Below are 50,869 nucleotides of genomic sequence, written 5' to 3' on the forward strand. Positions count from 1 at the left end.
TTGGCCCAGGATCGAGCATTGTTTCGTTCTGCTGTGCATGGGGTCGCTATGAGTCGGTTCCGACTCGATGGCACCTGACAACAACAACAATATTTAGTCACTGAAAACCTTATGAACAGCAGTAGAACACTGTCAGCACCAGAATATTGAATATTGAAACATGATTAACCAACCACTAAAGCTAGTAATGGGAGTCCTGATGTGGCACTGTGGGTTAATACGCCAGACTACAAAGCTGTTTGAACTACGAGGTTGGCAGTTCAAGCTCACCAGCTGCTTCTCGGAAACCCTATACAGGATCGCCATGGGTCAGAACTGACTCGATGGCACTTAACAACAACAACAAAGCTAGTAATGAAGAAATTGAAGAATTCTACCAACTTCTTCAGTCTGAAATTGATCAAACACGCAATCAAGATATATTAATAATTACTCGTGATTGGAATGCAGAGGTTGGAAACAAAGAAGAAAGATCCATAGTTGGAAAATATGGCCTGGGTGCTAGAAACAATGCTGGAAATCGCATGATAGAATTTTACAAGACCAAGGACATATTTATTGTAAATACCTTTTTACACAACATAAAAGATGACTATACACATGGACCTCACCAGCTGGAATACACAGAAATCAAATTGACTGTATCTGTGGAAAGAGATGGTGAAAAAACTCCATATCATCAGTCAAAACAAGGCCAGGGTAACAGACCATCAACTGCTCATATGCTAAAGCTGAAGAAAAAACAAGTCCACAAGAGCCAAATTATGACCTTAAATATATCCCACTTGAATTCAGAAATCATCTAAATAACAGATTTGATGCATTAGACACTAAAGACCAAAGACCAGAAGAGTTGTAAAATGACATCAAGAACATCACACAGGAAGAAAGCAAAGGTCATTAAGAAGACAAAAAAGAAAGAAAAGACCAACATGGATGTTAGAAGAGACTCTGAAACTGCTCTCCAGCATAGAGATGCTAAAGCAAATGGAAGAAATGAAGAGGGAAAAGAGCTACACAGAAAATTTCAAAAGGCAGCTCGAGTAGACAAAGTCAAATACTATAACAAAATGTGCAAAGACCTGGAGTTAGAAAACAAATGAGAAGAACATGCTCAGCATTTCTCAAGCTGAGGGAATTGAAGAAAAAAAATTCAAGCCTTGACTTGCAATATTGAAGAATTCTATGTGCAAAATATTGAATGATGCCAAAAACATCAAAGGAAGATGGAAGAAATACAGAGTCACTTTACCAAAAATAAATGGTCAATGGTCAACCATTTCAAGAGGTAGCATATGATCACGAGCCAATGATACTGAAAAAAGAAGTCCAAGGTGCATTGAAGGCACTGGCAAAGAACAAGGCATGGGAATAGATTCAATACAAATTGAAAATTTTCAACAAACTTATGCAGCACTGGAGGCACTCACTTATCTATGCCAAGAAATTTGGAAGACAACTACCTGGCCAACTGACTAGAAGAGATCCATATTTGTGCCCATTCCAAAGAGAAGTGACTAACAGAATGTGGAAATCATTGAACAATATCATTAATATCACATGCAAGAAGATTTTGCTAAGAATTGTACAAAAATGACTACAACCATACATTGATAGAGAACTTACAGAGTTTCAAGCTGGATTCAGAAGAGGACATAGAATGAGGGATATCATTGCTGACATCAGATGGATCTTGGCTGGAAGCAGAAAATACCAGAAAGATGTTTACCTGTGCTTTATTGACTATGCAAAGGCTTTCAGTTGTGTGGATCATGATAAACTGTGGACAACAATGCAGAGAACATTCCAGAACACTTAGCTGCACTCATGAGGAACCTGTACATAGACTAAGAGGCAGCTGTTTAAGAAGAAAAAGAGAACACTGAATGATTTAAAATTATGATAGGAATGCACAATGGTTGCAGTCTTTCACCATATTTATTCAATCTGTATGCTGAACAAATAATTTGAGAAGCTGGATTATATGAAGAAAAACATGGCATCAGGATTAGAAGAAGACTTATTAACAACCTGAGATATGTAGATGACACAATCTTGCTTGCTGAAAGCGAAGAAAACTTAAAATACTTATTGATGAAGGTCAAAGACCACAGCCTTTTGGTATGAGTTGCACCTCAATGTAAAGAAAACAAAAATCTTCACTATTGGACTAATAAACAACATCCATATAAATGGAGAAAAGACTGAAGTTGTCAAAGGCTTAATTTTGCTCAGATCAACCACCAATACTCATGTAAGCAGTACTCAAACAATGTATTGCCGTGGGCAAATCTGCTGCACAAGAACTCTTTAAAGTGTTGAAGAACAAAGATGTCAGTTTGAGGACTACGATGCGCCAGATCCAAGCCATGGTTTTTTCAATAACCTCATAAACATGTGAAAGTAGGCCAGTGAATAAGGAAGACCATAGAAGAACTGATACATTTGAGTTCTGGTGTTGGAGGGGAATATTAAAAGTAGACTGCCAAAAGAACAAACCAATCTTTGGTTGGAAGAAATATAGCCAGAATGCGCATTAGAAGCCAAGATGGCTAGACTTTGTCTTTCATACTTCGGACATATTATCCAGAGGGACCAGTACCTAGAGAAGGATATCATGTTCAGAAAAGTGGACGGTCGAAGAAAGAGAGGAAGACCCCCAACAAGATGGCTTGGCACAGTGGCAGCAATGAACTCAAACACAGCAACAATTGTGAGGTTGGTTTTGTAGCAAGGAGGGGAGTGATTAACTTTGCAGTCTAGGAGCAGAGGTCCCTGGGACCATCAAGGGTGAAGAGCGAAGACCGGGAAGCAGGCTTGCAGGGTATACGCTTTGGTTGGTTGATGATGCATGGAGGGGATTGTAACCATGGCAATGAGACGATATACGATAGGATGAATGTAAAGCTAATGTTCTCCCATGTAAACTATCACATAATTCACGATAAAACATTAAAAAAAAAAATGTGATGTTGGCGCAGGATTGGGCAGAGTTTCGTTCCACTATGCATAGTATTGTTAGGAGTCAGTACTGACTGATACACCTAACAACAACTACAGGAAAGCAGGCTTCTTTTCAGGGCACAATGTAAACTTTGAGGTCTTGGAGCGCTTGAGCTGTGACTCTTTAGCCCTGAGTGCATCTCTCTCTGTTATCATTCGGTCTATTGTAAGTAGAACCAACCAACCAGCTTGTCTTACTTGTCCAGACAAAGCTGCAGAAAAGTATCAATCACCCAGATCCTTGCTTCTCCCTAATGTATGTATGATCTATTGGTGGGGATATTTTGCATATTTTGCATATTTTTGCATGGATTAGAAGCACCCTCACTCTATTAGAGGAGGCAGAGTTATTAGTGCCTTTACATTTCGTCAGATTTGAGAACCAATTTTAAAATCTCATCCTTCTGATATGGTTTCTCTGAACCACTCTCAGTACCAAATGTCTTAGGCTGGGTTTCTAGAGAAGAAAAATCAGTGCAACTTGTGGTTTGTCTGGTGCTGATCTTACAAGACCACACCAGGAATCTTATATATATACGTATATATATATATATATGTTGTTAAATGTCTGAGTTGGTTCTGACTCAACCCCTATATAGGGATTCTGAGGAGCAGCTTGGTGGACTTGAATTGCTGACCTTGTGGTTCACAGTCCAGTGCTGATCCTACAGCACTACACCAGTATATATATATACATATATGTATATGAAAAGTTTATATCAAGGAAATGGCTCACAGTTATAGACATAAGAGAGTCCCCAGCGAAGGCCAGGTGAACCAAGATCCATGGGTAGGCCGGGAAGGCAGAAATCCCAAGTTGGGGCACAGAGCAGGACCTCAGCACTGGAGCAGGGATGGCAGCCAAGGCCTGGGCAGGCATGCCACAGAACCAGTGGCATGGAGCACACAAGCCAGGCTCAAACATAGCAATGATTGTGAGGTTGGCTCAGGACCGGGCAGTGTTTCATTCCGTTGTATATGAGGCCACTATGAGCTCTGGTAGCATGGTGGTTACGAATCAGGCTTCAAACCACAAGGTCAGCAGTTTGAAACTACCAGCTGCTCCGCGGGAGAAAGATGAGACTTTCTGCTCCCATAAAGATTTACAGCCTTGGAAACCCAGTACAGGGTCACTCTGAGTCGGAACCGACTCCATGGCACATAACCACCACCACCATGAGTTGATGCTGTCTTGATGGTACCTAACAACAATATTTCCTAGAAAATGCTTAATAATTCTAGTTCTATAAAACTCTTCAGAAAATAGAATAGAGAACACTTTCCAACTTTTTCTGAGACCAGCATTACCCTGATCCTCAAATCAGAAAAAGACATTAGAAAACTTCAGACTAACATTCCAAAAAACATAGCTGAGAGAATTTTTAAAAGATATAAATATATGAGTAGAAATAAAAATGGCACCAGCCACCCCTCTCAAAACACTCCCTACTTCTCTTTTGGGTTCAATAATCCATTGCAATGGCCACACAAAACTCAGGCATTATCCTCACAGTCAAGGGGTTTAGTAGGAAAGTTAATAGTTTACAATATAGGATCAGAAAATGTTCAGGGCACAATTATTCCAGTCAGCTGCTGATAATTGCCCACAGGACACACCATTCCACCATAAGCCTCAGTCTGAAGGCACTAGGTGCTAGCTGCAAGGGTCAGCAAACCTAGCTCCCCCATATAAGTGCCTGGAGGCATCCCACTCTGCAAGCAAACTTTCCGCCCAAAGTCACTCAGTTTTACTTGCTCTGTGGGCTGGGAAGCTTGTCTTGTGCTCTGGGTCTTTGTTCTGTTGCTGTTGCTCCTCTGCCACTCTGGTGTTACAGCTTTCTGATCCTGGGTTGAGGAGGTTCAATGTACACAGATCTTGGGTGCAAAGGATGAACTCCACCCCTGGCTCTTCATTTCTGATGGCAGTGAGATTCCCCCTCTCCTGCTTCTTTGTTGTTGTTGTTAAGTGCCGTCAAGTCGGTTCCGACCTATAGCGACCCTGTACAGGGTTTCCAAGGGTGTAAATCTTTACGGGAGTAGAAAGCCTCATCTTTCTCCCGCGGAGCAGCTGGTAGTTTCGAACCGCAGACCTTAAGGTTCGCAGCCTGATTCGTAACCACGACGCTACCAGAGCTCCTTCTTCTAAGGTGGTTCATTTTATATCCATAGTAGAGTTTCAAGTGTTTACAATGACAATGAATGCTTCTAAAATCCACAGCTGAATCATATCATCCTATCAGTATCTTCTCCTACCTTCTTTTGCCCAGAACCATCAGGAAAGGATTAAGTGGGAGTTACCAAGACTAAGGCTAGAAGAGTCATAGTAAATAATTCACCACACCACAATATGTCAATTGAAAGATATACATGCTGATGAATCAGCAAACTCAACATTGTCAAGAGGTAAATTTTTCATAAATTTATCTATATATTCAATCTCAATGCAATCCCAATCAGAATTCCAGCAGACTTTCCTCCTCACCCCCCAGTAAGAGACAAGCTGATTCTAAAATGTGTCTGGAAACTAAAAGGCCCTAAGATGAATGAAACAACTTTGAAAAAAGAGTAAAGGGATTTACAATACCTGATTTCAGGAGTTACTGTAAAGCTGCTGTAACCTAGACTGTATAGCATAAGTGTAGTAAATAAACAGATCACTGGAAGAGTCCAGAGTGCGGAAATAGACTCACACATGTATAGTAAATTTGGAAAGGATAACCTTTTCAAGAATTGGCAGTGGAAGAAGTGGATATCCACATGCCAAGAAAAAAAAAAGTAAAAGGGGAAGAAGAGGAGGAAGGAAGGGTCACAATCCTTCCTTCACACCATCCACCATAATTAACTCAAAATGAATGTGAAAGCTGAAACTGTAAATCTTCTAGATGAATATAGCAAAGAACCTCTTCACGTTCTTGGAGTACGCAACCCAACTCACTACTTTCAAGCAGATTCCTACTCAATAGGACAGAGCCGAGATGGTCCACAGGGTTTCTGAGGCTGTAACTCTTTATGGAAACAGACTGCCTATCTTTCTCCCCAAGTTACCTTATGATTAACAGCCCAAATCATAACCCACTTACACCACCAGGGTCCCTTCCTTTAGAGTAGGCAAAATCAATACCAACACCATTGCCAAGTTGGTGGTTCTGATTCACAGTGACCTCTGTACGGGGTTTCTGAGGCTGCAAATCTTTATGTGAGCAGAAAAGTCTCATCAGTCTTCAGAGGAGTGGCTGGTGGGTTTGAACTGTCAACTTTGGGGTTTGAAGGCCAGTGCTTATACTATAGCACCACCAGGTCTCCTTCCAGAGTAGGCAAGGAGTTTTTAAACAGGACACACACAAAAAAACATGAACAAAGCAAAAAATTAAATATTGTAGGGAGTTTGGCCAAATCACTGTGTCTAGCCTTTGTTGCCGTATGTCTTCTCAATATCTGCTGCCTGAGCACTAGCTGGGTAGTGTGTCTCCCTCTCCAACCAACCCACAGCTCTTGGTAGAGGTCAAGCTGGTATTACCCTAATTCCATGTGGTACACAGTCCCTTCCATATACCTGCTGCTCTAAAAATCCACAGCATCCTACCACACGCGGACGCCTGAGATGCCAATAAGGTGTATGCCTTCCACCCACACCCTCTTACCTCTAGCTTTCACCTCTGAACAAGATTTGAGTGAATTTTGATGATCTCCAGATGGGCTACCCTGTGCATGCATTGAGTGGCTCCATGGCTTCAAAGCCCATAGCTTACACGTTTGGGTTACATGGAAACAGCCTTCTAGCAATTCTGCCGGCACAGGTAATTCTTCATACTGACTTCACTTCGTCATTTCAATGGGGATGTATTCCAAAAATGTAAGAGGCAATTGAACCAGAAATCCCCTTTAGTTCATAGACACCACCTTGGCCCACTCTACAGTATAGTATAGTATAGTCGGAAATACTAAAGTACAAGAAGAGTTGGTCCACACCCTCCCTTTGTCTGACATAGGGGGAAGGAGTAGAGGGGGCAGACTTAAAACTCTCGGTATGGTAAATTCTACCGTGTCCTCTGAGGGTCAATTCATTTTAGTGTCTACTTACTGAAAGGTCTGAAAGTAGGAAGATCTGTTTCCTTCAACTAAGGTTTAATTCGAACCACAAGGTTGGAGGTTCAAACCCACCAGATGCTCCTCAGAAACCCTGTACTGGGTCCCTATGAGTTGAAATAGATGACACTAACAAAGTTTAATGAGTCCCTTCCCAAGTAAGGAGTTGTTTTGGGGAATCTCACAGAGGCCACCAGGTGTGCCTTCATGGAAGTGCTAGTCCCACACAGGGGAGGGCCATACCTGGAACCAAGTCTCGCTAACACCAGGTTAAGTACTGACCACAGTCCACAAGAGCTGGGAAGGTCAAGGAATCCTGGAAGTTGGAGGGACCAAGAGCCCTGAGAGACAGGTAGGACTTGAATGGGCAGAGAGATCAGGGAGCACTCCAGACTGAGGGAAAAATCCGGAGCAAAGGTAGGCAAGTGGGGTTTGGGAATATCAAGAAGCGTAGTTTGAGTGTTGCATGGGGTAAAGTTAAAGAGTTGAGACGGTAGGGGATTCGGTTTGATCTGTTATGCCATGAGAAACTAGTGCACTGTCAGAGGCTGGCTGCTGGCGGATTAGCGAGCGTCCAAACTGAATAGAACCAGCGTCTGTTCAGGGAGAAAAAGAGCTGCTCCCTTCCTAGATGGCGATGTCCTTCAAAACTCAGGGTCAATGGGGACTCCGGGGGACAGACACAGAGGAATTTGTGGGGTCAGGCGAGGCGGGGAAGCATCGGCCCCAGGTTGCGCAGCCCCAGACGTCCGTGGCGCGGCGAGTAAGCACCGCGATGCTCGGAGCGTGGCCGGCGTTGAGGACCTACCCGCCGCCCGTAGGAGGCGCGGGCTTCCCCACGCACCTCTCCCTTCCCTCCTGGGAGGTGACATGTCGGGGTTGACGTTCCGGAGGCCTCAGCCGAAGTGACCGCATCTGGAATGCGGGATGCTGATGCTGAAGTCCCCTCCGGGCTCATCTAATAAAGTTCCGAGGAGAAGCGTGGGCGTGGCGCTTCCTCCCCGCAGCCGGCGGGGTGGCCCCGGGCGCCGCGGCCTGCAGCTGTTGCTGCCTTATAAGGCGGGGGTCGGGCCGGCGGGGAGGGGCTGCGGGGTCCGCCTCCCGCCCGCCCGCCCGCCGGGCACTCGAGCGGCGTGAGTGAGCGCAGCCACAGCGGGAGCAGAAGAGCGCGCGGGCCAGCCATGGGCAAATCAGGTGAGACTGCGGTCCGCTGAGCCCGGATGACGATGGCTCTGGAGCCCCAGGCGCCCAGATACTCTCTATCATCCTTCCCTGCTGCGCCTGGGGGCTAGGAGGGCTGGACGGTGACTTCCCATCCCCCGGGGGCACAGCTCGGGCTGTCCTGCTGGATACCCGAGTGCAGGGTGGAGGAGTGGGCGTGCGATGTACCCCGGGACGGAACGCGGGCAGTGCTCCGGACAGCCAGGAAGCCAGGGTGGCCTTCAGGCCGCTAGGAGAGAGGGAGGGAAGGCAGAGCGAGGGAGGGTCCCCTGGCTGGGAGCCAGAGATTGCATCAGGGAGGGTTTCCAGCCGCTGATGGGATTAGCGCTCCTTCTCTCCCTGTCCAGCCAAGGCGTGGCATTTGCTTTGTTTGAGTAAAAGAACAGAGTTAGAATGCGAAAAGCATGTAGCACGGTCTTTTTCAATCTTTCCCTCATTCATCCCCCCTGCCTGAGTGCCCACCTCTGTACCCACAACCCTCACAGTTGCTTCCCAGTATCTCGGACCTTTTGTTACCCAACTCACTAACTACTACTGCCTTTTTAAAGTGCAGAGCGCAGTCTGTCACCACTCCCTACTCATACCTTCTGTCCCCGTGGTCTGCAGATGTACGTTTCCCAGACCACCCTCACCCCTTCCCGAACCTTACTATTGTTAAGTTCCGTCGGTTCCGACTCATAGCTACCCTGTGTATAGGGTTTCCGAGGAGCGGCTGGTGAGCTTGAACCGCCGCCGGCCTTGCAGTTCAGCGCACTAACTCGCAGTGCCACATCAGGACGCCGTTGTGCACCTTGTTGTTGTTGTTGTTGTTATGTGCCGTGGAGTCGGAACCGACTCATAGCGACCCTGTACAGGGTTTCCGAGGGTGTAAATCTTTACGGGAGTAGAAAGCCTCATCTTTCTCCCGCGGAGCAGCTGGTAGTTTCGAACTGCTGACCTTGCGGTTCACAGCCCGAGTCGTAACCACTACGCTACCAGAGCTCCTTACCCTCAAGTTATTGGGAAACTGTCACAGTGTTTCCGTTTTCTGGGTTCTTTTCCCCACTTCTCACCACCACCACCGACCTCTTCCCTTCCGTGAGGCTGAAAACCCTTCCCTTCCTTCTAGGTTCATTTCCTGGATCAGGACCCATTCCTAATGCTCCCGGGTAGAGCAATGACCCTCTGGTCCTGTCTGCACTTGGTTGCAAGCCTACTTAGCACAGGTGTCCAGCAACAGACAGACCTGTCTTCTCATTCCTGCCTGACAGGGACCAGGTTTTATCTCAGTGTAGTTCCCTGCTCACGGGAGCTTCTTAATAAACAACAGCTGAAATGAACAGAGCTGAGAAGTTGGAATTGTTAGCCAGGTCATTCTTGAGTCTCACCTCCAAAGTCCAAACATATTTAACATATTTAACCTCGACCCACCGATAGGGCCAGTGAGGTGCCGGTAATGGGAATAAATGCTTTCCCTGGCATTGGTCCTAACCTCCCTTTCTTTGGGCTGCAGTGGTATGGTATGCTATGGAGTTGATTATCCAACTAATAGCAACCCTGTACAGGATTTCTGAGGAGCAGCTGGTGAGCTTGAACTGCCAACCTTGAGGTTCAAATTGACCTTGCAGTCCAGCGCATTAACCCACATTGCCATACCAGAAAGCCTCATTTTTCTCCAATGGAGCAACTGGTGGACTCGTGATTAGCAACCTAACACATAACCCTCTAAGCTACGAAGGCTCCTTTCTTTGGACTGCAGTGATAGGTCTGGCTTTTAGCTCTAACTTGCTATGTGATTTTGAGCAGAGTTCTTTTCCTCACTGTGCCTCTTTTTCTCTCTGTACTATTGAGAGTGACCCAGATGATCCCCAGGGTCCTTCCAGTATGAAAAGGTGGCATGGGGGTTGTCATATAGTTAAAGCACAAGGATGGTGGGTAATGATGGAACAAAGCATAACAGATGCAAGAGAACATTCTGAAACCTCTACATGGGAAATCAGTTCCTTTCTTTGCAAATTTAGGAGAAACCCCACAAATTCTGTAAGTATTTCAATCAGTTGTTTCCAGAACTCATATTCAGCTGTGTGTCCAGCCTTCTCTCTTCATCCATTTATCCATCCATTACTTTGTCCTTCCCTCCTTTTTTTCTCTTTTGTCGTCTATCAATTCACTACCAACATGGGATTCAGTTCACAAGGGCTGTCCTCAAAGAGTGTTCATTTGTTGTGAAATGCATACTTAAAGCTGATTAGGGAAACAGGTATCACACATAGTTCCAGCAAAACATGGAAAGTGATTCAAACCACAAGACAGGTGCAGGCGAAGAGGGCTGGGAACTCAAGGGAGGAAGAAATCTACTCTGCATTTGAGTTCATAGAGGACTCCTAGAAGGTCTTGGGAAGTTGAACTTTACTCTATGGGACTGGGGTGTCAGTGAAGGGCATGGATCCAGGACTAATGCTGTGCCAGCTTGGAGGGTGGATGAGATGGGGAGAGAGTGGAGATGGGGGATTCGTGGGAGGCAGCTACAGTTTCAGAGGCCAAGATGATAAAGGCATCTTTATGGGTTGCATGTTGGGCTGCTAGCCACAAGATCAGCAGTTCAAGTCCACCAACCACTCTGCCAAATCCTGTCCTGGGCCTAGTCACCTTGTTTTAAAGTGCTGTGGAGTAGGTTCCAACTCATGGCGACCCTGAATAAGATTTCTGAGGAGCAGCTGGTGGGTCTGAACTACCAACCTTGTGGTTAGCCGTCCAGCACTTATAGTGCCACACAAGGACTCCATTCTCCTCATGCCTGTGTGCATTTTATTAGACTTTCCCCACAGGACTCTGAATATTTGACTCCTTAAGAGTTCCCAAGAGAAAGTGACATTTTTGGGTGACCCTGGCCCAATGGGACCAAGTGTCTCCTCCTTTCCACTTCATAGACATCTCCCATAGACCCGGGCCCAAAGAGACCCAGCCTTGATGTTCCAGGCCACCAGCTCAGAGCTGTTGTCTCAGCCCTCAGGTCAGATAGAATTCACAGATGTATGTCCACACAGGGACTTTATGTCATGCCATAAAGACAGTCCTAAGGAAGGCTACTTTGGGGCCTCAGTCTCCTCATCATTGCATAGGTGCCAGTCTCACTTTCATTGTTAACTACAGATACATCCCAGAGCTGCTAGGGCAGTGAGCATTGCTGGAAAATCATCCCACCCTGAGGCAGCTTAGATTCCAGAACATTCTCTATCCAGTGTTCAGAGAACCTAGTCCTACTCCCAGGTCTTGTCTCTCTGCTGGACAAGGGAGCAGGTTTGATGATATCCAAGAGAAGCAATGGCCGTGGGCTCATGGGAAGCCTACTGCACCTAATAATAATAATTGTTGTTGTGTGCTGTTGAGCTGATTTCAACTCATAGGAACTCCATGTAGCAGAATAGAATTGCTCAATATGGTTTCTGCCATATATGTTTTTTAACATATATGTTTTTAATGGTCTTTATAAGACCATTCTGCTAGGTCTTTCTCCTATGGGGTTGCTGGGTGGATACAAACCACTGACCTTTTGGTTAGCAGCCCTTAACTGTTACACTGCCAGGCATCTTTGTATGTTGCCAACTATTGAACTGTATACTAGGCATCAAGCTTGGTATTTTATATATATTACCTACCTTTGTAACAGCCTTGCAAAGGAGTTATTATTGACCTATTTTATAGAGTTAAAGAGAGGCTGAGAACTTTGTCCAAGGTCACACCTTGACCATTAAGTGGCTAAACTGGGATTTGAACCCAAGTCTCTGACTTTCCAGCTTGTCTAGTCCCCCTTCTACTACACTGACCACTATCCCTCTCAGCCAAGCCTAAACTCTGGCCCAGCTGGGACTCCCCACTCCCCATTTCCCATAACTGGAGGAGTCCACGCAGAAAAATCGTTAAGTGTCCTTCAAGTCTCTGGTCATGGGGACTAGCCCGGGAATTTTCTGCTGAGCGGAAAATGGGCCTCTGCAGTGGCAAGCTGTGTGGACCAGGTCATCCCCAATAGTTCCATTCTTATCTGTTGACTTTATTAAAGATTTCATTCAAAGAAAGGATCTCCCTTCTTTGAAGACAAGACATACTCCCTTCTCAACCAAATGGAAAGCCAGGATTTGCCCAGTGCGCGGGGTGGAGGGACACAGGCACCTGGAGAGTGGGCATCTCTTGTCAGTGCAACCTCTTGTGGAGGGGGACAGGGGGCAGCCTGGGTGAATCCTCAGGACACAGAATCATTGCTCTTGAAGCAATTGACCAACCCTTCACGGACCTTCACTCTTGCCATTAGGAACATGGGAGATGTCTATGAAGTGGAAAGGAGGAGACACTTGCACAGGGGACACCTTGAAGAAAGGACCCGCTCTCAAATTTGGCTATCATGGGAGCTTTCTCTATGAGCATGGGCAATGCTCACCCCACACCCCAACTCCCAAGACCTCGACTTTTGTTCATGGATTTCCTGGAACCCAGACTTAAGAACTACCCATATCTGGAACCACCCACTGCTTCCCTCTGCACCAATTTTTCATTCTTTCTTCCTGACAGACAAGCAAAACCAGCTTTGTCCAAAAGGTAGGTCCAACTTGCTTCAAGTCTCTGGTCATGGGGACTGAGGAGGCCTATTCACACGTCCTACCCTGGCCCCTAACTGCCCTTACCTTTGTAGATCTGACTGTCCCAGGTTTCTTTTGTGGAGCATCTAGAGAGGACTGAGAAATGAGGCAGGAGGGGCTTGTTCAGAGAGGGCGTGATGCTAAGGGAAGAACCAGAAGGGGAAAGAGGACACAGACTTCCTTGGACTCTTTATTCAGCAGTCAGGTGGATTACCAGTAAGTACATGGTACACACTGGTTTAATCATGCTTAGTAACCTGTAGTGAACACCTTCACCTGGGTTTCACATCCAACCCAGATGAAACTGTTCACTACAGATTAGGAAATAGCACAATTAAGTCCCTGCATACCTTGCTGTGTAGCGCTGTGGGTTAATGCGCCAGACTGCAAAGCTGTTTGAACAGCAAGGTTGGTGGTTCAAGCTCACCAGCTGCTCCTCGGAAACCCTATTCAGGGTCACTATGGGTTGGAACCGACTTAACGGCACTTAACAACAACAACAATACCTTGCTTATGGAGTCCTGGTGTGGTGCTATGGGTTAAATGAGCTAGACCGCAAGGTCGATTTGTACTGTAATGTGGTCACTGTGGGTCAGAGCTGATTCAATGGCACTTAACAATAACAACAACAACATACTGTGCTTACTGAGTAACCCATCCCTGTCAACAATAGAAGCTTGGTTCCCAAAGGGACCAATTCAGCCCCATGTAGGGTGCCTGTACCCTCAACTTCATCAATGACAGCAGTTAGCCCTGCCCCCTCCCTCAGGGACAGGGAGCTCAACAAACGCAGGCCAAGTCCTTCTACCTCTCAGCAGCTTAACCTTTATTTTAAGCCCCAAGTCTCCTGACTTATTTGACCTCTGGGGCTGGGTTTATAAAGGGCCGGGCACAACAGAGACACTTAAGAAATCTTTGTTTTTCTTTTTTCTTCCTCTTTCTCTTGTTCTCTCCTTCAGATCTGAAGGCAGCTGCCAACTCCAGCTCTGCTTTCCTCTACCCTCTGCTGCTTCCATGGGCCTGAACTGGCTGTTCCCTTAGCCTCCTTTCTGTGACCCCCTTTGTCTTGTGACTTTGGAGTATGGTGTGGGATTAGGGGCAGAGTCTTAGCATCAAACCTTATTTCTCTCCAGCTGGGCCCACTAGTGGCAGGAATTTAGGCAGGTTACTTCACTTCCTGGCCTCAGATTCTCATTCAAACATTGCATGCAATGGTGGAGGCTCCCTCAGAAGGTGGTCAGAAGTACATGAGGTCATGCACAGGCCCAGCTCCCAGAGATGGCTGGACAGCAAGCAGAGGAAAGGACCAGCATGGGGCAGAAGGACACGTCCTGCCTCATTCCAAGCTGGCACTCTGATGCTGTGTGACTTCTCTGAGCCTTAGTTTACCCTTCTGCCCTTCCCCACTGGGATGACTATAAGCACCCTCCCTGCCTAATATAGGTATGTTGTTGTTGTTGTTGTGAAGTGCTGTCGAGTCAGTTCTAACTCAGGGTTTCCAAGGAACAACTGGTAGGTTTGAACTGCCAACCTCGTAGTTAGCAGTTCAGTGCTTATCGTACAGTGCCACATACAAAGTTTTTATTTGACTTTCTTTCCATATGTTTATTTGTGTTCTTGAGTTTTTTTGTTGGTTCTTTTTAAATAGAAGTCAGGGTGTGTCTCTTGCTGGGTGTGGTCACCAATCATATCTTACCTCTCAGAGCCACTGGCCCACAGGGAGGAACCACCAGAACTCCTGAGACCAGCATGAGGTGTGGTTGAGGGGCCCCTTGCCTCCCAGCTGGGGTGGGGAGACCAGATCTCCCCTTTTGATTACCAGAAAGACCTCTTGACCCCTTCCTGAGAATTCAGATTATGTTCTGTGTCTGGGGACAATGATTAGCTTCATTTGTGGCACCAAGCTTGAGCTGGGCATCGGAACTTTCACTTTTGATTCCCTTTTACTTCCCACAGTCTGGGAGTACAGTGACCTAGTTTTTAACAGCCTTATATGTCCCTCTCTGCCAAAGAGCCTTCGGGGCCTACAGCAAACAGCACTCTGCCATGCAGGGCTGCCCTTGAACTGGCTTCACCTTAGCTAGCTACCCTCTCTCCTTAGCCCCACCTCTTCTTCACAGCCCCAGGATATGCCTAGGTCCCTTCCGGTCTGCCCTTTCTGAGTCCTTTGCCTCCTCACCTCATTCCAGCTGATCTAGGAACACTTCTCCAGGGAGCATGTGTAGTCACCATTGCCCATGCCATTCAAACTAATGCATCTCCCACTATGACTTGCCTGGAACGTGGGCACTGGAAGGGCCTTACCAAACCTAACACCCAGAACATACACACATACTTGTTATGTTTGATTACTTAGTCTCTCCTTACCCAAAAAAACAAATCAAACCAAACCCGCTGCCAACGGCAGTCAAGTCGGATTCATAGTGACCCTATCTGTATAGTGTTTCCAAGGCTGTAAATCTTTATAGAAGCAGAAAACCTCTTCTTTTTCCTGCAGAGTGGCTGGTGGATTCGAACTTCTGAGCTGGCAGCCCAACTAGGGGTCCTTGTTGTTAAGTGCCAAGTTGGTTCCAGCTCATAATGCCCCTGTACAGGGTTTTTGAGGAGCAGCTGGTGGGTTTGAACCGCTGACCTTGCAGCTAGCAGTCCAGTGCTTATCCTATAGCACCACACCAGACTCCAGGGCTCCTGAGACAAAGTCTGGAGTCAGTCGTTCATTTTTTACCTGATCTCAGGATTTGAAGATCTGACTGAGCTCTTCAGCCAGTGCCTGGATCTCTCTGAGAGGTTCATCTGCCTGCAATCCCCTAGTCCTGGAGAGCTCACTGTCCTGTGAGGTTGCCCTGTCAGCTTTGAATGAGAAAAACCCACCATTGATTCCAACTCTCAGCAACCCTATCGGACACAGTACAACTGCTCCATAGGGTTTCCAACTGCCACATCTTTCTCCTGCAGAGCAGCTAGTAGATTCAAACTGCTGAACTCCTTCAGTTAGCAGTTGGCATTTACCCACTTTGCCACCAGGGCTCCCTTGATTGAGAGAAAGACTCCCTTTCCAGCCCGTTCCCACCTCATTCCCACTTCTGGACACACTCCAAATTGCTACTGCTTCTCCTACAAGGCAGGGAGCAGGCTGGGTAAAGGATTCCAGCTGGGGATGGGCTGGATAAGGACAAGCGCATCCTCCAGCAGCCTGTGGCCTGCTGGCTGCAATGCCATCCTTCAAAGTCCTTCTTAGACTATTATCAGCAGAGCTCTCCATCCCGTTCCCAGGAGGGAGTGGGGCTTACACCACTTTCCCATCATCCTGGTGGTGCTAATGGTTAAGTGCTACTTGTTGCTGTTGTTAAGTGCCGTTGAGGGGATTCCAACCCATAGCGACCCTGTATAGGGTCTCCAGAGAGCAGCTGGTGAACTTGAACCACCGACCTTGCAGTTCAAACAACTTTGCAGTCTGACACGTTAGCCCACAGCGCCACACCAGCTAGCACTTATCAAAAAGTTGTCTGTTTAAACCCTGTCAGAGGCTTCTGAAAGGTCACAGGCTTGAAAACCCTGTGGAGCACTTCTACTCTGCCTATGTGGGGAGGCATATGAGTGAAATGGCCTCATTGCAACTAACAATAACAACAAAAGTAAATCTGTTATCCCACATACTAAACCTGAAATCTTTGTCTTTCGTATCAGAAAGGGCTTGGTCCTCCTCTTTGGCCACAAAGACCTGAAAACTTCTGGTAGTTTCTGTTCTTCATTCCTGCTTATGCCCAGTTAACCATTTCCAGGCCTTCACCACCCTGCCTTGTTCATAATGTCTTCCCACTTGGCTTGTCATCCCAAACCTCTCAAATCCTGGCATTCAGGGCCTCACATAGTGTCCCTGCCCCACCCCACATTGCTGTCATTGGCCTGCTCCTCCAAACCCCCAGAGTCCTTAGGTTAGTACCAATCACTTTCCAATTTATCAAATCCCCTTTGGATGACTTGAGCACCACTGGCATGATCTGCAGTTATTATCAACTCTCCTAGGACTGCATCTAGCTTAGAGCACCCTGAGGGCAAGCCATAGGTTGTTCTTTCCCTCAGAGTCCCTTCAGAACCCCACGGGATTTGATTTGAAGGCCCAGGAGACTTGAGGAGTTGAGGAAGATGACTTATTGTCGGGTCATTCCCTCAGCCTCTGGGGTGAAAAGGCAGTAGAGGAGAAGAAAAGTGAACGATAAACATGACCAGGGCTTCCTTCCTGCTTTGGTTTCAGCTCTTCCTGCTCCCTACCCATGGCCAGGGCTCACAGGCAGGTTCCTATCCATAGGGGACCCTTTGTGGCAGTCACTCATGACTCACCCAACTGATACCCTATGTTGGTTTCTGTAGAGGATAACTCCCAGATTTGTAAGATTGACATAAAGAAGACCCTCAGAGACAGATGAATGGGTAGATGAACTGGGATTGGATGATGGATAGATGGATAAATGAGAATACTAGATGAATGAAGAATCAATGGGTGGGTGAACTGACGAATGTTGAATGAATGGTAGAGGTATGGATGGTGGATGGTGGAATGGATGGATGGATAGGGTTCCATTTCAGATACAGGTTGGTGTGACTGATGTCCACTTGTTTAACATTGGCTTCATCCACTTATTCTCTCCACCCTTGACCTTGCCTTTGCTGAGGTCATTATTGAATTGGATGCAAGATCTACCTTGGTTGGTGGTTATGTGTTGTGGAGTCAGTTCCAACTCATAGCAATCCTGTGTAGGGTTTCTGAGTCCGTAAATCTTTACAGGCGCAGAAAGCCTCATCTTTCTCCACAGAACAGCTTTTGTTTTGAACTGCTGATCTTGAGGTTAGAAGCCCAACTTATAACCACTATGCTACCAGAGCTCCTTATCCCCCACTATATTCTTTGGTCCTGGTCCCCTCAAATCAATATAGGCACCCCTCCACCCAGCCAGTCCTCTTGTGTCTGTGTTCCCAACTCCAGTTCTCTCCAGTCCTATTATAGATTATAGATCCAGTCTGAAATTTCCAGTCTCCTTCAAATACTTTCTTTCAGAAGTCCTATTGCTGACTGTCTGGTCCCAGCATTTGCTCTGTGCCTCTTCTGGCCCATCTTCTACTCAGCAGCCAGCAGGCTTTTATTGACTCTTCCAGCTCACTGCCCTGCTCTATACTCTTCGGTAGTTTCCATTTGCCTTGGATAAAGGCTCAAATCCTAACACTGTCCATAAGGCCTGCATATTCCATGGAGTTTAGCTGTGCAAAGAAGTGGAGGGAATTATCAGGCATGGAGGCAGAATGCATAAAGGCATGGAGCAGGACATAGTGGTTACCCATTTAGCTGGGGCGAGGCGGGTAGGAAGGAATTCATGTGGCCTGAGGGTCGAGCTAGGTGCTGCTCTGAAGGATGCTGTTATATGAGGATGAGTCAAAAATTATCTACATTGTGGCTGTAGAATTTATTTTAAACAACTTTAAAAAAAAACACAAATACATATTTTTTTGACATACTCTCCTTGCTTTTCCATATATTTTGTCCATCTATCAACAAGCTTTCTTGTTCTCTTATTTAAAAATGTTTAAGGCTGACCTGCAAGCCACAAATGCACCGCTGTCTTCACTTCTTCATCAGAGGTGAATCTTCATCCTTGAAGGACTGCTTTAGGGGACCAAACAAGTGAAGTCTGATAGACCAAGATCAGTATTATAGGGAAGATGCTTTAACCCCTCAAAACAAAGTATCAACAGTGTGGGCAGAGGTGTGTGGAGATGCATTTTCATGCAAGATCACAACACCCTTGGATAACAGCCCTCTGTGTTTAATCCGGTTTAGGCTTTCAGATCTTCAGTGAGCATTTCACTGTAACAAGCACTGTTGATTGTTGAAACTTTTTCCTGATAGTGTTCTAATACTGGCCCTTGAGAATCCCAGAAAACCGTAAGCACCAATTTTCTAGCTGATGGTTGACTTTTGAACTTTTCCTTGGTCAGCAGTTGAGGATGTTTCCATTCCATACTCAGCCATTTACTCACAGGCTCATAGTGTTGAATCCATGTCTCATCACCAGTAATGATTTTTTCAAAGAAACGTGTACCTTCCTTCGCGTTATCAGTCCATATTTTGTTTGCAGATGTTCATATGCTTCTGTTTTTGCTCTTCCTTGAGTCATTTTGGTACCCATCTCACACAAACATTTCAAAATCCAAGTCTGTCGTGGATTATTTCACAGGCAGAGCCATGGCTGATTTGCAAATGATTTGTCACATAGTCCACTGTCACTCATATATTCAACACAATCAGTTCACGTGCATGCCCAATGTTGTCATCAGCTATGGATGTGGACGGGCGTTTTAATATAACCAGAGTATGGATAATGTCTGACTCACCCTTGTACTTTGGTGGGTCTCTTCTTTGCACTGAAATATTCTTCTTTCTGAAATCCTTGCAGCTTCCAAACAGTTCAACAATGAGGTCCTGAAGGCCCACAATGAGTACCGGCAGAAGCACGGGGTCCCCCCACTGAAACTCTGCAAGAAGCTCAACCGGGAGGCTCAACAGTGAGTCCCTCAGCACCCCAGGGTGATTGGGGCCGTCACGATGCTGCTGCTGCAGTCACTGTGGGACCCTGGGGTGGTGGGAGGGACATGGGTGCTGGGGTCAGATACAACCAAGCTTGAATAACCACTGTCACTTACCTAGGCAAGTCCCTGTGTTCTCTGAGCCTTAGTTTGCTCCTCTGTAAAATGGGATGTTGTAAGACTCAAAAGAGATGCGGTGTGATGAGCATGGCAGTGTGATGAGCATGCCTGTTTCCTCTGTGAGCTGGGAAGGATGCTTGGTCACATGAGTTTGGGGCTTGGCCACAACCTTTGGGGATTTCCATGGGCTGTGCCTGTCCTGAGGAAGCACCATGGACTTCGGCAGGTATTCCGAGGCCCTGGCCAGCACGAGGATCCTCAAGCACAGCTCGGAGGCCAGTCGAAACCAGTGTGGGGAGAACCTGGCTTGGGCATCCTACGACCAGCCAGGTGAGTCATGTTCTCAGGCCCCCCTACCCCCATCCCCGCTCTCTGCCTGAGGTGGGCCTAAGTCAAGATCTCTTTAGACCCCTCCTGGCCCTAGCATTCTGCTAAATCTCAGAGGTCTGTCCTCAGCACCCTGGTATAGCCACAGACCCCCTGCGGGAAAGCAAACCCAAAGCTCTCCTCTGTCTTCCCCAGAGGCCGACTCAGTTCACCACAAGGTCTCTGACAGTTAACTCAGGGCCAGGCCTGTGCTGAAGGCCAGGGATGCAGAGATGAGTCAGACTGACCAGGGCCCCCCTTCTACTTGTGTTTCCAGCCTGTGGAGTGGGGGTGGGGTGACAAGCTGTTTTTGTACAAAGTCTCAGCTGATTTTGTGAACACCAAAGCATCCTAAAGGAATTTTACTTTCTTCACATTTCTCTAAAAAAAAAAAAAAAAAAATCATAGTGCTGGTATATTACACTTTTATAATCAGAGAAAACCATGAAACTTGTTCTACTGTGGAACAAAAAAAAAAAGAAGAAGAAGAAAGAAGACAAATCTTCCATCCAAGTTCTCAGTCTGGAAACATGGTCCCACCACGTTAACCAGACATGCTTGAACTTTCTGGCTCAGACAGCCCTGAAATGGCTTTTTAGGAAAACTATTGGAGAGGGCTGTGTCCCTCTGAGGCCTTCTCCAGCTCCCTGTGAGGATGACTCACTCCCTCCCTGCCTTGAATTCCTAGGAGTTCCCAGGGGAGGCCCCCTTCTGGTTTCCCCAGCACAGCCTGACTAGGGCCTCCTACACAGCTCAGCCCCCTGTGCCCTGAAAGAGAAGTGTGCTCGACCCTAGCTCCCCAGGAAGGCAAGAAACCCTCCCTCCAAGGCCTTGCCCTCAGCCTGCAAGACCCTCCCCAGGTCCAGACTGTGTCCCTTGGTGGGCTTAGGGCAGCAGGGAAAGGGATAGGAAACAGCGTCAAATGGGCAGAGACCCAGGTTCCATCCCAGACATGTGCTGTGGAGCTCTGAGCAAATTGCTACCCTCTCTTAACCCAGATTCCTCATTTCTGCAGAGAGGGCACTGGGTGGGTGGTCTCTAGAGCAATGGTTCCCCACTCCAGCTGCACACTGGAATCTTTGCAGAGCTTTATAAAAATGCCAGTGCCTGGGTTTTTGCTCCAGAGAGGCTGATACAGCTGATCTGTAGAACTCAGGTATCAGTATCTTTTAAATACTGATGCCCAGGTAAGGCTAATGGGTAACCACTGCTCTCTAAGCCCTCCGGAGCTTGTGAGCGATACAGACTGTGGACCCTGCTCTGAAACCCCGTTCACAGCCATCTAGTCAGTTCTGATTCAGTGACCCTATATAGGACAGAGTAGAACTGCCCCCGTAGGGTTTCCAATCTATGGAAACAGACTGCCACCTTTCTCTCAGAGCAGCTGGTAGATTCAAACTGCCAACCTTTTGATTGACAGCAGAGTACTTTAACCACTGTGCCATCATGGCATCTGCACTCCACTCTAGATGTACTAAAATCAGAATCTGCCTGTCAACAATTCATGCACACATTATAGTTTGGGACTTATTGCTTTGAGGTTGAGGTTGGAGGCTCCTAGTTCTAGCCCTGCAATTAGCTGCTCCCAGGGAAATGCTGTGAGTGATTTCTCCCAGGAAATCACTAGCTGCTGAGCAAAGGATGCTCCAGGTGCAGCCCTGCCTGCCTGTAGTGGGGACCTTGGCCTACCAGCCTAATTCCCTTTACTCCTGTGTGTATTTCAGGATCAGGCATGGGGTGGGGTGACTGCAGAGTCTCTCAGACACTCAGCGTTATTGGAAGGCCCTTGGAGTACATTCATTCAACCTCTTGGCCAGATGTTCAGAGAAGGGAAGGGCCTGGCTCAGGATTGTAAAGGGGTCAGTGGCAGGGCTGGGGCACGGATATAATCTCCTGATGTAGCCCAGGCCAGAACTTTGCAAGTTGATCCCCAATAACACCCTCACTTCTGCCTGGACATGTTCATGGGCATCTCAGGGAGGTCAATGGGCAACATTCAAGAAGTTTGAGCCCATTGGTGTTTCATCTGAATCTAAGTGTGAGATGGGTGGTTAAGGGTGAATGGGAGGAGGTGGAGGGACTTGGAGCTGGGGTAGTTTTACTGCTGAGTTTCAGGACCATTTCTCCTCCATACAGGGAAGGAAGTGGCTGATAGGTGGTACAATGAAATCAAGAGTTACAACTTCCAGCAGCCAGGCTTCACCTCAGGGACAGGTGAGTACTAAGGTCCCAACCAGTGGCCCGGCCTTGGCAGGATTGCAGGCTGAGTATCTGACTGTGGAGAGGAACTAGCCTTCTGCAAATCAGTCATTTCTGTCCTCTTCTACCCCCAATTTCCTCCCAAAAGAAGCCACTCCTGTCAATTCTGACTCAGCAGCCCTATAGGACAGGGTGTTTGAGGCTGTAAGGTGTTTGAGGCTGTAAATCTTTTTGGAAGCAAACTGTCCCATCTTTCTCCCACAGAGTGGCTGGTGGGTTTGAACTGCTAACTTTATGGTTACCAGTCGAACACTTAACCCTGCACCTCCAGGGTTCCCCTTCTAACTCTTCCTTAATCCTCTTTTGATCTTCTCCAAAAGACAAAGGTGTGCAGTTCTCTGGGCAGAAGACACCAAAGGAATTGGAAAAAGGGCTTATTTGCCCACCCTGTTCCTGCTCCAGTCTTGTCCCACCCACGGTAGAGCCACTGTGGCCTCCTCCTCCCCAGGGTTTCCTCAGAACCAGGATGTGACAAGTTCTCGGAGGCAGTCACCATTTCCTGTGGTTTACTGCTCACTCTTTCTCAGGCAGGGGCTCTTGCAACCCTGTGTGGGTTGGACTCTGGGGAAGAGTTGGAAGCATCTGCTGAGGCATTTGTCAGTTAACTCCTGCAGGTCTCCCGGCCAGGAGCAAGTTGCTGCTGTCAGTGAGAATGGATGATTCTGTGGTGTTTGTTTGGCAATAACAACCTCCATCAGTGATCAAAGATGTGCAGGCAGAACCTTGTCTTCTTTTACTAATGAAGAGTGTCTGTTGTTGTTAAGTGTCATTGAGTCAGTTCCGACCCATAGCGAACAACGTGTTTCCATATCACTGCCATTAAAGTCTCACAACACCATCCCAAGGTGGGGCTTTATGCTCCTTATTTTACAAAGGAAGAAACTGACATCCAGAGTGGGGGAGGGGGAGGAGGCTTCTCTGATGCCTCCTGCCCACCCTCCCCTGGTCTGATGCTTTTCCCATGGTCCCTTCTTCCGGGCAGGAGCCTTTCTGGTTATCACAAGTGCCAACACTGGGAATGGACCCCATCACCCCACATAGCCCATTCCTAAAAGAAGAAAACCCCGGATCAACTAGCCCTTGTGCCATCCCAGGGCAGTGTTTGGGGACAGACATAGCCTGATGCTAAGACAAGAGTGCAGCTTTGGGTGGTGTTCTAATCAGAACAGAGTTTTTCAGACCCTTAAAGACCCTCAGGCTCAGCCTCCCCCAGAGCCTTCTCCCCTTGCTGGGCCATACAGTCCAGGCTACAGGGGAAAGCGCCTTTAAACTGTCCTGTCATCTCTCCCCGCAGGTCAGGATCTTTTGATAAGGGGCTGGTTAGCTGAGTCCTGTACTGTGTGCTGAGTGGAGAGAAGAAACTATTTCTTAGGACTACTTTGTTGTATTGTGTTCAATGACTAGTTTTGTTTGTTCTGAAAATAGTACTTTTACATGATGTGAAACTCAAAAGTTTTGTTACAAGACTACAAGTCTCCCTTCCATCCTATCTCCAGCACTTTTCTTCACAGTTACCAGTTGCTAATATCATTCTAGAAGTATTCTGAGCCTATACCAGCATGTGTATTGCGAGAGGACTTCAGAAAGTTCATGGAAAAATTCTATCATCTTCCATTCCATTTTTCCACAAACTATTTGAACCCCCTTGTATGGTTTGCCTTGCACTTGCTTTTCTTCACACACAACAGATTGCCAGAGGTTGTTTAAGATCAATACAAAAGGAGCTTTCATTTTTTCTTTCCACTGCACATTCTTCCCTTGCAATGATATGCTGTATTTGATCTAATGTTTTTCAAGTTATAACTGGGAAATTTGGATCTATAGCAAAGAGGATGTAATCCCTTTTGTTGTTGTTGAATGCCATCAAGTCAGTTCTGACTCATAGTGACCCTGTATAGGGTTTCAGAAGAGTGGCTGGTGAGTTTGAACTTGCGGTCCCGTGCTTATCCTACAGCACCACACCAGGATTCCGGAAAGAGAGAGAGAGAGAGAAAAAAAGCATTAGTAGAAGAGAGTTAGAAACCAATGTGTATCTGATGGTTGCTAAGGAAGTTGTTTCCTTTAATTAATCTCTTAAATACTCATAACTTAGTTATCTCTGTAGAGACAGAAAACTCCCCAGAGAGAGTAGAGATTACTTAGTGTCTTCTGTTCGGGAAAGGCTGCCCAATGCATTTGTGTCCCTAATGATTGTCTTGGCAACCAGTGGATGGATGAAGGCTTCTTCCTTGTCTGGGAGACAGAGAGTGGGTGGGTCAATGAACAAAGCATGTGATCTCTTGAGAAAGAAGATTTGTATGAGAAAGGGCTTGAGCCTTAGTGGAAAGGTGGCCTGTACAAGTCGTGACGCCTGCTGAAACCGGAGCCGTGACTCAAAAGTAGAAGGATCAAGGTGGATTGGCAACAAGTGTTTCACCTAGATTCTGAGGTGGCACATTCGAAGTTTACTGACCAGTGGTTACTACAAGTTTGAAAATAAGTGATAGAGGGAAGAGGAGTCATTATTTAGGGAGCACTGAGCTTGATGACTAAATTTGGAAATGGAAAGGGAGGGTGGTTGTACAATATGATGAACGGAATTGATGCTGCTGAATTGAATCACTAAAAAATGTTTACATGGCAAACGTTTTGTTGTGTGTATTTATATATATTTATGTACACATACATATGGAGAGTCCTGGTGTGGCACTGTGGCTTAATGCGCTGGACTGCACTAGCACTCCTCGTGTTGTTATGGGTCAGAACCAACGTGATGGCACTTAACAACAACATATATATATATTTACGACATTAATTTTTTAAAAAGTAATTAGACTTAGGGTTTGCTATCATTTTATTTTTGCTTCAGTTATATTGTATCAACTATGATGAACTATGTCGATTCATGTTTGTTTTATTTTCATGTTGTTGTTATTAAGTGTTGTGGAGTCGGTTCCCAATCATAGCGACCCTGTATAGGGTTTCCAAGGAGTAGCTGGTGAGCTTGAACCACCAACCTTGCAGTTCAAACCGACCTTGCAGTCCAGCGCATTAACCCACAATAAGTAACCTCAAATTCTTTGTGGATGTAGACAAAGAAATAGATTGTACCTAAATTTAAACTTTTAAATGCTAAAAAAAAGGAGTTCAACTGTAAGGGGGAAAGAAAGCAATTTAAATATTGAACATAAGCCCTTAAGAGCTGCTTTTGCAAATGAGTACATTCCTATGGAAGTAGATACTCCACTGACTAGGTCACTGTTAAACACAAGATGTGTGAACCCAGCAGCCACTCTCAGAAAGCCTACACAGGGTCACTATGCCTCACAACTGACTATGGCACACAACAACCCCCGTATACAAAATGCATCAGCAGTACCAACTTTGGGTCTTCCCTGTATAGGGTTTCCAAAGAGCAGCTGATGAGTTTGAACCACTGACTTTGTGGTTCAAACCAATCTATGGTTCAGTGCTTTATCCTACAGCATCACACCAGGACTCGATGAAGGATTAGAAAAGTGCAGATAGCACCCTCTTTCTTTCTTAACCACATCTGTGAAGTTTAGCTACCGGCAGTCCCTGGGTCACAAAAGAACAAATTGTTCAAGTACTTGGCCCTAAAATTTTAAGAAATTTGCCCTCTTTTTTAAAGATGGAACCTCCTGGTGTGGCACTGTACGATAAGCACTGGGCTTTGAACCACAAGGTCAGTCGGCAGTTCAAACCCACTAGCTGCTCATTGGAAAACTTATACAGGGTCACTATGAGTCAGAACCGACTCGACGGCATTAACAACAACAACAACCCTTACTTGCAGCAAGTTCTTCATCACAATCACCTGTACTTGCTGCACATGCAGCTTTAAATCCTAAAAAGAAGCCAAGTCTTTTCTTGCACTAAAGTTAAGGCTGAAAAAGAACTGGACGTATCTGTTCTGACTTACCTACAAATTCTTTAAGACACAGTTAGGAATAGTGGATCTTGTTCATAATCCTAGACTGTCTATACATATTACTCTGATAATAATTTTTCTTCTTCCTCCCTCAGTCTTTTTTTTTTTATCAAATGTTTTTGAGCACCCAGTATAGGGGATATGGTAGTTAACAAGAGCGACACTTATCTCCACAAAGCTTGCCATCATTTCAAGCCAGGTATTTAGGAGCTCTGGTAGTGTAGTGGTTACAAGTCATTCTGCTAACCTCAAGTTCAGCAGTTCAAAACTACTAGCCGTTCCATGGGAGAAAGATGAGGCTTTCTGTTCCTGTAAAAACTTACAGCCTCGGGAACCCTATATAGGGTCGCTATGAGTCAGACCAACTCGATAGTCCTTAACAACAACAACATTTAGGAGTAAACAATCTCTTAAGAGCTGCTTTAGCAAATGAGTCCCATCCTATGACATGGAAGTAGATACTCCACTGACTCGGTCAGCTGTCGGAGGATCTCTGTGGATCTTAAACAGTAAAGGTGGGAAGGATGAGCTCCCAACCTCAACTCCCAAAAGATGAAAAGCGTTTCTGATCCTTGAGCAGAGTACATTATAGCGTTGACTCTTTGATCCCAAAGGGGAAGGAGAACTGGAGTAGCTACATGAGTAGCTTGAAAGGACTAGTGCGTAGGGGGTAGGCAGCCTGAGCAGTGGGGAACTGATACTGCAAAACTTCAGCAAGCCACAGAAATTTCAGGGGGGGGGTGGGGGGGCATTAATTTGAGAAGAAGCTTGGTTGTTTCGCTCAGAACAGAGAGAACTGAAAGAGGCAGTTACCTGTCAAAGTTCTCAAAACAGAACCTAAGTCCAAGATGGTTTTTCTATACAGCATTCAGTCAGTCAGTCAGTCAATTAATTTTGAACTTTTCTTGCCCATATAGGGCTCAGAGCCTAGTGAAGGAGCTAAGCAATAGTCAAGTAAACAAACAAATATACCTTTGCAAACTATAAGAATGCCATGAACAGGGGATGGGGGTGGGAGGGTGGCAACAGAAAAACAGAATAGGTTAAGAATTTTGTGACAGGAGCTATTCCGAAAATAAAAGGGTGATTACATAAGGCTTCTCTGAACAAGTGACATTTAGGCTGAGACCTAAGGGACAAGATGTTGACCAGCAAGCAAAAGAGTATTTCACACCGCAGCCAGTGTGCACAGGCTCTCTGGTGGGAAATAACCTGGTGTGTTCAAGGAATGGAAAGGAGGCCACTGGACCAAAGTATTTCTAGAAGATACAAAGAGGTCAGAGGTCAGCAGGCAAGATTGTACCGGACTTTATAAAGATACAGATTTCATTCTAGCTGCAACTTGAAAACATAGGATTTTTAAAGCAGGGAAATAAAGAGATCTAACTGAAGTCTCACAAAGATCATCTGCTTCTTAATTGAAAAACAAATGATAGAGACAAAGACAGACATAAGGAATTCAGTCAGGTTGCTGTTGCAATGGTTCAATACTGTGATCAGGGCCAAGTTTTGGGGAGTGAATTGGAGACAGAGTGAGGTGGACTTGATGTAGTTTTGGATTTATATTCCTCAGGATTTAACGTGTTGCGGGGGAGATGAGGGAGAGGAAGGGATATAGGCAACTCTTAAGATTGTGTGGGTAGAAGTATTGTTGATGAAAGTGGGAGGGTTGGAAGAGGAAAAAATCTGGGAGGACCAAAATCAAGAACATCTAGATGGGATCAAACGACTACAGCAATTCAGGAAGATCAGATAGGCACCTTAGTGGCTAGGCAATGAAGCTAGGTTAATGGGGAGGAAATATTCAAAAGTCGTCAGTTTCACTAAGTGGTATGTGTATGGAATGGGTGTATGTTTTTGCTGTGTATATTCTCAACAACTACAAAATAATTTTTTTTAAAAGAAGAAAATGTTTCCCGTTCATTAAAAAAAAAAACACTGATATACCTGTGAAACTTTCTGCTCCCGTAAAGATTAACAGCCTTGGAAACCCTGTTCAGGGTTGCTATGGGTCGGAACCAACTCAATGGCACATAACAACAACAACCTGTGAATTATCCAAGTGGAAATGTGCAGTAAGGCATTTTGCTTGGAATAGAAGAGAGGTTTGAGCTGGAAAATGAAATTTGAGGCAGGGAAAAGTAAAATCCCTTAACAAGAGTATAGAGAGAAGAGAAAGGAGAGCCAAGGATTGAGTCTGGGAAATGTAGCTCCTCCCACATTTACAAGTGAGGTAGGTAGAAGAGGAAACAGTGAGAGGGAGGAGGGCCCAGAGCTTATGGCTTCATGGAAATCAACTGAGGAGAGGGCTTTGTGACTGAGAGGAGTCAACTGTGTTCAAGGATCTTGAAAAGTCCAATGAGGACAAAAAGGTACCATTAGCGAGTACTGTGGAGATCACTGGTCACTTGAAGAACAGGGAGGGTTGGAGTTAGATGCCAAGTAGGAAAGCATACTGATGGTTGGGATTACTGGGCTTTGTCATGATCTCCCAGGCATCATTGAAACCCAGGGACCACCGGGGAGTAGTGAGCTGAGTGGTCTGTGTGGCCTTTGTGAACGAGGTCTGCTGTGTGGGGCTGATGCTGTAGGAGACCAGTCAGTGTGTATTGTCTCTCCTTTCTGTGACTGGCCTCTGTGAAGATGGCACTTCCCTGAGCCTGGAAGGATGGGGCAGGGTCTTCAAGGCTCCCTTTCAGCATCCTTGTCAAGGCCTACTGACTAACCTGTTTCTCTCTCCTCCTGCCTTCCTCCCTACAGGACACTTCACAGCCATGGTATGGAAGAATACAAAGAAGATGGGAGTGGGAAAGGCATCTGCAAGTGACGGGTCCTCATTTGTGGTGGCCAGATACTTCCCAGCAGGAAATGTTGTCAACCCGGGTTTCTTTGAGGAAAATGTCCTGCCTCCAAAGAAATAATTTGTCAAATCTAATGAAGGGTGGCAGACTTAAGAACACTGATGTGAAGTGCCTGGAACAACAAAAACTCAGCTGTGTGTCTGTCCCTGTGAATATATGTGCTTGTGTGTGTGATGTATGTGTTTCTTGCACACACAGTTAGGTATACAGTTCTGTATGAATTCATTCTCATCAAAGGAATGAGCATCTGAAGCATTTATCATGATGGTTACTAGACTACAATGCTTTGGACTTTAGAGGGAAAATCTATTTTTAATTTTTTTGCATTTTTAAAGCAAACATCTTTTATATCTTATTTGTAATGTCCATCCGAGACATTTTGTAAACCATATGTTTGCGATGCTAAGACGTGAAGGTGATTTTGTGTGTGATCTTCATGGAGTGTAATCTACTTTTGGTAGAAATTGAAGAATATTAAACCCTTTTTAAAATGTGATATAAAACACAGCTTTAAACATGTAGCTTTCAACAAAGCCGCTTTCGTCAAAACATGGGGCACCAGGACTCCATTTCACAGTTGGAGTGATTTCTCAGTTGTTAAGATATGAAGTCATTCTACATACCGCTTGGAACTCTCCAATGGGATTGCCAAAGAACTGGAAAAAAAGGCAGTACTTACTTGCATTTTTCTACCTTTAAGCAGTAAAGTATCACTACCACCTCTACCCCTTCCCCCACCATCCCACACCCCATTTTTCATAAAATCCTCTGTTGTTTAAGAGTTTAATATGCTATCCCTGGTTTCTGAGGAGCTGGACAAGGTCTGAGGCTTCCCCTCCCCCAGTGTGAAATGTCCCAGGGCCCGCTCTGAGAGCCCTCCACACTGCCTGGGCTCTTTGCCAGGCGCCTTGGATGAAGTCAGCAAGTGTGGTGGTGAGGGTGAGCTCAGCCCCCGGCCTCCTCCCTCCCCCTCACAGAGGGGTGGGGGCAGAAGTCCAGGCCTATTCCCGGCAGCTGTAGTCGCAGCTGTGCAGCTGCTTGCTGCCTCCCAGAATGTGTGGGGCCCAAATGTTCCAGAGGGATGTCCCAAGCAGGGAGCCAAGAAACAATTTAGTTCTGTTTTTACTTCAAACTATACAAAGTTCTCCTGACTAGAAATTTCACATGGTTCATATGGGAAGGACCAACGCAGATGCTAAGCTGAGTGTTCCTGAAACCATGACTCTCCTTTTGGTGAGATGGAAGGGACTGTAGTGAGAGGGCTGCTGGCTGAGCAGATCAGTCTTTGAGATGTGCTTCCTGAAGATCAGTGTTGTACTCTGAACACAGCTTCATGCTGGCCCTTCATTCCATCTACGAATATCAAGTAACAGACAATAAAAAACTTTTTCTTTTGTGTAAGATCGCCCTCTGATTTGATTCATGCCCAATTCTCAATTGGTGACTGAGGCATTGCATGACTGTATGCTCTGGTCTTGAGTAACTCAGGCCCCTGGATGCCTCCCCTCCCTCCCCAGCGAACTGTGTTCATTGGGTGGCCATGTTGCTAAACATGTGACTCACCATTTGAGGGCCTTTTGGGCAAATTGTTAATGCCATGGAATCCATTGCAACCCATAGTGACCCTGTGTAGGGTTTCCGAGAAGCAAGTGGTGTGTTTGAACTGCTGACCTTGTGGTTCAAACTAACCTTGCAGTTCAGTGCATTACTCAGGCAGTGCCACACCAGGACCCTTTGAGCAGCATAGCCTCAGGCTGTGTATGGGTGTCAGGAATTTGAGCTAGGGAATGTGGTGAGAGATTACCAGTTTGCAGTGGAATTGAAAAAAACTAAGGAAATAATGATGTCATAAATTCAATTTAGGACATGACAACCCAAAAAACTACATGTAAGTCAAGTTATAAGTGGAAAATAAACAGAAGTTAGGAAGCTAATTACAAAAGTAAAGATACTGAGAGAGAGTGTTCTAAGCAATTAGCTGCAGGCCACATCTGTGTATCTTTGAAATAAACCCCTCATTTTCTTCTGTACTTCCCAACAAATTGATCGTCCCTGGAAAGTTAGAATACTAGTGTCCCCTTCCCTAGGGTGTCTCCCTGAACAGAACACTGTTCTCTGGTTGTCTCTCACCATCAACTGCCAGTTCCTTCAGGATGATCAGCTACTCTGCCTCAGGAATGCTGACCTGAGCAGGAAACTGAGGGTGGCTGGGGTGGAGACACTTAGCTCTAGGACCTCCGGCTAAGGTCCTTTTCAGCCACACCTGGATGACCAGTCAATGAGCTGCTTGGTGGCTCCTAGAGACAACCACCACCCCATACACACACACTATCAGCTAGCCAAAGCCAGCATGCAGCCAGCCTCTAGACCAGAGTCTGTTTCCTGGGTTGGAGTAAACTGGTGCCAGGCAAACTTTCCAGGGTTGGAGAAAAGCCCGACGGCAAAGCTGGCTGGACAGGTGGGCAGTAATCTCACTTCTTTCATAGATTCCTAAAGACAACAATCCGACAAATCCAGCAAGAGCAGGGTAAAAGCCAAGCGTGCCTGTTCTCCTTTGTAGCTAGAGGGCAGGAAATCAGGAACAATGCAAGTCCAAGGCTCAGCTCTGTGAATTCTGAGTTGAGAAGTCCTGCTCTCTGGTCTCAATGTGCCCAGCTATACAAGCCTTGAGGAGTCCTGGTGTGATGCTGTGAGTTAATGCGCTGGACTGCAAGGTCAGCGGTTCAAGCTCACCAGCTGCTCCTCGGAAACGCTATACAGGATTTCTTGAGGGCACTTAACATAGGATATCCAGGGAGCAACTAGTGGGTTTGAACCACCAACCTGTGCTTTGCAGCGTTTAGCCTACAGCTCCACACCAGAACTCGGGAGGAGTACTTAGAGCTCAGCTCCTGTCATAGGGTGAGGACAGACACACAGGGACTTCCCTAAGCCACACAGCTAGTGAGTGACAGAAGGGGAGTGCAATCTAAGCCAATGGAGAAAACAAATTCTTAAGCTCATGCAGACCTGGCTTTCTCAAGGGACTGAGGCTTTCACTGGCATTCAGAGTGAACGAATGTGGTAATAAACTAATGATTTAATAATTTTCAAAGTACCAAATCCCAAAATAAAGAAAAAGCTGGAACGAGTGACAGGATGCGTGAAGGAGACAAAGAAAAGAATGTGAGCATAACTGAGGAAGGAGGGAGAGAGCTGGAGAGTCCAGAGCCCCTGTGCGCTTTCCTGTGAGGGGCCCTATAAGGCCCAGGGTCTGGAGTGGGACTCGGAGCCCAGGTTGGTGGCTAATGTGCTCAATTAGATTAGGCAATGTGCTAAAAGGGCCCGGATGTTCTGAGCCCTTCCTGAGAGGCCCCAAAGGCCTTTGGGCTCTCTGTTCCTCTGCACACTGCCTGCTCCTGGCCCCCATGGGGGTCTCTGGCTGCCCCCAGCCCTCCCTGCGCATTGACAGCAGCCGCACACATGTGTGCCCTAACTCCAGAGCGCCACACCGACCAGGAAGAGGGTGTCCCGGCCTGAGTCAGAGCTGGCCAAGTCTGTGAAGAACACTCCACCCACCGGGTCCCCAGGGGCCAGGACTCTCCTGAGCTAATGCCAGACTCTGAAACGGTTCCTCTTTGGAAAAAATCCGGCCTAGTCGCCTTTTCGAGGTGTGAACCCAGGCGGACGCACACCCCACTTTGGTGCACAGTATCAAATGGGAAAAATGGGAAGAGGGAGTCTGTGGTGATCTTAGGGGGCTCTCCTCCTGTCCGTGAGACCCTGATCCTCGACCAGGCGGGGCCTGCAGCCCTGGGGAACCTGGAAGCACCCTGCCATTTTTCATCTTGCAATTGAGCTAGGGCGGTGCCCAGTGTGGAAGCAGGGGGTGCGCTACTTTAGCTGAGTGCCCAGCACATCCTCAGTCTCCACTAGGCTGGAGACGACCCACCAACCCCACCCTGTGTCCAGAGGACCGCTAGAGTGGACTTCACACAAGGGCCAACAATGATAACACATGAACAATCGGTACAAAGATTTATGAAAGGAGCGACCCAGAACGCCAGAGCCGGGAGAATGAATATTAGTAAAATAGAGTTGTTAGGGTTTGTTTTTTTTTTTTTTTTTGTACTTGTGATGTGGTTTTGTAGGATTAGCACTAGACTGAGAACCACAAGATTAGCAGTTCAAATCCACCAGCTGCTGCTCAAAAGCCCTATACAGGGTCACTATGAGAAGCAACTCGACAGCACTTACCAATTGAGGGGTTTTTTATGTTTAATGCAAGCCAAGCACCGTTAATCTTTAGTCATTTCCTCATTCTTCCTCTTAGTGAAGAAAAAACTATGCCTGGAAGGACAAGGGAAGAGATAATGTGTAAGAATGAGGGCATTACTAAACAGGGAGGGGAAGTCTGAAGCAGGCATTACTATGATTCCCATCTCAGAGATGGAGAAACTGAGGCTTAGAATCTGAATAGCTTGTCCAAAATCACTCTTAGTGGGAAGAGCTTACTCACCCCAAACAAACAACCACAAACCCACTGCCATTAAGTTAATTTCAACTCACAGTGACCCTCTAGGACAGTGTACAACTGCCCCAAGGGTTCCCAAGGCTGTCAATCTTCATGAAGCTGACTGCCATCTTTCTCCTGTGGAGTGGCTGACATTTTGGTAACAGCCAAGCATTTTAACCACAATGTCACCAGGGCTGCTGATCTTAGCCACCAACATTCTACAATTAGAGACTTGGAAATGTGGAGACTGAACACACCCAGCCTCACTCAGCACACAGCTAACTCCGACTTCCCTGCTCCAGAGAGTGGCCTCCACCTGTCCATTGACAAGGATGAGAAATGATGCCCATGGTCACTAAGGTCAGAAGCCAAATGACATTGTTCTTTTTGGTTTTGTTTTTCTCTAAAGCCCAGGATACTTGGCAGAAAAAGGTACTTGGAGGCCAGAAGGAAGGGATTAGGGAAAGTTGAGCAGAAAAGTGAAGGGAACACTAAGTTACAGAAGGCTTGGACCCCAGCTCCTGCTTCACTTCCAACTGGTTGAGTGATCTGGAGAAAGTCCCTTCTCTTCTCTGGGCCTCAGGTTTCCTGCTGTAAAAACGGGAGGACTCATCTGGATGATCTGAAAACCTCTTCCCTTCTCCTAAATACCCCTATTTCCCTCCTAGTCTTCTCCCCATACCCCACCCAAATTGGCTCTGACATTCCAGAAGAAGCCTTAAACACAGTTCTGAAAATCCAGAATGGGAGCTCTGAAAATCCAAATTCAGACGTCTCTGAATTTCCTCCTTAGCGCTGGGTCCTGGGTGCTAGGTCCTGGTCAGATGGCTGGCCACATCTTGTCAGGTGAACATCATGAGGGGGGAGGAAAGCCCTGTGCCTCTGAGAAAGGCCTCAGCGGGGTCTGCATTGTGATGACCTCATCCACTCTATGACATCATCCTCTTTCCCACTCCCACCCCTCCCTGATCAACTGCTCTGTAAATAACCATCAATCTGAATCCCAAAGGCCTGAGAACCTCTTGTCCTCCAGTACCTGCCGTTGAGCTTCTGCCTCAGCCAATAAGAAGCATCATGAAATTGGAATTCACCGAGAAAAACTACAATAGCTTTGTGCTGCAGAACCTGAACAAACAGAGGAAACGCAAGGAGTACTGGGACATGGCCCTGACTGTGGACCACCATGTCTTCTTTGCACATCGAAACGTACTGGCTGCTGTCTCTCCACTGGTGAAGAGCCTCATCTCCAGCAATGATATGAAGACCACAGATGAGCTCTTCATCACCATTGACCCCAACTATCTGAGCCCAGTCACAGTGGACCAGCTCCTAGACTACTTCTACAGTGGCAAGGTGGTGATCTCAGAGCAGAATGTGGAGGAGCTGCTTCGTGGGGCCCAGTATTTCAACACACCACGCCTTCGCATCCACTGCAATGACTTCCTGATTAAGTCCATCCGCCGTGCCAACTGCTTGCGCTACCTCTTTTTAGCTGAGCTGTTTGAGCTCAAAGAGGTGTCAGACTTGGCCTACTCTGGCATTCGTGATAATTTCCACTACTGGGCCAGTCCTGAGGGCTCCATGCACTTCATGCGCTGCCCACCTGTCATTTTCGGCCGCCTGCTCCGTGATGAAAACCTGCATGTTCTCAATGAGGACCAGGCTCTCAGCTCACTCATCAATTGGGTATACTTCCGGAAGGAGGAGCGTGAGAAGTATTTCAAGAAATTCTTCAATTATATCAATCTCAATGCTGTTTCCAACAAGACACTAATGTTTGCCAGTAGCAAGCTGATGAGCTTGGAGAACAACTCACCCCAGGCAACCCTGATTGAGAGTGTCCTGATGGACCGAAAGCAGGAGCGGCCATGCAGTCTGCTCAACTACCAGCGGAAAGGGGCCCTGCTTGATTCAGTAGTCATCCTAGGTGGCCAAAAGGCCCACGGCAAGTTTAACGATGGAGTGTTTGCCTATATCATCCAGGAGAACCTGTGGCTGAAGCTCTCAGAGATGCCTTATCGGGCAGCAGCACTTAGTGCCACGTCTGCTGGCCGTTATATCTACATCTCCGGTGGCACCACTGAGCAGATTTCCGGGCTGAAGACGGCCTGGCGCTATGACATGGATGATAACTCCTGGACCAAGCTGCCTGACCTTCCCATTGGGCTTGTTTTTCACACTATGGTGACCTGCGGGGGGACAGTGTACTCAGTGGGTGGGAGCATTGCCCCAAGGAGGTATGTCTCCAACATCTACCGCTATGATGAGCGTAAGGAGGCCTGGTGCCTGGCAGGGAAGATGAGCATCCCTATGGACGGCACAGCTGTGATCACCAAAGGCGACCGGAACCTGTACATCGTCACTGGGCGGTGCTTGGTGAAAGGCTACATCTCACGGGTGGGGGTGGTAGACTGCTTCGACACCAACACTGGGGATGTAGTTCAGTGTATCACCTTCCCCATCGAGTTCAACCACCGGCCCCTGCTCTCTTTCTCCCAGGACAACATCCTTTGTGTGCACAGTCACCGGCAGAGCGTGGAAATCAACCTTCAGAAGATAAAGGCCAACAAGACGACCACCACAGTGCCTCTCTTGCCCAACAACTGCCCCTTAGATGTGTCCCATGCTATATGCTCCATTGGGGAAAACAAAGTGTTTGTATGTGGAGGCGTCACCACAACTAGTGATGTCCAGACAAAGGACTACACCATCAACCCAAATGCCTATTTACTGGACCAAAAGACAGGCGAGTGGAAGACCCTGGCTCCCCCACCAGAAGCACTGGACTGTCCTGCCTGCTGTATAGCCAAGCTACCTTGCAAGATTCTTCAAAGGATTTGAACAGCTTTTTAAGTGGGAGAATAAGTAAATGCATTATTATTCACAATTTAATGAGAAAGAGAGAAAGGAAGATGGCCTGTTGGTTCCTTCTTAGTGTTTATGTCTGGTCCTGAAAGGCATGTTGGAGATACTGGGCTAGCGCTGCTCCCAGCAGGTGGAAATTTGGGGTTACTCTGTCATTAGAAATATCCAAGAAGAGGCTGGAATGGAGTCCCTGGTGCGTGGGATTGAGGCATCTTTGGGGCTCTGGTCAAGGTGCTGTCTGAAAAGTTTTTTATTCTATACCCCTGACAGGCAAAACATTTGCTTGGAGTTGTGAAGCCTCCAGCTTCTCCAATGCCCACTTTTCTCTTGTTTTTCCAGGAAAAGGTGGTATGGGCAAGACTCAGGAAGGAGCATTAGAGGGAAAGGGAGGCAGGGTTACGTGTCTGTCATGTCTGACCATGCACCTATGGTACGTTCATTCCTCATTTGCAGAGGAATTAGAGGAGGGGTACTTTAAATTGTTTTCAGTAGGTAAGATTCATTTAGAACTTTCTATAGGAATATGAAGTCTGAAGGACTGGGTATGGAAGAGACATCTGTTGTGGGGGGGAAACCTTCTATTGGAGGGAAACTTGGGGAAGAGGCAGCAGAACAAAATGAGAGCAAACGGATGATGTAAAAGTTCTTGTTAAGTGTCAACCAGTAGGTTCCAACTCATAGTGACCCTCTGCACAACAGAACAAAACCCTGCCTGGTCCTGCACCATACTAACAATTGTTTGAGCCCACTATTGCTGCCACCGTCTGTCTCATTGGGAGGTCTTCTTTTTCGCTGACCCTCCACTTTACTAAGCATGATGTCCTTCTCCAGGGACTGCTCCCTACTGACATGGCAAAGTATGAGAGCCAAATCTTGCCATCTGGCTTCTAAGGAGCATTCTGGCTGTTTTTTTCCAAGACAGATTTGTTTGTTCTTCTGGAATTCCATGGTACTTTGAATGTTCTTTGCCAACACCATAATTCAAATGCATCAATTCTTCTATGGTCTTCCTTATTCATTGTCCAACTTTCACATGCATAAAGTGATTGAAAATACCATAGCTTGGGTCAGGCATGCTTAGGTTAGTCAGGCATAGCTTGGGTTTGTTTTCAAAGCACTAGCTTTGCTTTTTAATACTTTAAAGAGGCCTTGTGCAGTAGATTTGACTAATGCAGTATGTCTTTTGATTTCCTGACTGCTGCTAACATGAGTGTTGACTGCAGATCCAAGCAAAATGAAGTTTTGACAACTTCAGTCTTTTCTCTGTTTGTCCTGATGCTACTTATTGGCCCAGTTGTGAGTGTAAAAGTTAGGGGCATGGAATCTGGGGTCAGATGGCCTGGTTTGTATCTCAGTTCCATCACTCATTGATAACCCTGGGAAAGTTACTTAATCTCTGTGCCTTAGTTTCCTTATCTGTAAAAAAGGAGATAATAGGAGTGCCTACCTTATGAGGTGGTTGTGAAGTTTAAATGAGTTAATAATGTAAAATACCTAGGGCAGGGCAGTCCCTACCATATATTTAAGTGTTATAGAGGTACTTTTTCGTTTTTTCGAAACTTTTTATTGTGAATTACTTGGTCTACAGAGCAGATAATCAGTTTTACATCCAACAAATCACATACTTTGCTTCATTACAATGATTATACTACCCTCCATGTAACAATAGATCTGTGGTTCCTATTTTTGTTCCACCCTCCTTCCCAACCCCTATGAACCTTGTTCCCAGATAAATGTTATCATTGTAATCTGAATGGTTGACCATTCCATGTGAACATATGTCACTAATGTTGTTGTCCCCTATATACCTATTCACCACACTTGGTTGAAAATTGGGTGAGGGTGAGTTCTGTTCCAGATCTGAAGAGTGGCCAAGAACCATAGTTTCAGGTTTCTCTGGCATCTTTCTGACCAGTAAGCCTGGTCTTTTTTATAATCTTGAGTTTTGTTCCATATTGTCTCCCACTTTATTTGGGACCTTCTAATGGGATCCCTTTCAGAGAAGTTGGTAGTGATAGGTGGACACCATCTAGTTCTTCTGGTCTCAGAGTTGTGGAGACTGATGTTCAGGTGTTCCATTAGTCCATTGGAATGATGATTCCAAGCATCTTCAGTTTTCATCACTCTTCTCTCTTCCACACATGGAGAGACCAATAGTTGCACCTTAGATGGTTGGTCAGTCATGAACTTTTAAGATCTCAGTGGCTATTCTCCAAAATGTATTCCTGGGTGTGATGCTGTAAGCTAAGCACTGGACTGCAAGGTAAGTTTGAACTCAAGATCAGCAGTTCAAACTTACTAGCTGCTCCTCAGAAACCCTATACATGGTCGCTATGAGTTGGAACTGACTCAATGGCACTTAACAACACTCACTAAAGTAGGGTGTAGAACATTGTCTTTGTGGACTATGTTATGCCATTTAACCATTGTGTCCCCTGAGACCCCAGGCCCAGCAACTCATTTCCTCAAAGTGTTTGGTAATGTCTAAGTTTTCATTATTTTGTCCTCTGTATGCTCCACCACATTCATAGATGTGTTTGCAGCAAGGGTTAATACCCATGTACAAACATCCTCTTTCAAACCCTTACATATTTGTGGGTATATTCCCACTCTTCCTCCCATACCCGTTAAGCCTGTGTATTGGTCCATCTATCTATCTATAGAACACTGTTGTTGCGGATTGTGTATATAACACTATTTACCTCTATTCCATTTAACCCTTTCATTCCTCCCTGTGTTGTCTTCATTCTTCTGCCAACCTCTCTTTGTATATTGCCTTTTCCATCATCCAAGTTAATGTGTCTACATTCTAGCCAGTGACTCACTCCCTTCCCTCCCAACCCTGGTGACCATCAAAGACTGTTTCTTTTAGCATGAAAACCTTATCTCAAATTTGTACAATAGCGGTCTCATACAATATTTGTCCTTTTGTGATTGACTAATTTCACTCCGCATAATGTCCTTCAAGTTGATCCATTTTATGAAGGTGTTTCACAGATTCATCGTTGTCCTTCAATGTTGCGCAGTTTTCCATTGTGTGTGCGCACCAAAGTTTGTTTATCCATTCTTCCAGTGATGGTCATTTAGACTGTCTCTATCTTTTTGCTATTGTACTATTTCTGTGATGAACATTTGTTGTTGTTTGGTGCTGTCAAGTTGATTCTGACTCATAGCAACCTATGCACAACAGAACAAACCATTTACTGGTCCTGCGTCATCCTCACAATGATGAACAATGTTAAGTTGTGTTGTTTTTGTTAAGTGCCGTGGAGTCAGTTCTGACACATAGTGACCCTGTATAGGGTTTCCAAGGAGCAGCTGGTGAGTTTGAATCGCTGACGTTGTAGTTCAAACAGATTTGCTGCCTGGTGCACTAACCCACAGGACATGATGAACAATGGGTGTGCATGTATCTGCTCGTATATTAGCTCTTATTTCTTGGGGCTATATACGAAGTAATGGGATTGGGGGGTCATATGGTATTGCTATTTCCAAGTTTTTGAGAAAGTGCCATACTGTTTTCCATAGTGGTTGCTACATTTTGCAGTCCCACTAGCAATCAAGGAGGGTTCCAGTTTTTCCACACCCTTAATAGCATTTGTTTTCTGTTCTTTTGAACCTTGCTATTTGGAGTGAGATGTTATCTCATTGTTGTTTTGATTTGCATCTCTAATGGAGTCCTGGTGTGGCTCTGTGGGATAAACACTGGATCACAAGGTCAGTTTGTACTGCCAGGTCAGTGGTTCAAACTCACCAGCCATTCCTCGGAAACCCTATACAGGTTTGCTGTGCGTTGGAACCAACTTGATAGCACTCAACAACAACAACAGCTCCTTAGGATAAGAACTGATCTGCGAGCCACAAGGGCAGTGTCTCAAGCCTACCAGTTGCTCTGTGGAAGAAAGATAAGACTTTCTGTTCCCATAAAGATTAAAGCCCTAAAAACCCCCTTGTAAAGGATCACTATGAGTCAGAACCAACTTGATGGTACTTAACAACAACAATAACCAATGATCATGAACATTTCTTCCTTTCTTTTTCCAATTTTATTTACTATTTTTTTTTTAATTGTGTATAGAATGAAGGTTTACAGACAAGATCATCATACTTTATTTTATCTCAATGATTACAATCCCCTCCATACAACAACAGTTATCCTGCTTCCTCCCTGTGATTCCTATTTGCATTCCACCATCTTCCTATCCCTCCTCAACTTTGTCCTTAGGAAAATGTTGCCCTGTTGATTTGAATGGTTGACCTTTCCATGTTGAGCATACCTAACTAATGTTTTTTTCTGCCACCTACAAACCTATCTACTGCTTGACTAAAAATTGGGCCATGAGGGTGAGTTCCTTTCCAGACCTGAAGGGTGGTGGAGGGCCATAGGCTCCAGTTCCTCCAGTCTCTTTCTGACTAGTAAACCCAGGCTTTTTTAAAAAAAAATTAAATAGTTTTGAGTTTTGTTCATCACATAAATATTTTTTCCCACTCTATCCAGACTCTCTAATATGATTCCTTTCAGAACGGTTGGCAATCGTAGCCGGGTACCATCTAGTTCTTCGATCATTTCTAGAAGTACTTTGTAAAAAGGAAAAAGAGGCGAGGGTGAAGGACAAGTTCTTGAGCATTATACTTGTTGTTGTTGTGTGCTGTGGAGTCGGTTCTGACTCATAGCGACCCTGTACAGGGTTTGAAACTGTACAGGGTTTGAAGATTTGCCTAATGCAATATGTCATTTGATTTATCTTAAAAAAATAATTATTATTTTGAAAATAACTTTATAAGTAGCTTTCCAATGTAAAGAAAAGTCCGAAATACAGAAAAGCAAAGATAAATGTCAACGGTAATCTTACCATCACTGACATTTATCCACATATCATTCCAGGTTCTTATAATATATCCATAATTATGTTACCGTGCACGGCTTTAGAATTGGATTTGCTCTTGTAAGTATTTCACCATATCTTTAAATGTTCTTTAAACAAAACTCTGCATGATTACTTTTTCATTGCGTGGCATGACAATTCCACTAAGATATAAGCTCCATGAAGAGATATTTCGTACAGTAGCACATAGAACTCAAAACCACATCACTGCTGAGTCCAATTTTACTCACAGTGACAGGACAGGACAGAGTCAAACTGCTTCCTAGGCTGTCAGTCTTTAGGGGAGCAGAGTGCAATAGCTTTCTCCTGCCATTTGATTGCTTGACTACTGCTTCCATGAGTGTTGATAGCACAATGTAAAGAAAACAAAAATCCTCACCACTGTACCAATAAATAACGTTATGATAAATGGAGAAAACAATTGAAGTTGTCAAAGACTTCATCTTGCTAAGATCCACTATCCACACTCATGAACAAGCAGATGAGTAAGAATTTCTTGAATGACTGAGTAAATGGTTAGATGAGAATGATATATGGTTCTCAAGGTGCTAATCAATTTCTTCTAAATTGTTGAGAGTTATATATAAATGTGGAGTCCTGGTGTGGCACTGCAGGTTAATGCGCTGGACTTCAAAGTTGATTTGAATCACAAGGTCAGCAATTCAAGCTCACCAGCTGCTCCTTGGAAACCCTATGCAGGGTCGCTATGGGTCGGAATCCACTCAACAGCACTTAACACCACCACCATATATAAATATGCAAATGAATGGTAGGGAGACAGAGGTAGTTAAAATTGAGGAAAGTTCACCCAGGCTTTAAAGTAGAGAATCTCAAACAGCATTTTATAGGGCCTTAGTATAAGGCTCAAGGAGCTCTGGTAGCGTAGTAGATACGAATCGGGCTGTTAACCTCAGGGTCAGCAGTTCGAAACTACCAGCTGCTCTGTGGGAGAAAGATGAGGCTTTCTGTTCCTGTAAAGATTTACAGCCTCAGAAACCCTGTTCAGGGTCTCCATGGGTCGGAACCGACTCGACGGCACTTAACAACAACTACTACAGCTTGTTTTTTGTTTTTTTAATCATTTTCTTAATTGTGTCTTTCCCAGAGGAAAAGTTTTTAATTTTGATGTTCAATGTATTGATTTTTTTGGTGGGGGAGGGGGGATGGATCATGCTTTTGGTGTCTTAAAAACAATTTACCTAACCTCAGGTTCCAAAGTGTTCTCCTATTTTTTTTTCTAAAAGTTTATAGTTGCACACTTATTTATTTTTAAATATATATATTTGAATTAATTTTTATAAGAGTGAATCTAGGTTCATTGTTTTTTGCTTCTTACATAAGGATAACTGGTGTTCCAACAGTTGTTGAAAATGCTGGGGTTTTCACCATTGAATTGCCCTTGCACCTTGGTCAAAAATCAATGGACTAGGTTTGCGTTTGTCTATTTCTGGAGTCCTGGTGTGGTACTGCAGGATAATGCACTAGACTTCAAGGTGGATTTGAATGCAAGGTTGGCAGTTCAAGCCCACCAGCCATTCCTTGGAAACCCTATGCAGGTCACTGTGAGTCAGAACTGACTTGACGGTGCTTAACAACAACAATATCTGAACTGTCTACTCTGCTGCATTGACCCATGTGCCTAGCCCATTGTCAATATCGCAGTGTCTTGAGTACAGTATCTTTTCAGTAAGTTCTAAAAGTAGGTAGTGTGATTCTGCCAACTTTATTATTCTTTTCCAAAACTGATTAGCTATTTCCTTTGTCATCCATATAAATCATAAATCTTAGAATCAGTTTATCTGTATCTCTAAAATAAAAAAAAGCCCTGGAATTTTTACTGGATTGTATTAAATTTATAGATCAATTTGAGGAAATGACATTTAAACTCTGTTATGTCTCTCAATCCATGAATATAATATGTGTCTCTATTTATTTAGGTCTTTGAATTTTTTATCAGTATTTAATGGTTCTCAGCATACAAATCCTGGTCATGTTTTCTTATATTCTCTAAGCCTTTCTTTCTTTTTCTCTTGGGTATTTTAAATTTTGGTACATTGCTAGTATATAGAAATAAGAATGATTTTTGTATATTGGCCTTATATCTTGGAACCTTGCTAAGGTCATGTACTATTTCTTAGAGGGTTTTTTGTGGTTTTTTTTTGGTATAGAATTTGAAATTTTCTATGTAGGTAACCATGGCATTTGCAAACAGGGACAATTTTATTTTTTCCTTTCAAATCTCATGTCTTTCATTTCTTATCTTGCTTCACTAGCTAGGACTTCTAGTGAAATGTTGAATAGGAGTGGTATGAGGGAACGTCTTTGACTTGTTTCTGATGTTAGGGGAGTAGCATTTAATCTTTTACTACTAAATATGATATAGTTATAGTTTTCATAGATTCCTTGATTAGGTTGAGGAATTTCATTCTATGCCTTGTATGTTGAGAGCTTTTATTAAATTTTGTCAAATGCTTTTTCTATGCCAATTTATATAATGTTATCTTTTTTTTTTTTCTTCAGGACTATTAATGTAATGGACTATACTGATTGACTTTTCAAATGCAGAATCAGCCTTGTATTCCAGTATAAACCTCATTCTAACATGGTATATGGGGTTTGAGGTTTCCCTGGTTCTTCACATATAGGTGCTCCCTGAATTACCAATGTCCAACTTGCATACAACCTATAGCTACGAATCAGCCTTTCCACAAAAGCCTATTATTTTATCAAAATTTTGAGGTACATACAATGTTTTGTAATAAATAGGTGCTGCTTTGGAGTCCTGGTGTGGTGCTGTAGGAAAAGCACTCCACTAACCACAAGGTTGGTAATTCAAACCTCAGAAACCTTATGTAGGGTCACTAAGAGTGGTAACCTACTTGAAGGCACTTAAAATCAACAACTTTGTTGTTACTCTATTATTATGTTTAAAACATTTTGGTGTATCTGGAAGTGTTTCTTTAATGTTTTTCATGCCTCTGTGGGTTAATGTGCTAGACTGTAATGTTGGTTTGAACCACAAGGTCGACAGTTCAAGCTCACCAGCTGCTCCTTGGAAACCCTATACATGATTGCTATGGGTTGGAACTGACTCAATGGCACTTAACAACAACAACAATACACTATAAACTGGAAGCAGCCCTGGCAGCATAGTGGGTTATGAGTTGGGTTGCTAACCACAAGATCAGCAGTTCGAATCGACCAACTATTCCACTGGGGAAAGATGAGGCTTTCTGCTCCCATAAAGACTTACAGCCTCAGAAACTGTATACAGGGTCGCTATGCATTGGAATCAAACTCAACAGTACACCACTACCACCATACTATATACTGGAGTCCCAGTGTGGCATGATAGGATAAGCACTGGACTGATAACCACAAGGTCGATGGTTCAAACCTACCAGCCGTTTCTTGGAAAACCCTATACAGGATCGCTATGAGTCACAACTGACAGGATGGCACATAACAACAAATCTAACACTTAACAATTCTAAGACAAACATGTGACTGACATAGATATGAACCATACCTTACTGTTCCAATTTGCATACAAATTTGATTCAAAGATAGATTTATAATCTGGGGCCTGCCTGTATCAGTAATTCTGGACTGTATTGAAACATTTAGAATATGATGAATTTCTGGGTCTTGTTTAAATCGTATGGAAAATGTTGTTTTTGTTTTAGTATGCAAGTGACCTAATTAAATTCAGGCCATAAATTTCAACCTACCTTTTGTGGGCTGTGGTAAACATTTCATTTTAGGTTTCAAAGGCATTGCAGTAGTACTGGAGCCCTGGTGACACAGTAGTTTAAGTGCTTGACTGCTAACCGAAAAGTCAGGGTTTTGCAGAGGTTTTGCAGCTTTGCAGGAGAAAGATGAGGCAGTTTGCCTCCTGGAAGGATTTATAGCCTTGGAAACCCTGTGGGGGCAGTTCTACTCCTGTACCGTAACTGAGCTCTGGCATGATATTCTGAACTGTTTCATGTGGGCGCCACCTAGAGACCGTCTGGGCCCTATTGTGTTGTTAAGTGCTGGGGAATGTATTCCTAGTCATAGGAACTTTATATCAGGTTTCTGAGGAGCAATTGGTGGGTTTGAACTGCTGACTTTGTGGTTAGCAGGCCAGTGCTACACCAGGATTTCCAGATGATGTTACCATTATCACAGTCTATACTGATTAGGATCTGATCAACCTGTGCTCAGATCACGGCTGAATTGGAGAGTTTGAAAACAGCCTCAAGGGGTCAGTTTCCCAAGCCCCTCCCTCTTCTATGACCCTTGTACTATTCCATTTCCTGGAGTTCCTCTTTTCTGTCCTCTGGCCAGAAAGCGCGTGCTTTATTAAAACCTACTTAGCTGTGGACTTCCACAGCTGTGCCTGTGTCTGTAGTCAAGGGGCAGGTGGCTCAGAGGATAAAAACAGTACATTCCCCACCAGTTAGTACTCCCTATTTTTATTGTCCTCCATTCACCTGCCATCATTTCCTTTTCAAAGTCCTCAAAAAGTTACTCCAGGCATCCAGGTTTTACAGAGGCATCTAGTGGTGAGAGAGCTAAGGAGAACTTTGCTACTCCATCTTATCCTCACCCACTCAGTGTTTCTGCAACATTGTCTATAACGTTGATTTCTTTTATGGTCTCTGTGAAGTCTGTATCAAGATTATGCTAATGCCATAAATCTGTCAAGGAGTGTATCCTCTGCTTCTGTTGCTGGAACAATTTTTGAAGATTGGAATTTTCACCAATGAAGCCAAACTGTTTTCTTGTGGAGAGGTTTTTACTTGTCTTTACTAGTTACACAAGAACAACCAAGTTATACCGACGACTTTTGAGGCAGTTCCTGCTCATAGCAACCCTATAGAACAGAGTAGAACTGCCCCATAGGGATTCCTAGCCTGTCCATTTTTACCAAAGCAGACTGCCATGTCTTGGTTATTCAATTCTATTTCTACTTGTATTATTTTTCAAAACTTTTTATTTTGTGTGAAAGTTTACAGAGCAGATCATCAGGTTTACATTCAACAAATTATATATTTTGTTTCATTTCAATGATGGCAATCCCTTCCACGTGCCAACAGTTACCAGTATTTCCCTCTATTCACTTTAACATTGCATTCCTCCCTGTGTCTCCTGCTACCTTCATCTTTCCTCTGCTAAACTCCCTCTTGTCCTACCACCCATGTTAACATGTATCTACCCTTCAGCCTGTGAATAATTTCCCTCCCAACTCCACAGCACTTAACAACAACTCCACACCCAACCTAATAGATTGTTTCTTTTATTAAGAAAACTTTTTCTTAACTTTATAAAACATAGTTGTTGCTAAGTACCACTAAGCTGATGCCGATTTATAGCGACCCTGTATAGGGTTTCTGAGGAGCAGCTGGTGTGTTTGAATTACCGGTTTTGCGGTTCAAAGTGATCTTGCATTAACCTGCAGTGTCATACCAGGACTCCTAGTAGCCTATAATGAGCTGCTAACCATAAGGTTGATGGTTCAAACCTATCAGCTCCTCTTATAAAGAGTTAAAGTCTCAGAAACCCTAAGGAGCAGTTTTATGCTGTCCTATAGGTCGCTATGAGTCAGGATTGACTTGATAGCAGTGAGCGGGCAGGTGGGTTACTTTTAATATTTTCTCATTGTCTTTAGTTTTAGCCATTTTAATAAGATTTCCAAACGTAAATTTCTTTATACCCTGCTTAGAGTTCATTGTGATTCTTGAATCTGTGGCTTAATTTCTTGTATCAACTTTGGGAAATTCTCAGCCATTTTCTCTTCAAACATCGTTCTGCTTGCTCATGACCACCCTCCCCTCCTCGCTCCACTCCTGCCCTACTAGCACCAACATCACTTATTTCATAGTCATTTGTACCCAAGTCCCACTGCCCTTCTTCTGGCTTCAGAGGGTAAGAACATGTCTTAGTAGCTCATCCAGGACCCTTCAGAAACAACCATGTGGCTCTTGGCCTGGCTCTAGAAAAGTCCTGAAGAGGGAAAATGTGCACAGGTCTTATCGCTGCCTCCGCCCGGCCTCTTCCCTGCCCCTATACCTCCCACTGCACCCAAGCAGCCTTTTCTGTCCCAGAGATCCTGACTAGGGAAATCGAATCCCCAACCTCAGACCTTTGGCCCCTGTACTTTTCTTTGCTCTCAGAGTCTCAAGACTATGTACGTGTTGGGCTCACTCTATATCCAGATAGTCTAAAATGGAAGACTTGGCCATTGTCCTAGTTTGCTTCTACTGCCATGATAAAAGTAACACAAATAGGTGGCTTAATTGGACAGAAAGTTATTTTCAAAGCATTGGAACTAGTCGTCCAAATCTGAGCATCAGTTCTAGGGAAGGACCCATCCTCATTGGTGACTTCCGGCATTACTTGATATCCCCTAGCTTATAGATGGAGCCTCACATGCTCTCTCCTTCCTGTGTGTGTGTGTTTGTATGTGTGTCTGAAATCCCCTTTATAAGACACCACTCTGAAGAGATTAGGTTTAACACCCATCCTATTCTGGTATGACCTTACTAACATAAAAGAAAAACTATTTCCAAACAGAACAAATTCAGTTTATAAGGATTAGAAGTTCAACACAATTCAATTCCTTTCACAGCAATCATGATCTATCTACTGACCTGGACTACTCTAACCCTCTTTCACCTGTTTCGTCTCTTTCCCTGGTTCTCACTTTACTAAGGTAAATGAGTCCCACTGGGGGAGTTTATCCTCACCATTGCCTTTGAAATCCTCCCTACCCAGGCCATCCATTTCACCACCTCTTTATAATTTCAACCTTTCCCTCTCCTCAGCTACTAATGTATTCAACTTTAATAAATATCCCCATGGTAAGTGTACTTTACAGTCCTAACTATACCTCTTCTGCCTTTCCTTGCTGCCAACTCTTCTAATAAAGTCTTCTATCGTCACATTCACCCTCTCCTCTCACTCTATTCTAGACAGCATTCTTTCATTTGCAAGTGGTGGAAACACAACTGACAAGAAGGAAAAAAAACATAGGAGGGTAAGTCAAAAAGTATTGCTAAACAATCTAGGAAACCCTCTGGGGCAGTTCTCCTAGATCATATATATAGCATTGATATGAATCTGAATCAACTCTAGGACACTCAGGAAGAGAGGAATAACAATCACCCTTGCATCTGCACTGCAAAAGAGCCTGACAAAACTGCCATCAAAATAAGTAAAAACTTTCACTGGAGTGATGCTGACAGTGGCTTATAAAAGAGTAGGTGAGGCGATGTTTTCTAATAATTTTTATAGACAGCTTACATAATGATTTATTTATTAATAATAAAATTTATCCTTATAGCATAATCTGATGCAAGACAGTCTTTACAATAACATATCATTTGTTAGGGTATAAGGAAATCATTAATAAATATTCAAATAATCTGTTAAAAAAAAAAAAGTATTGCTAAACAATCGTTGTTATGTGCCGTGGAGTCAGTTCTGACCCATAGCGAACCTGTATAGGGTTTCAAGGAGCAGCTGGTGGGTTTGAACTGTCAACCTTTCAGTTCAAATTGACTCTGCAGTCCAGCGTATTATCCTGTAGTACCACAAGTCAGTTCTAACTCTTAGCAACTCATGCACAACATAACACCACCCAGTTCTGCGCCATCCTCACGCTGTTACACTTGAGCCCATTGCTGCTGCCATTGTGCCAATCCATCTTGAGGTCTTCCTCTTTTTCACTTAACCTCCACTTTACCAAGCATGACGTCCTTCTCTAGAGACTGGTCCTCCCTGATAATGCGTCCGAAGTATGAGATGAAGTCTCGCCATCCTGGATTCTAAGGAGCATTCTAGCTGCACTTCTTCCAACACAGATTTGATGGGTTTTCTGGCATATATCCTCCATCTGTTTATCCTATTAAAAACCGTAATCCTATTAAAAGTCTATGGTACTTTTAATATTCTTCTCCAATACCATAACTCAAATGCATCAATTCTTCTACAGTCTTCCTTATTTATTGTCCAACTTTTACATGCATACGAGGCTACTGAAAATACCATAGCTTTGTCCTCAAACTGACTCTTGAACACTTTGAAGAGGTTTTGTACAGCAGATTTGCCTACAGCCATCCACCAATCACACAGACATGTTTAAACATTTTGTTTGGAATAAACCCCTACATACATGAACTGGAACCCTAGTAGCAATACTTTTTGATCTTGTATTTGTGTTTGATCTTGTATTTGTTCACAGGCTTAAAAGACCGAAAGTACATCTCTCACTTCAAGAATGTCTGAATCCAGGTGTTCAATAATGCCAGCAGGAAGCTGGATTTCCTCTCTACTTTTCCTCATGTTGGTTTCATTCTCAGGCTGATTCTCTTGATAGAAAGTAGCCACCAGCAGATCCAAGTTTATATGTTACCAGCTTATCAGTCCCAGCAGCAAGAGTCCTGTTTTCCCAAAGACTCTGGAATAATCTTGGAATTGAGTCTCAGAGATTTGGCTTGACTCACTGTCCTTTCCTAAAGAGATCATTTTGTCAGGGATTAAATGTTATCATTTGCCAGACCTGAAATACATGGACCAGGCCAACTTCATCCAAATAAACAGTAGCCCCAAAGAAAAATTAAGGTGTTGATTTAAGAAACAGTAGAATTAGACTAGAAAAAACAAGATGTGGATAAGCTAGAAGTGCAGCGAGAAGCTCCGTCAGCAACAACACAGAATACCAAGCCAAGCAGGCTCAGGGGATGGTCCCAGAACTCTGAACCACATATAAAGGAATACTAAGAAAGTTGGAAGGCTTACAGCCAGTAGATACATCTTCAAAGAAAGATCATCAGGAAAAACCCAAAACAAAAATGTTTCAGCATGACTGCCTACTAAAAGAATAAGCAAGCTGTTCGCTGGGAATCCATCAAGGCAAGCAATCAAATTCCTTCAGGATAAATCCCCCTCTAAAACTGAAACTCAAAGGGAACACATGAGTAGGCATGTAAGCTTGCTGGCAACCACACTGGTCCACTGGTGAGTGGAAGAGAGGGAAAGGCAGCAATGAAGATATGGGCTGAGTTCAACCATGGTCCATTGACTCCCATTGACCTGGAGATGAGAGAGAGAAGAAGAAGGGCTGGTTGGTCCAAAGTGTGGTGAGGCCTGGGGACACCTAAGCCCATGGACAAGGACATAGCCACAGAGGGCTAGAGCTGACAGTGAAGTGTCCACTTCTTATGAAGTGAGGGGAGATGGACAAGAACACCCAAACTTGCAGACAGTCCCCACTTGACCAAGCCTCAATGGCTTGATAATCAGAACTCGACTAGCGAAAGATAAAAAAAATATTTTTTTTTGGATAAAGGAAATAAGGGTAAATTGCTACAATTTGGTGAACTTGACATATATTCATGGTGGTAGTAACTCTAAATAGCAATAGAGAGGGAAGGAATCTTCACACCAAATATCAATGCTATCCCCTCTGCTGTACACAGAGTAGATAGGGATGGGCAACTGAGACATTGGCTACCTACAATGAGGGTACAATTAAGGCACGAAGTGACTGGTTTACAAGGTTTCAAGAGGGAGTTTAGTTAAAGAGTGTGTGAGGGAAG

At 44.8% G+C, this 50,869-nt stretch overlaps 2 protein-coding genes across 2 annotated transcripts; both read left to right on the forward strand.

Annotated features, from left to right (window-relative positions):
- The first annotated feature begins 8,270 nt into the window (after positions 1-8,270).
- Positions 8,271-29,099, forward strand: GLIPR2 (GLI pathogenesis-related 2). Its single transcript, XM_006863094.1, has 5 exons — positions 8,271-8,283; positions 19,373-19,481; positions 19,849-19,952; positions 22,125-22,202; positions 28,939-29,099. Exons 1-5 carry the CDS (start codon positions 8,271-8,273, stop codon positions 29,097-29,099), a joined length of 465 nt encoding a protein of 154 aa, XP_006863156.1.
- A 5,402-nt stretch (positions 29,100-34,501) lies between these two features.
- CCIN (calicin) lies at positions 34,502-36,439 on the forward strand. The gene has a single exon (XM_006863095.1). The coding sequence runs from the start codon at positions 34,609-34,611 to the stop codon at positions 36,373-36,375; it is 1,767 nt and encodes a 588-aa protein (XP_006863157.1). The 5' UTR covers positions 34,502-34,608; the 3' UTR covers positions 36,376-36,439.
- Positions 36,440-50,869: the final 14,430 nt, after the last annotated feature.

This window comes from Chrysochloris asiatica, unplaced genomic scaffold, assembly GCF_000296735.1.
Source record: "Chrysochloris asiatica unplaced genomic scaffold, ChrAsi1.0 scaffold00053, whole genome shotgun sequence".
In the NCBI taxonomy this organism is placed as follows: domain Eukaryota; kingdom Metazoa; phylum Chordata; class Mammalia; order Afrosoricida; family Chrysochloridae; genus Chrysochloris; species Chrysochloris asiatica.

What these genes read in the sequence shown, in the direction of transcription:
- GLIPR2 (XM_006863094.1), top strand. An exon ending in CTCAACCGGGAGGCTCAACA is followed by an intron (nt 19,482 to 19,848) that starts GTGAGTCCCTCA and finishes GGACTTCGGCAG; the next exon opens with GTATTCCGAGGCCCTGGCCA. An exon ending in GGCATCCTACGACCAGCCAG is followed by an intron (nt 19,953 to 22,124) that starts GTGAGTCATGTT and finishes TCCTCCATACAG; the next exon opens with GGAAGGAAGTGGCTGATAGG.
- CCIN (XM_006863095.1), top strand. Translation starts at nt 34,609, where the DNA reads ATGAAATTGGAATTCACCGAGAAAAACTACAATAGCTTTGTGCTGCAG.